The sequence below is a fragment of the Giraffa tippelskirchi genome, chromosome 5 (genome assembly GCF_054371585.1).
Source record: "Giraffa tippelskirchi isolate mGirTip1 chromosome 5, T2T-mGirTip1v1.2.pri, whole genome shotgun sequence".
NCBI classification, from domain to species: Eukaryota; Metazoa; Chordata; class Mammalia; order Artiodactyla; family Giraffidae; genus Giraffa; species Giraffa tippelskirchi.
Genome location: NC_137279.1, coordinates 177,243,126 through 177,315,214, shown reverse-complemented (window position 1 = coordinate 177,315,214; position 72,089 = coordinate 177,243,126). Strand labels below are relative to the sequence as shown.

The window sequence follows — 72,089 nt, the reverse complement described above, 5'->3', positions numbered from 1 at the left end:
GAAATAACTTGAGAGCCAAGTTATTTGAAGAATAATTTTGCTTGGCTGGTGCTGAGCCAGTGACTGGGTTATCTGAGTTCATCTATGTCCAATGCCTGAGGAGGGGGAATTCTCAAATCTGGAGCTTCAGTTTAATCCAGACATCAGAAGGCAATGCTTAAGCATAAGTGTGGATGGGCTCTGAAGCTGATGATCTTCTGGGTGCTCCTAATGAAATTGGTGGCTCAGATGGTAAAGAATCTGCATGCAATGCAGGAGACCCTGGTTCAATCCTTGGGTCGGGAAGATCCCCTGAAGAAGGGAGTGGCTACCCATTTCAGTATTCTTGCCTGAAGAATCCCATGAGCAGGGAAGCCTGGAGGGCTACAGTCCACGGGCAAATTGTCAGACACGACTGAGTGACTAAGCATGCAATGAAATTGTGCCGGAGTCCAGCTCCAGCAGCCAGGGAAACGCCCTGAAGGGATGAACGGGGTCGGTGAACAAAAATGATGCAGTCTCTCGCTCAAAGCTCTGCGCTGCATGTTTATTTTAAGCATCAGGTTTTCTTTTATACTTTTACAAAAGCATTAGGTCAGAGGTATGACATCTTCAGTTTCCCCTCACCCATATTTACTGTCTCCATAAATCATTGTTGTCCTTCAGAGTTTCTTCTTAAGTGTCCTTGTGATAACATTGTAACTCAAGTTTGCCTCTGGTCTGTATATTACATTCTTCAGTTTATTTCTTATCTCTTTAAATCCTGCTATCCCCTAGTAACTTAAGCTCATCATCTCCTAAAAAGGCTTTTGGCTATTAGTATCTCTAAAATGCCTAGTTTCCATAAGTTATAGTAAAATATGCCAACACTACAACATACCTTAAACCTTTAGCTTCTAACTATTCTTAATTATTCCTAACCCCTAAACTCAGCAAACTTCTTTTGCCATAAACATTCCCCTTAAAGGCAGGTTTCAGATAACAATGTTTCCCATGGTCTCAAGCTGCAGCCTATGTGCTCATCCTGGAACACTCTTTGTAAAGATCCTTAAACAAATGTCAATAGTTAACGTTATGGATTATAACATTCTTTCCAGCCAACTCAACCGGAGGAAGGAAAGGACAAGTCAGAATCACAAGACCTAACTCCTTCATCCTGGGACCGTGCCTGCGGGATGAGGAGAGGGGGTTGGGGCCGTGCCTCCATTTTGTCAGTAATGCCTATCGCGGCTCCCGACAAAATTGGATTGCAACTAAGAGCAAATTGTCAGGTTTATATATGCATTATTTTATGTACCACTAAGAAAAAAAAAACCATGCCAGTTAAACTGCAATACCAAGTTTGCTTATCACATTGAATTTTTGTTGAATAGGTATTGAAAGGGTTCTCTGTATCGTTCCTGTGCACCAGCATGTCAGGGAATAGATTCCTTAACCTTTGTCTTGCTGTGGTCCCTCTTCCCATTTCTTTCCTGTCTTCCTTTGCTTTTTAAGGTCAGATTTGGATCATGGTAGGTCAAAGCTGAGAGGGAGGCCTTATTCTGTGCTCAGGTGAAACAAACAGAGCTCTTATTCTGTGCTAAGGTAAAACAAAGAGACCTCAAGAAGAAGTTAGTTTCATACCTGTTTTTGAATTCCTTCAGAGACTGCCGTTTTCTGTTCCATACACATCTCTTATTCTGGCAGATGCCATGTATTCAACCATTTGTCCATCCATCCATCCTTTAAGCATTTATTAAGAGTCAGGTCACTGAATTTAGTTCTGTGGATACAAAGATGAATAAATAATTCTGTCCCTTTCACAGACTTTGACCTGTACCAGGATTATTCTCTGTTTTTCCATGGTACCACAATCTTGCTATGCTTTTTAAACAAAAGGCAGAGGAGAAGTTTTGCTTGAGCTCTGAAGTTAGATTTTCTGAAACTTGAGGTGAAAACTCTTAGGCCACAAATGGTCTTCAGTCTTCCTTGTGGATATTTTGATGTAGAACAAGGCAAGAGGTGAATTTAGCTCAAGGTCCACCACTCTGGGTTTATGTTTTACTTCACAACTATCTCACAGGCTCTCTGGGAAGCTCAGGTAGGACTTCAGCTATGAAAGGGGTAGGCATCTTACTTTTTCATCTTCCTGTCAATACAATAATGCTTAACAGTTAAACAACTACGCTTTGAACCCATGTCTTCTAGGAAGTAAGGGAGGATGGCACACTTTGCTATTCATGGACGTGTGTTTATAGACAGCCAGACACTATTCCAACTTATGTTTGGGGTTTAAACATTAGTGTGTTCCACTTGTTTTTTTCTTGTTTGGTAGATGGATTTGGCAGAAGAGAGAAATGAGTAGATAAAGATTTTGGAGGGGTAGATGAAATCCAGTTGTTCCATCCTCACTAGGAAATGCTTAATACATGAAGTGGGTATGGAAGAGCATTTCAGGTGAGTGTGTGTTGAGGAAATAACCCATTGCATTGCCACTTACCCTTCCTTGCCTTTAGTATTTCCCAGATAAAATTTGCCTGCAGACTAACAGTCTGTAGCCACCATTTTAACTATTCTGAATCAGGGTTTCCATCACATACCTGGAGAGTTTTTCCAATTTCATCTTGGAGGTTTTGATTTGACCAAAGTATGTGTATTTCGTAAAAATTTTCTATGGACTTTAAGAACTTATCCTGATTCACTCGTCTACAAGATCCTGGGCTGGACGGAATTATAAATTTCTCTGACTTCCAAACTCAGAAAAGGAGAATAAAAACATGGGACCAAAGCAGGATTAGAGTAGAGTTAATACAAGGGGAAGGTATGAGGGGGAGGGCCACGGCTCTGGGAGTCCCAGAGTTCCCATGACAGGGAGAGGCCATCCAAGACCCAGAGGGGATGGTTGACCAGGGTTATTCCAGTCAAGGGGTGAAGGCTTGAGACTAAGTCAACTCATAAATATTCAAATAGAAATGCTAATAATAATTATGTAACTTCTAGTTCAGTGATCTGGGGATCCCAGGATACTTCTGTAGTTAAAGTGTGATGAACTTATGTTGCTCTGTGATGACCTAGAGGGGTGGGATGGGAGGGTGGTGGTGGAAGGGAGGCTGAAGAAGGAGGGGATATATGTATACATATGGCTGATTCACTTTGTTGTACAGTACAAACTAACACAACATTGTAAAGCAATTATACTCCAATTAAAATGTGTGATGAATTTAGATAGCGGTTTTCTGTGTCTTATGATTGCTGTGTTGTCCTTATCTTGTACCATAGGCAAACAGTTTCCACTTGAATGATATACAAAATGATTTTCCACGCTAGAGCTTTATTCATTTGTATTTAGGAAAACTTGGCTGGGGCAAAGATGATTGGATCTGCGCCCTTTCTGTGAGTCCCTGGGCTGACTCTTGACTGATCAGCATCAAGTACCCACTCTGTCTTTTGGAGTGACTCTGGCTCCTTGTGCCAGGCAGCTCTGGATGTTGAGTTTACCTCTGGCTTCAATGTTTCAGTCATAGGTAGCCAGGGAACTTGGTTGAGGGAGAGTGCATGTGTATGTTACAGTAATAAAAAGTATATGTAAACAGTGTGAGAAGGGGCAACAGAGGATGAAATGATTGGATAGTATCACCGACTCAACGGACATGAGTTTGAGCAGACTCCAGGAGATAGCAAAGGACAAGGAATCCTGGTGTGCTGCAGTTGATGGGGTCTCAAAGAATTGAACATGAGCGACTGAACAACAAGCAATAGTGTGATGTCAGAAGATTTTGGGGGGTTGCTATGAGAGTCTGAAATGCAGTGCTTGGATGCAATCTCAAAAATGACATAATGATGTCTGTTTGTTTCCAAGGCAAACCATTCAATATCACGGTAATCCACGTCTATGCCCCGAACAGTAACGCTGAAGAAGCTGAACTTGAACGGTTCTATGAAGATCTACAAGACCTATTAGAACTAACACCCAAAAAAGATACCCTTTTCATTATAAGGGAACTGGAATGCAAAAGTAGGAAGTCAGGAAACACCTGGCGTAACAAGCAAATTTGACCTTGGAGTACAGAATGAAGCAGGGCAAAGGCTAATAGAGTTTTGCCAAGAGAACGCACTGGTCATAGCAAAGTCCCTCTTCCAACAACACAAGAGAAGACTCTACACATGGACATCACCAGATGGTCAACACCGAAATCAGATTGATTATATTCTTTGCAGCCAAAGATGGAGAAGCTCTATACAGTCAGCAAAAAAAAAAGACTGGGAGCAGACTGTGGCTCAGATCATGAACTCCTTATTGCCAAATTCAGACTTAAATTGAAGAAAGTAGGGAAAACCACTAGACCATTCAGGTATGACCTAGATCAAATCCCTTACAATTATACAGTGGAAGTGAGAAATAGATTTAAGGGACAAGATCTGATAGACAGAGTGCCTGATGAACTATGGACAGAGGTTCATGACATTGTACAGGAGACAGGGATCAAGATCATCCCCATGGAAAAGAAATGCAAAAAAGCAAAATGGCTGTCTGAGGAGGATTTACAGATAGCTGGGAAGAGAAGAGAAGCGAAAAGCAAAGGAGAAAAGGAAAGATATTCGCATCTAAATGCAGAGTTCCAAAGAATAGCAAGGAGAGATAAGAAAGCCTTCCTCAGTGATCAATGCAAAGAAATAGAGGAAAACAACAGAATGGGAAAGACTAGAGATCTCTTTAGGAAAATTAGAGATACCAAGGGAACATTTCATGCAAAGATGGGCTCGATAAAGGACAGAAACGGTATGGACCTAACAGAAGCAGAAGATATTAAGAAGAGGTGGCAAGAATCCACAGAAGAATTGTACAAAAAAGATCTTCACGACTCAGATAACCACTATGGTGTGATCGCTCACCTAGAGCCAGACATCCTGAAATGTGAAGTCAAGGGGGCCTTAGAAAGCATCTCTATGAAAAAAGCTAGTGCAGGTGATGGAATTCCAGTTGAGCTATTTCAAATCCTCAAAGGTGATGCTGTGAAAGTGCTGCACTCAATATGCCAGCAATTCTGGAAAACTCAGCAGTGGCCACAGGACTGGAAAAGGTCAGTTTTCGTCCCAATCCCAAAGAAAGGCAATGCCAAAGAAAGCTCAAACTACCGCACAATTGCACTCATCTCACATGCTAGTGAAGTAATGCTCAAAATTCTCCAAGCCAGGCTTCAACAATACGTGAACCGTGAACTTCCAGATGTTCAAGCTGGTTTTAGAAAAGGCAGAGGAACCAGAGATCAAATTGCCAACATCTGCTGGATCATTGAAAAAGCAAAAGAGTTCCAGAAAAACATCTATTTCTGCTTTACTGATTATGCCAAAGCCTTTGACTGTGTGGATCACAATAAACTCTGGAAAATTCTGAAAGAGATGGGAATACCAGACCATCTGACCTGTCTCTTGAGAAACCTGTATGCAGGTCAGGAAGCAACAGTCAGAAGTGGACGTGGAACAACAGACCAGTTCCAAATAGGAAAAGGAGTATGTCAAGGCTGTATATTTTCACCCTGCTTATTTAACTTGTATGCAGAGTACATCATGAGAAACGCTGGGCTGGAAGAAACACAAGCTGGAATCAAGATTGCCAGGAGAAATATCAATAACCTCAGATATGCGGATGACACCACCCTTATGGCAGAAAGTGAAGAAGGACTAAAGAGCCTCTTGATGAAAGTGAAGGAAGAGAGTGAAAAAGTTGGCTTAAAGCTCAACATTCAGAAAACTAAGATTATGGCATCTGGTCCCAACACTTCATGGGAAATAGATGGGGAAACAGTGGAAACAGTGTCAGACTTTATTTTGGGGGGCTCCAAAATCACTGCAGATGGTGATTGCAGCAATGAAATTAAAAGACACTTACTCCTTGGAAGGAAGGTTATGGCCAACCTAGATAGCATATTTAAAAGCAGAGACATTACTTTGCCAACAAAGGTCCATCTAGTCAGGCTATGGTTTTTCCAGTGGTCATGTATGGACGTGAGAGTTGGACTGTTAAGAAAGCTGAGCGCTGAAGAATTGATGCTTTTGAACTGTGGTATTGGAGAAGACTCTTGAGAGTCCCTTGGACTGCAAGAAGATCCAACCAGTCCATCCTAAAGGAGATCAGTCCTGGGTGTTCATTGGAAGGACTGATGTTGAAGCTGAAACTCCAATACTTTGGCCACCTCATGCGAAGAGTCGACTCATTGGAAAAGACCCTAACGCTGGGAAGGATTGGGGACAGGAGGAGAAGGGGAGGACAAAGGATGAGATGACTGGATGGCATCACTGACTCGATGGACATGGGTTTGGGTAGACTCCGGGAGTTGGTGATGGACAGGGAGGCCTGGCGCGTTGCTGTTCATGGGGTCACAAAGAGTCAGACACGACTGAGCAACTGAACTGAACTGAACTGATGAGGGGTAGGTAAATTTGATAACCTTTGGTGTATTTGGTTGACTCAAGTTTGGAGGGATCGGTTCTTTTTAACAGAATGTCTTTTTTTAAAAACTCCGTAGAACCTTGAGTTCTTTTCAGTTGCTCAGTCATGTCCGACTCTTTGCAACCCCATGGACTGCAGCATGCCAGGCTTCCCTGTCCATCACCAACTCCCAGAGCCTACTCAAACTCAAGTCCATCGTGTTCGTGATGCCATCCAACCATTTCATCCTCTGTCATCCTCTTCTCCTCCTGCCTTTAATCTTTCCCAACATCAGGGTCTTTTCCAATGAGTTGGTTCTTTGCATCAGATGGCATTGGAGTTTCAGCTTCAACATCAGTCTTTCCAATGAATATTCAGGACTTATTTCCTTTAGGATGGACTGGTTGGATCTCCACAGAACCTTAGCAGCTTTTTTTTTCCCCAGTGCTGAGTGGCATGTAGGATCTTAGTTTCCCAACCAGGGACCAGGGATGGAATGCATGCCCTCTGCATTGGGAACACAAAGTCTTAACCACTAGACCACCAGGGAAGTCCCATTAGCAATTTTTACATAAAAACTTCCATTTCCGTATGTTCTTGATTTACAAAGTAAATTTGCCTGAGTAAGTGTCTTTAAAGATAATTTCAGTTTTTATTTAGTTTTAAAGCTATGCACCGCCCACCATTGCAAGTGCTGGGGATGTTAACAGTGAGAAAAGCAACCTGGCTCTTGCTCTCAGGAGCTTACAATTTTCTAGGGGAAGATAGATATTAACTGAAGGTTTTTGAAGGAAAAAAAGTCCAAATTGTCTAAGGTAGAGTATTTCATTTAAGACTAATTAGTGGTAATTTAAATTGCTTGGCATGATCAATTATCTCAGCTTGTCCCTGACCCCTGGGTCTAGAAACAGTGCACTGGGAAAGTTATATACTTTGTCTTTCCCGTATGCAGGTATCCCGTTTTCTAAAGGTGCCACTTCTCTCCAGGCTGGAACAGTGGAGAGCACTGGGTCTCAAGAGAGTTGATGCTCTGAAGGAAAATGTACCCAGTTCAGTTCAGTTCAGTCACTCAGTCGTGTCTGACTCTTTGCAACCCCATGAATTGCAGCACTCCAGGCCTCCCTGTGCATCACCAGCTCCCGGAGTCTACCCAAACCCGTGTCCCTCGAGTTGGTGATGCCATCCAACCATCTCATCCTCTGTCGTCCCCTTCTCCTCCTGCCCCCAATCCTTCCCAGCATTAGGGTCTTTTCCAATGAGTCAACTCTTCGCATGAGATGGCCTAAGTATTGGAGTTTCAGCTTCAACATCAGTCCTTCCAATGAACACCCAGGGTTGATCTCTTTTAGGATGGATTGATTGGATCTCCTTGCCGTCCAAGGGACTCTCAAGAGTCTTCTCCAACACCACAGTTCAAAAGCATCAATTCTGCGGCGCTCAGCTTTCTTCACCGTCCAACTCTCACATCCATACATGACCACTGGGAAAACCATAGCCTTGACTAGATGGACTTTTGTTGGCAAAGTAATGTCTTTGCTTTTAAATATGCTATCTAGGTTGGCCATAACCTTCCTTCCAAGGAATAAGCGTCTTTTAATTTCATTGCTGCAATCACCATCAGCAGTGATTTTGGAGCCCCCCCAAAATAAAGTCTGACACTGTTTCCACTGTTTTCCCATCTATTTCCCACGAAGTGATGGATCCAGATGCCATAATCTTAGTTTTCTGAATGTTGAGCTTTAAGCCAACTTTTTCACTCTCTTCCTTCACTTTCATCAAGAGGCTCTTTAGTCCTTCTTCACTTTCTGCCATAAGGGTGGTGTCATCCGCATATCTGAGGTTATTGATATTTCTCCTGGCAATCTTGATTCCAGCTTGTGTTTCTTCCAGCCCAGCGTTTCTCATGATGTACTCTGCATACAAGTTAAATAAGCAGGGTGAAAATATACAGCCTTGACATACTCCTTTTCCTATTTGGAACTGGTCTGTTGTTCCACGTCCACTTCTGACTGTTGCTTCCTGACCTGCATACAGGTTTCTCAAGAGACAGGTCAGATGGTCTAGTATTCCCATCTCTTTCAGAATTTTCCAGAGTTTATTGTGATCCACACAGTCAAAGGCTTTGGCATAGTCAATAAAGCAGAAATAGATGTTTTTCTGGAACTCTTTTGCTTTTTCGATGATCCAGCGGATATTGGCAATTTGATCTCTGGTTCCTCTGCCTTTTCTAAAACCAGCTTGAACATCTGGAAGTTCACGGTTCACGTATTGTTGAAGCCTGGCTTGGAGAATTTTGAGCATTACTTTACTAGCATGTGAGATGAGTGCAATTGTGTGGTAGTTTGAGCATTCTTTGGCATTGCCTTTCTTTGGGATTGGGACGAAAACTGACCTTTTCCAGTCCTGTGGCCACTGCTGAGTTTTCCAGAATTGCTGGCATATTGAGTGCAGCACTTTCACAGCATCACTTTTGAGGATTTGAAATAGCTCAACTGGAATTCCATCACCTGCACTAGCTTTTTTCATAGAGATGCTTTCTAAGGCCCCCTTGACTTCACATTTCAGGATGTCTGGCTCTAGGTGAGCGATCACACCATAGTGGTTATCTGAGTCGTGAAGATCTTTTTTGTACAATTCTTCTGTGGATTCTTGCCACCTCTTCTTAATATCTTCTGCTTCTGTTAGGTCCATACCGTTTCTGTCCTTTATCGAGCCCATCTTTGCATGAAATGTTCCCTTGGTATCTCTAATTTTCCTAAAGAGATCTCTAGTCTTTCCCATTCTGTTGTTTTCCTCTATTTCTTTGCATTGACCACTGAGGAAGGCTTTCTTATCTCTCCTTGCTATTCTTTGGAACTCTGCATTTAGATGCGAATATCTTTCCTTTTCTCCTTTGCTTTTCGCTTCTCTTCTCTTCCCAGCTATCTGTAAGGCCTCCTTAGACAGGTGAGGGTTTAAAGAACAAACAGCCAGAAGAATGAAGTAACATTTCTGATTTTTAAGATATGGTAAATTAGTGGCCTTTTACACAGGTGTTCAAATTCCTTAAAACCTAGCTGGAGGCCTTGAGGTTTTCTGATGATGATCTGCATTATGTAGTTTGCCTTGGGAGAATAGTATACATGTTTGCGGCTTGGGTATTTTAGAACAAACTTTGATGAACTGGGTATAGAGCCCTGAAGTCGAGGGCTACCTAAAAGGGTCTGGAACCAGTCTCCTGGCTTTGAACTCCAGCTCTAACACTGATTAACTCTGTGATTGTGGGCCAATTACTTAACCTCTCTGTACTTCAGTTCACTTACAAAAGTAAGATAATAGTGGTACCTCTGTCATAGGTTGTTATAAGGGTTTAAAATGTTATCTATTTTATTGATTTTTTTCAACGCACATTTTTTCCGTGTTTTAGATACCTTTGAAAATGGAATGTTCCTTGAAGTTGATGAAAGCTTACAATCTATGTTGGCCAGGTGGCAGTGGTGATAAAGTCACTATATATGCGTTTGCAAGTTTCAAAAACTTAACAATTGGACAAGAAAAAGAAATAAAAAGAATTCAAATTGGAAGGGAAAAAGTAAAACTATCACTCACTATTTGCAGATGACATGATACTTGTATAGAAAACCCTAAAGTCTCCACTCAAAAACTGTTAGAACTGATGAACTCAGTGGAGTTGCCGGATACAGGTTAATGTACAGAAATCATTGCATTTCCAGATGCTAATAATGAACTGTTAAAAAGTGAAAGTAAAAAGAAATCCTGTTTAAAATTGCATCAAAAGGAATTAAAATACCTAGGATTAACCAAGGAGATGAAAGACCTATACTCAGAAAACTATAAAACATTGAGGAAGGAATCTGAAGGTGATACAAAGAAATGGAAAGATATCCCATGCTCCTGGGTTGAAGAATTAATATTGTGAAAAAGCAATGCGAAGATGATCCTAATAAATATACTAGTCTTGTTAAAAAGATATGCTAAATTCCTAATGAATAAATAAATACCTCAATGAATTTAGGACTTTAGCCTGCAAAGCTGAGGTAACTTGATGAATGGGATATAAAGAAGGGATGTAGGTGCTGAATTATGGAGATAAGTGCAAGATGCACAAATATTGGGAAAACTTCACATCATTTGTTTCCATGACAAAGCTGTGGCCAAGAGGAAGAATGTGGAAAAAATAGCTATCATGTACAAGGTGGATCATACACATCTATCCCTTAGTTTGCCACATTCAGTCATGTTAGTTTATTTAAATTCAGATGTTGTTAGTTGGTGATGCAAAGCATTAACATTCTGGAAAATTATGTATGAACCAGTACAACTTTTGAATAATAATGGCTTTATTTCCCCATTAGCTAGTCACAAAAGAGCTAGTTTGTGTTTGAGAAACTAGCTTTGGAGCTAGTTTGGAGCAGAACAGACTGAACTTTTCATTTTTTCCTAGTAACGTTGCCAAGTTGGTACTCTTCACATTTTACAGGTATGAAAATGAACTGTGGATCAGACTTGCTTTGGGTCACATGGTTGGTAAGTGATGATGGTAGAACTCAAACCCAGGTCTTAACTCCAGAGCCCATGCATTTTGCACTTATATCACAAAGCCCACGTCAGCTAGATTTCCCTTATTCCTCAACATCATCTTCTCCATCCCAGAATAACCATATCTTTTGCTGGACGAACTCTTAGCCATGTCTCCTTAGAATGTGGGAAGTGAGCAGTAACAAAGAGAGTTAAGTTTTCCCTTAAGTATTTTCTGAAGTTGTTTGGTAAGTTTGACTCTCAGATTTCTGTCTTTGATTAGTAGTTGAAACATTGTAAGGTCAGTTTGTCTCTGGACAAAAAAGTGCCACTAGATCTACTATAATTCAGAGTTATGTTTGCAGTTTTTATCATGAAGAGCTTTCCAAACTTGACCGCACTTTTTAAAAGATACAGTCACCAGATGGCAGCAAAATGCCTTCAGCGTATGACCTGAACTATGTAAAATATTTGATTATTGCTGTAAATATTCCAGTTATTTAAAGAAACAAATTTATGAAAAAATAGTACCCTCTGTTAATCAAATCTGAACAACTTTATTGTATTCTAGGTATAAGTATGTTATTTCCAGAGCAAGCTTTCAAATAAATGACTGAATTCTCATAATGATTTATTTATGAAGGGCATACTATATGACAAGCATTTTGCTAAATACTGTATTTACATTTATTTTATGATTACAGTATCATAATCTCTGTTTTGTTGGTGTGGATTCTGAGGCTCAGATTTTGTATGTTGTTTTTTATTGAGTTGGGCTTCCCTGCTGGCTCAGAGGGTAAAGAACATGGCTGCAATGCTGGAGACCTGGATTCGATCCCTGGGTCAGGAAGATCCCCTGAAGCAGGGGATGGCTACCCACTCCAGTATAGAGGAAGAGAAAGCTGGTGTACTACAGTCTGTGGGGTCGTAAAGAGTTGGACACTACTGAGTGACTAACACTTTTACTTTCTTTTGTATTGTGTCATCTCACTAAGCACTCAGTTTCCATGCTTGTCCCAAATTAAAAAAAAAATTCCAATAGTTTTCCCAATTCATTGTCCTGTCTCAGATTTTCTGACTATTTAGATTACCTGAAAATAAAAGACAGTTTTGCCTCTTATTTTCTCATATTTATACCTTTTGTTTCTTATTCCTGACTTATTGCATTGGCTGAGAGATCCAGAAAAATGCAGAATAACAGCAGTGATAGTAGATACAGGCATACCTTGTTTTATTGTTCTTTGCTTTATTGTGATTCACAGGTGTTGCTTTTTTTTTTTTTTTTTTTACAGACTGAAGGTTTGTGGCAACTCTGTGTTGAGCAAGTCTATTGATGCTAGTTCCACAACAGCATTACTAGTAGTATTTGGCTGTGTATGGTGTGGCTTGCGGGATGTTAGTTCTTCACCAGGGATTGAACCGTGGCAGTTCAATCCTGGCAGTTCAACCTTGGCAGTAAAAGCACAGAATCCTAACCACTGGATGACCAGGGAATTCCCCTAACAGCATTATTTTTAAATTAGGTACATAATTTTTTAGACGTAATGTGACATTGCAAACTTAATAGACTACAGTATAGTGTAAACAGCTTTCACATGCATTAGGAAACCAAAAAATTCAGGTAGACTTGCTTTATAGTGATAATCACTTTACTATGACAATTGTCTTATTGCTGTGATCTGAAACCAAATCTTCAATGTCTCTGAGATATTCCTGTATCTTCAAGAATGATATTTTTCTGTAGTTTTGGGGGTATGTATCACGCTTACTTATATTTCTAGATGGCTTAGTATTTTTATGCTTAGTTTTAGGTTTTTTTTGGCCACATGGCTTGTGGGATCTTAATTCCCCAACCAAGGATCAAACCTGCGCCCCCTGTGGTGGAAGCACAGAGTCTTAACCACTGAACTTCCAGGGAATTCCCAATGTGGTTTAGTATTTTTAAAAGAAATGAAAGTTGAGTTTTATGAAAGGACTTTTGACAGAGATTAAGGCTAGTGTTTTTCTCTTTACCTAAATTCAAACCATCCTTGTGTTCCAGGGGTGGTAGTAGTGGTGATGATGATAATATTAATAATTAGCATTTATTATGCATTTGGTATATATCAGTCAGTGTTCTTAGTTCTTTATGTTCAACTCAATACTACCTCCCTATGAGTTAGCTCCTATTGTATTGTTACCATCTTGTTTTACAGAAAAGGAAAATGAGACAGTGAAAGTTTTCAAATTTGCCACATTACTTAACTATTTCTTGGGTATGACATTATTCTTTTAGAACTCTACTGGCTTTAAATTTTTGCTCTTATTTTGTTTAGGAACTTCTTCTCTATATTCACAAATGAAATTGGTCTACAGCTCTCTGTTTTTGCACGCAATCATCCATGTACCACAACGGAGAGTAGTCCTACTTGCTCACCAAAACTAAGGTCCATTTACAGCAGTGAAGACCCAACACAGCCAAAAATAAATAGATAAACAAAATTTTTAAAAACCCTTCACATATACTAGTTGATTCCTCAGTTAGAAAATTTATATTATTATCATCTTAAAATATTTTAGATTTGGAAAATGTTATTTGTCCAAGATTACACAGCTGATATAGACAGATAAGGGTTTGAATCTAGACTATCTGACTTCTGAGCTTGTTCTGCTAAACTTTCTTCCCTCTGTCTCTCCTGTACAATAAAGTCTACAAGATGTGTTGTTCATTTGCTAAATCATGTCTGACCCTTTTCAACCCCACAGACTACAGCATGCCAGGCCTCCCTGTCCCTCACTATCTCCTGGAGTTTGCCCAAGTTCATGTCCATTGAGTCGATGATGCTATTCCACCATTCCTACAAGATAGACTACCTCTTTTCCTGATTTCTCCATTGCACAGCTCCTATGCTTCAGCCTTGTCCTTGTGCTATTTATGTGTTATAGTTCTCTCAGTTTTAATACTGTGAAACCTTTGGTGGAGGTCAGAGGTTAGAAACATTATGTTGTTGATATCTTTTGATCCAGGAGTTTCATTTCATAGATTAAACTTTAAAAACCAAATTACACAAACGGGAAAAAATTTCTATATGAAGAGGATTGTATTGTGTCATAGTTTCTTAAGGAAAAATTAGAAATGATCTATGTGTCCATTAATAGGTCATTATTTAAAATAAAACAATCATTCCAAAGATAGTTCCTATCATCTATTAAGCTATTATTATGCATTAGGTATTCTGAAATTTCTTTTTAGGCACTGTGTTGTGTGTGTTAGTCACTCAGTCATGTCCAACTGCCTGCGACCCCATGGACTGTAGCTCACCAGGTTCCTCTGTCCATGGAATTCTCCAGGAAATAATATTGGAGTGAGTAGCTGTTCCCTTCTCCAGGGGATTTTCTCCACTCAAGGATCGAACCTGGGTCTCCCGCATTGCAGCCATATTCTTTACCATCTGAGCCACCAGGAAGACCTATTATTATGCATTAGGTATTCTGAAATTTCTTTTTGGGCATTATTTCATTTAATTTTCACATTTGTGTTGGATGTTATAATGTCCTTTTCACATGTAAAGGAAATAGGACTGAAAGACATTCAATAATTTGTCCAAGGTCCTACTGCCAGTGGATGGTAAAGTTGGGATTTGAATTCTTGACAATCTGATTCCAAAGCAGATGCTCATAACCACTTCATTTTAATCTGTATAATAGAATACCAGTATACAAGTGAAAAGTGATGTAAAGCTACGTTTTAGGCATGGAAAGATGCCCACTATATGTTGGGGGGAAAAGTAGATTATCAAATAGCATATAGAGAAGGAATATATATTGGTACTGTCTGCATTTTTTCAATAATAAGCAAATGTTATTTTTGGGCTTCCCTTGTGGCTCAGCCGGTAAAGAATCTGTCTGCAATGCGGGAGACTTGAGTTCGATCTCTGGGGTGGGAAAATCCCCTGAAGAAGGGAAAGGCTACCCATTCTAAGAGTCTGGCCTGGAGAATTCATTCTGGGCTGGAGAATTCATGGACTATGCACTCCATGGGGTCTGTTGTATGTTATTTTTATCATCAGAAAAAATCCCACTCTATTTTTGAAAAAGAGTCGCTTGATGGTGCATTCAGAGAGAAGACTTTGAAACAGAATATGAAATACCATCTCTGGAACATCAACAGGGAATGACCACCCCTGAAGAGGACAACATAAGGCCATTTGCAAGTCATGAGTGGTCTTGTGTGGAGCTATGTATATACGTTTTAACTGTGGAAGAAATTTTACTCAGGGCTCACACCTTATCAAGCATCAGTTGATCCACCCAGTAGAGAAATACTATCATTGACCAGACTGTGGGAAATATTTCAGTAACAGCTCAAATTTTATTAGACACCAGTGGAATCACTGGAGCTACAGTTCCAACTTCCTCTGGCACCAGCTGACACACACTAGTGTGTCGTGAGTGAGGCCCCATGAGTGCCCATGAGTGCCCAGAGTGTAGTCAGAGGTTTAGTCATAGCTCCTAAATTGCAGTGCATCAGAGAACCCACACAGCTGAAAAAAACGTAACATTGCTCCCAGTGTGGGGGTCTTCCTTGGTGGCTCAGTTGGTAAAGAATCCACCTGCAACACAGGAGACTGCTAGCAATGCAGAAGACCTGGGCTCCATCCCTGGGTCGGGAAGATCCCCTGGAGAAGGGAATGGCAACCCACTCCAGTATTCTTGCCTGGGAAATCCCATGGACAGAGGAGCCTGGCAGGCTATAGTCCATGAGATCGCAAGAGTTGAACATGACTAACACACACATACACACACACACACCCCTTGCAGCTTCATGGACTAGTTACAGGATAGAAATCCTGTTTGCTGTATGGACAATGTGTCTCTCTCTGAAGTGTCTTCCTTATGTATAAAGTCTACCCTGAATTATAATAGCCAACTCTTTCTAAAGCAGATATCTTAAATCTGAAATTGTTACCTTATTGATTATATCCTTGTAAAAGCCTGAGGATGTTGGAGGGGTTCAGAGTATAGGGTTCAGGGCGAAGGGTGAGACAGTGATTTTACCTTCCTCTATACCTGGCTTTTTGCAACATCCCTCCACCCTCACCCCACCTTCTTGATTTTGGACTGAGAATTAAAAGATACCTCATTTTGGAGGAAATCGAGGGAGATACATATACAAACACCCCAGTCTACATTTGACATGTTTGGCAAAAATGCCTCCTCATTCTTTCACCTTTGATCTGCATATAATAGTTTTTTAAAAAAAGATTTTAGACATGTCACTCACAGGGGAAGGTGACATTTGCTCAAAATTATTGAGTTCAGCCCTGCTGAGAAGAGCAGGGACAGGCTGGTGGAGCCAACCCCTGACTGCCTCCACACCAAATGCAGCAGAAAGCTACCTGCACAAGCAAAGAACACCTACATGACTTTACAAACAAAGGAGAACGTCTAAGTGATTTTGTCTTGGTGCCGAATGTACTTCCTGATGGACAGGACTGGGGCTAGGCAACCCTCTTCACCAGTTCTATTTTTTCCCTTTTCTCTTATTCTGACCCCTTTGGCTATCACTTCTACTATGGGAAGATAAGAAATTAAAAAAAATAAACATATTTATAAAAATATCTACTTCCCCAAACTAAAAATTAAGAAATACTACCACCAACAAACTAACCCCCCTAAATAAAATAAAATACAGATATATCCCAGAGTTAATTCTTCTTTCCTTAAAAAGAATTCAACCCCAAAGCCCAGTCAACAATTCCCTAAAGTAGCAGAACCTCCCTCTGAGGTAGATATCTAAGAACTATCAAGTTCTTTTAGATAGTATCCACATAAACACACTCAGTACAGTAGAGACGTAAGCAAGTAGATAATAGAGTATTTTCAATCCTGAATCTGTTTTAAGCCTGTGTGCCTATATTCTAACATTTATAAATTCTCAGTGTTCTAAAAATCAGAGCTAATACTCCTGCAAGTAATGAGTAACTTGCAAGTAATGAGTCAGTTAATATAGAATGCCCCTGGGACATTTACGATGCTCTGAGTTTAGCAACTCGATCTGTGACTTTTGCCTATGATTCCTGTGACTCCATCCTTGTGATCAGTTACACTGTTGTAGAGACTGTTTAAACAGGCAGAAGTTGAGGTTGCTCCAAGGTCATCTCTAATTTGAAAGTGAGGTGTTTGGATAGGATTTGTGAATGTGTTGTCACCGTATGTTGCTCTCTGAACCTCAACTCAAAGCTTGACAAATATTTTTGTTGTTGTTGTTATCTTTCTTTTTCCTGATGTTGATGCCAGAACTCTCTATTAAAGCTTTCAAGTTGCTGCTAGAGTTATAAGGTTTTCAAAAATTTTTTATTCTATATGGAAGCATAGTTGATTAATAATGTTGTGTTAGTTTCAGGTATAGAGCAAAGTGATTTAGTTATACAAGTATCTATTCTTTTAAAAATCCTTTTTCCATTTAGGTTATTACAGAACATTGAGCAGCGTTCCCTGTGCAATACCATGAATGTGAATCCATAATTGTAAAAGTCACAGCATAACACTTCATGTTGTTAACTGGCTCAGTTCCTCTTCCCCACTGTTTCATCCCAGTATTAGGCTGAAAACCTTTAGTACTTTTAAATTTTTTGTGTTTACTTCCTGTATAGTTTCTTCTGGAGCCCTCAAAACATATGTATCCACAGTGAAATTGGCTATTTACCTAGGATCGTTTAAGGAGAAAACAATTCTCCACCAAAGAAACAGGAGTTTATAAATATAGTTGGGTGGATAAACCCATAAAAATATATTAACATTTAGCCAAAGCCCACATCGGCTTGCATTGAGGGGTGAGAGATTCCTGATGGTTAGATTTTTTGTGGAAGGAACTGTCTTGTATTATATGTCTTACTCCCAGCACAGAACTTGATACAGTTAGGTTTCAATAAGTGTTAGTTGACTCCTTTATGCCCATTATGATTTGGTTACACCCTAAAAGTTTTACATAGTCCAGTGAACCTTTGTTGCTCTACATCCTGTTCAGTATTTGACATTTTTTGACTTTTAAATTGTGGTTAATCTGGGGGGAGGTATAGTTTTAATTTGCATTTCCCTGATGACTACTGAGGTTAAGGAATTTTTTTCATGTTTACTGGAAAATTATATTTCTTATTTTATTATGTGTTTGTTCAAGTTTCTTACCCATGTTTTTACTGGGTTTTCTTTTATCATTTTATGAGTTCTTTACATATTCTAAATATGAGTCTTTTGTTACATGTATTTCAAGTATTTCCCCCCCTTTGACTTCTTCTGATGAACGGATCTTACATTTAATGCTGTTTAACTTATCAATGGTTAATTGTTTTTGTTTTCTGCTTTTGAAATCATTCCTTACCCCAGTGAAATGCAGATGTTCTTTCATGTTAACCTTTTATGTTATAGCTTTGTCTAAGATTGACTTTTTTGTGTCTGATATGAGAGAAGAGTCAAGTTATTCCCCCCACACATACCTATTTGCTTCAACAGCGTTTACTTTAAAGACCATCCTTTTTCCACTTCTCTATAGTCATAAATCAAGCTTCTTTCTGGGTTTTCTATTTTATTTCATCAGTCTGTTTGTCTATCCTTTGTACCAGTTCCACACTGTCTTAATCACTGGAGCTTATATTAAGTCATGATATCCAGTAGAGCAAGTCTATTCACCTTGTTTGTTTCTTCAACCACGTGTTGGCTATTCCTGGACCCTTGCACTTCCACATTTAAACTTAATTCAGCCTGTGAAATTACTGACTGACAAATGCACATTCTTTTGGGATTTGGAGTCCATTGACTGAAAATTAATATGGGAGAAATCATATCTTCCTGAAACTAGGTCTTTTAATCTATGAATATTTACACATCCCTCCATTTTTTCGAGTTTAAAATTTTCACTCAGTCTTCCCTGGTGGTTCAGTGCTAAAGAATCTGCCTGCCAATGCAGGAGACATGGGTTCAATCCCTAATCTAGGAAGATTCCACATGCCAAGGAGTAACAAAGCCTGTGGGTCACAACTGACGAGCCTGTGCTTTAGGGCCCGGGAGCCACAACTGTTGAGCCCATTGCTACAACTACTGAAGCCCTTGGGCCCTAGAGCCTGTGTTCTGCAACTGCAACAAGAAGCCTGCACATCGCAACTAGAGGGTAGCCCCCACTTGCCACAACCATAGAAAAGCCCTTGCAGTAATGAAGACACTGCACAGCGAAAAATAAATAAATAAAATTATAAAAGGTTTTAAATAAAATAAAATAAAATTTTAAAAAATTCGCTCAATGTTTTATTCTTTCCTATATGTGGATTTTGCACTATCTTTGTCAGATTTGTTACTAGGTACTTGAAATTTTTTTTTCAACTGTAGAGTGTATCTTTAAAAAATTTTATCTTATAGCTCTTTGCTGGTACAGAAATATGATTAGTATTTCTATATATTGACCGAGTCTTTGGAAAAGACCCTGAGGCTGGGAAAGATTGAAGGCAAAAGGAGAAGAGGGAGACAGAGGATGAAGTGGTTAGATAGCATCACTGACCCAGTGGACATGAATTTGAGCATCTCTTGGATATAGTGAAGGACAGGGAAGATTGGTGTGCTGCAGTCCACAGGGTCGCAAAGAGTCGGACACAACTTAGCAACTGAACAACAACAATATTGGCCTATTTCTAGCACCTTTGCTAATTCTAATAATTTTTCAGAATTTTATGATGCAGTCATATCTAAGAACGTTCAAAATTATATTTCCCTTTTGCTAATATTTATGTTTTTGTTTCTATTTATTGCCTTACTGAACTGGCTGGGTTTTCTACTACAGTGTAGTGTTAATAGAAGTAGTGATAGTAGTGGGTATTCTTCTCTTGTTTTAATCTCAAAGGGAACAATCTCATTCCTTCATCATTAGATGTGATGTTTATTGTAGATATTTCATAGATATTTATTATTTAATCTATTCCTATTTTCCTAAGATTAAAAAACTATAAATGATGCCGAGGTATAGGTACTTTTTCTACATTTTTTAGATGATTTGATTTTTTCTTGTGTTCTGTTAATATGGCAAAATATTGATTTTCTAGTGTTACATTACCTTTATATTCTTTGAACAAAACCAGATTGGTCATAATCTATATATCTATACTATATCAAGAGTTATTTTTGTTTTATTAATATCCTGTTTAGGGTTTGTTGCATCTATGTTAATGAGTGAGAATGGGCTATAATTTACTTCTCTCATTATACCCTTAAGTTTTAGTATCAGTAATATGCTAACCATATAAAATGAATTGGGAAGTGTTTCCATCTTTTATACTTTTCTGGAAGAGTTGGTGTAAGATTAATGTATCTTTCTTAAATATTTAGCAGAATTTATGATCGAAGGCATTTGTACCTGAAGTTTTCTTTTGTGCAAAGGTTTTTAAATTACAGATTTATTTTATAACTATAGAAAAATCACATTTTAAACCACCCCCCGGCAGCGACTGATCTTTTTAACTGTCTCCATTGTTTTACCTGTTACAGAATGTCATATAGTTAGAATTACACAGTATGTAGCATTTTCAGACTGACTTCTTTCATCTAGTAATATGCATTTAAGTTTCCTCCATGTCTTTTTATGGTTTGATAGCTCATTTTTTTATGTTAAATAATATTCTGTTGTCTGAATATACCACAGTTTGTCCATTCACCTGTGAAGGACATCTTGGTTGCTTTCAAGTTTTGGCAGTTATGAATAAAAGTGATATTTATATCATGTGCAGGTTTTTGTGTGGACATAAGTTTTCAACTCCTTTGGATAGACACCAGTATGTGTGATTGCTGGGCTGTACATTCAGTTTTGTAAGAAGTCACAAAACAGTCTTCCAAAGTGGCTGTATCATTTTGCATTCCCAGCAGTAATGAATGAGAGTCTTCAGTGGTTCACATCCTTGCCAGCATTTGGTGTTGTCAGTGTTCTGGATTCTGGCCATTCGAACAGGTGTGCAGTGGTATCTCATTGTTGTTTTATTTCCCTGAAGAAAATGATACGGAGCGTCTTTTCATATGCTTCTTTGCCATCTGTATATCTTCTTGGGTGGAGTGTTTGTTGTTGGAGGACAGAGGGAAAGAGAAGTGCCCACTGATCTGAGAAGGCATCTTGAGACTGAAAAGTGAGGCAAACAGCTCTATATAAGCAGTGAATCAGTTTATTGTAAGATAAGTTACCACAGGGTGGGATTGCCATCCAGTGAACAAGGATCTAGAAGCATTTGCAGCTGCACTCTGTCTCCACCAAGGGGCAATTGGGACAATTTTATTTTTAACCAAGGGTACGGGGGTGGGTGCTTGGAAACAGAAGGTGCATTCCTAAGCCAAGATTTATGAATGGGTAACTAGTCTTATTACTTTGTCAACAAAGGTCCATCTAGTCAAGGCTATGGTTTTTCCAGTGGTCATGTATGGATGTGAGAGTTGGACTATAAAGAAAGCTGAACTCTGAAAAATTGATGCTTTTGAACTGTGGTGTTGGAGAAGACTCTTGAGAGTCCCTTGGACTGCAAGGAGAACAAACCAGTTCATCCTAAAGGAAATCAGTCCTGGATGTTCATTGGAAGCACTGATGTTGAAGCTGAAACTCCGATACTTTGGCCACTTGATGCGAAGAGCTGACTCATTTGAAAAGACCTTGATGTTGGCAAAAATTGAGGGCAGGAGAAGAAGGGGATGACAGAGGATGAGATGGCTGGATGGCATCACTGACTCAATGGACATGGGTTTGGGTGGACTCTGGGAGTTGGTGATGGACAGGAAGGCCTGGCGTGCTGCGGTTCATGGGGTCGCAAAGAGTCAGACACGACTGAGCGACTGAACTGAACTGAACTAGTCTTATGGGTGCTGGGAATATGTTGTGAAGGTTTTCATTATTGTTTAGAGACTAACAGAGCATAGAGTCCTCTTGGTCCTAATGATTATTAAACAATATCTATTAACTATAAAGTCCATGATGACAGAAGCAATTTACTACACAGTACAGTCCTGGTTAGGATTAGTGGAAAGACAGGAGAAACTGTAAGGGCCCAAGATGGTGTCAGTTCAGTTCAGTCACTCAGTCATGTCCAACTGTTTGCGACCCCATGGACTGCAGCACGCCAAGCCTCCCTGTCCATCGCCAACTCCTAGAGTTTAATAAAACTCGTGTCCATTGAGTCGGTGATGCCACCCAACCATCTCATCCTCTGTCATCCCCTTCTCCTCCCGCCTCCAATCTTTCCCAGCATCAGGGTCTTTTCAAATGAGTCAGTTTTTCGCATGAGGTGGCCAAAGTATTGGAGTTTCAGCTTCAACATCAGTCCTTCCAATGAATATTCAAGGATGATTTCCTTTAGGATGGACTGCTGGATCTCCTTGCAGTCCAAGGGACTCTCAAGAGTCTTCTCCAACACCACACTTCAAAAGCATCAATTCTTCGGCACTCAGCTTTCTTTATAGTCCAACTCTCACATCCATACATGACCACTGGAAAAACCATAACCTTGACTAGATGGACTTTTGTTGGCAAAGTGATATCTCTGCTTTTTAACACGCTGTCTAGGTTTGTCATAGCTTTCCTTACAAGGAGCAAGTGTCTTTTAATTTCATGGCTGCAGTCACCATCTGCAGTGATTTTGGAGTCCAAGAAAACAAAATCTTTCACAGTTTCCACTCTTTCCCATCTATTTGCCTTGAGGTGATGGGACCAGATGCCGTGATCTTAGTTTTCTGAATGTTGAGCTTTAAGCCGACTTTTTCACTCTCCTCTTTCACCTTCATCAAGAGGCTCTTTAGTTCTTCTTTGCTTTCTGCCTTAAGGGTGGTGTCATCTGCATATCTAGGGTTATTGATATATCTCCTGGCAATTTTGATTCCAGCTTGTGCTTCATCCAGCCCAGCATTTCTCATGATGTACTCTGCATATAAGTTACACGAGCAGGGTGACAATATACAGCCTTGATGTACTCCTTTGCCAATCTGGAACCAGTCTGTTGTTCCATGTCCAGTTCTAACTGTTGCTTTCTGATCTACATACAGATATCTCAAGAGGCAGGTCAGGTGGTCTGGTATTCCCATCTCTTTAAGAATTTTCCACAGTTGGTTGTGATCCACAAAGTCAAAGGCTTTGGCATAGTCAATAAAGCAGAAGTAGATGTTTTTCTGGAACTCTCTTGCTTTTTCAATGATCCAGCGGATGTTGGCAGTTTCATCTCTGGTTCCTCTGCCTTTTCTAAATCCAGCTTGAACATCTGGAAGTTTATGGTTCACATACTATTGCAGTCTGGCTTGGAGAATTTTGAACATTACTTTACTAGTGTGTGAGATGAGTTCAATTGTGCAGTAGTTTGAACATTCTTTGGCATTGCCTCTCTTTGGGATTGGAATGAAAACTGACCTTTTCCATTCCTGTGGCCACTTTTGTCACATTAGGTAGGTTAATTCCTAGGTATTTTATTCTTTCTGTTGCAATGGTAAATGGGACTGATTCCTTAATTTCTCTTTCTAATTTTTCATTGTTAGTGTATAGGAATGCAAATGATTTCTGTGTGTTGATTTTGTATCCTGAGACTTTACTAAATTCACTGATTAGCTCTAGTAATGTTCTGGTCATATCTTTAGGGTTTTCTACGTATGGTCTCATGTCATCTGCAAACAGTGAGAGTTTTATTTCTTCTTTTCCAATCTGGATTCCTTTTATTTCTTGTTCTTCTCTGATTCTCTTCATAGCTAGGACTTCCAAAACTATGTTGAATAATAGTGGTGAGAGTAGGCACCATGTCTTGTTCTTGATCTTAGAGGGAATGATTTTGGGGTTTGTTTTTGTAGATCTTTTCCTTCTCTTGTGTTTTGTTCTAGGTCTTTGTTAAATGTGTTAATTGATTCTTGCATATTATCCGTTCTATTTTTGAGATTTTGGATCATCTTTACTACCATTACTCTGAATTCTTTTTCAGGTAGTTTGCTTATTTCCTCTTTGTTTATTTGGTCTTGTGAGTTTCTACCTTGTTCCTTCATTTGCACAATATTTCTCTGCCTTTTCACTTTTTTTGTCACTTACTGTGTTTGAGGTCTCCTTTTCCCAGGCTTTAACGTTGTATTCCTTCTTCCTTTTGGTTTCTGCCCTCAGTGGGTAAGGCTGGGCCAGTGGTTTTCCTGTTGGATGTGACTTGTGCTTGTGTTCTGGTGGGAGGAGGTGAGATGCTGTTGTTTTTTTTCTGATAGGCAGGGGTGTGTGCAGTGATAATCCTGTCTGCTGATGATTGTGTTTGTGTTTTTGTCTTGCTTGTTGTTTGGGTGAGGCATCCTGCACTGGGTGTTGCCCGCAGTTGGGTGATGATGGGTCTTGTATACAAGTGGAGGCTTTCATGGGAGTTCTCACTAAGTAACACTCCCTGGGGTTAGGCATTCTCTGGCAGTCTAGGGTCTTGGACTCAGTGCTCCCACTCCAAAGACTCAGGCCCAATCTCTGGCTGGGGATCATGACCCTACAAGTCATTTGTTATAGCATTAAAAGGGATTGAAACAAACACACAAAAACAAACAAAAGAAGCAAAAGGTGAACCCCAGACAAATGGTAAATACAAAATCAGACAAATAATAACAAAAATAATGGAACACACACACACACATATACACACACAAACAGAACCAAAACAGTCCAAAGAAAAGAAAATGCAAGAGATTGACCTGACAAGCAAAGGAAATCAAAAATAATATTGACCAATTAGAAATAAAACTAACTAAAGCACAAACCAGAAAACAAAACAAGGGCAAGGTGCCAACTGGAGTATAAACAAAAGAAAACAAAAGAAACTAACAAACATCATGAAAAATAGAAAGAAAAGAAAGAAAGAATAGAAGAGCAAAGTTAAATAGAGGAATATAAAATAATTTATATATATTAAAGAAAAATTACAGCAGGAAAATCTACCACAATCACAGAGAACTAATCAAACTGATCACATGGACCACACCCTTGTTTAACTAAATGAAATTATGAGCCATGCCGTGTAGGCCACTCAAGACGGATGGTGAAGAGTTCTGACAACACATGGTCCACTGGAGAAGGGAATGGCAAACCACTTCAGTATTCTTGCCTTGAGAACCCCACGAACAGTAAGAAAAAGCAAAAAGATAGGACACTGAAAGATGAACTCCCCAGGTCGGTAGGTGCCCAATATGCTACTGGAGATCAGTGGAGAAATAACTCCAGAAAGAATGAAGAGACAAAGCTAAAGTGAAAACAACACCCAGTTGTGGATGTCACTAGTGATGGAAATAAAGTCCGATGCTGTAAAGAGCAATATTGCATAGAAACTTGGAATGTTAGGTCCATGAATCAAGGTAAATTAGAAGTGGTCAAACAGGAGATGACAAGAGTGAACATCGACATTTTAAGAATCAGTGAACTAAAATGAACTGGAATGGGTGAATTTAATTCGGATGACCATTATATCTACTACTGTGGGCAGGAATCGCTTAGAAGAAATGGAGTAGCCCTCATAGTCAACAAAAGAGTCGGAAATGCAGTACTTGGGTGCAATCTCAAAAATGACAGAATGCTCTTTGTTTGTTTCCAAGGGAAACCATTCACTATCACAGTAATCCAAGTCTATGCCCCAACCAGTAATGCTGAAGAAGCTGAAGTTGAACAGATCTATAAAGACCTGCAAGACCTTCTAGAACTAACACCCAAAAAAGATGTCCATTTCATCACAGGAGACTGGAATGCAAAAGTAGGAAATCAAGAGATACCTGGAGTAACAGGCAAATTTGGTCTTGGAGTACAAAATGAAGCACGGCAAAGGCTAATAGAGTTTTGCAAAGAGAACGCACTAGTCATAGCAAACACCCTCTTCCAACAACACAAAAGGAGACTCTACATATGGACCTCACCACATGGTCCATACTGAAATGAGATTGATTATATTCTTTGCAGCCAGAGATGGAGAAGCTCTATACAGTCAGCAAAAACAAGACCAGAAGCTGACTGTGGCTCAGATCATGAACTCCTTATTGCCAAATTCAGACGTAAATTGAAGAAAGTGGGGAAAACCACTAGACCATTCAGGCATGACCTAAATCAAATCCCTTTTGATTATACAATGGAAGTGACAAATAGAGTCAAGGGATTAGATCTGATAGACAGAGTGCCTGAAGAACTATGGACCTAGGTTCGTGACATTGTACAGGAGGCAATGATCAAGACCATCCCCAAGAAAAAGAAATGCAAGAAGGCAAAATGCTTGCCTGAGGAGGCCTTACAAATAGCTGAAAAAAGAAGAGAAGTGAAAGGCAAAGGAGAAAAGGAAAGATATACCCATTTGAATGCAGAGTTCCAAAGAATAGCAAGGAGAGGTAAGAAAGCCTTCCTCAGTGATCAATGCAAAGAAATAGAGGAAAACAATAGAATGGGTAAGACTAGAGATCTCTTCAAGAAAATTAAAGATATCAAGGAAACATTTCATACAAGGATGGGCACAATAAAGACAGAAATGGTATGGACCTAACGGAAGCAGAAGATATTAAGAAGAGGTGGCAAGAATCCACAGAAGAACTATGCAAAAAAGATCTTCATGACCCAGATAACCATGATGATGTGATCACTCACCTACAGCCAGACATCCTGGAATGAGAAGAAGTCAAGTGGTCCTTAGGAAGCATCGCTGTGAACAAAGCTAGTGGAGGTGATGGAATTCCAGCTGAGCTATTTCAATTCCTAAAAGATGATGCTATGAAAGTGCCGCACTCAATATGCCAGCAAATTTGGAAAACTTAGCAGTGGCCACAGGACTGGAAAAGGTCAGTTTTCATTCTAATCCCAAAGAAAGGCAATGCCAAAGAATGTTCAAACTACTGCACAATTGCACTCATCTTACACGCTAGTAAAGTAATGCTCAAAATTCTTTAAGCCAGGCTTCAACAGTACATGAACTGTGAACTTCCAGATGTTCAAGCTGGATTTAGAAAAGGCAGAGGAACCAGAGATGAAATTGCCAACATCCGCTGGATCATTGAAAAAGCAAGAGAGTTCCAGAAAAACATCTATTTCTGCTTTATTGACTATGCCAAAGCCTTTGACTTTGTGAATCAGCACAAACTGTGGAAAATTCTTAGAGATGGGAATACCAGACCACCTCACCTGCCTCTTGAGAAACCTGTATGCAGGTCAGGAAGCAACAGTTAGAACTGGACATGGAACAATGGAGTGGTTCCAAATAGGGAAAGGAGTACATCAAGGGTGTATATTGTCACCTTGCTCATTTAACTTATATGCAGAGTACATCATGCAAGATGCCAGGCTGGATGAAGCACAAGCTGTAATTAAAATTGCCGGGAGAAATATCAATAACCTCAGATATGCAGATGACACCACCCTTATGGCAGAAAGCAAAGAACTAAAGAGCCTCTTGATGAAGATGAAAGAGGAGAGTCAAAAAGCTGGCTTAAAACTCAACGATCAAAAAACTAAGATCATGGCATCTGGTGCCATCACTTCATAGCAAATAGATGGGGAAACAATGGAGACAGTGACAGACTTTATTTTCTTGGGCTCCAAAATCACTGCAGATGGTGACTGCAGCCGTGAAATTAAAAGATGCTTGGTCCTTGGAAGAAAAGCTATGACCAACCTAGGCAGCATAGTAAAGAGCAGAGACATTACTTTGCTGAGAAAGGTCTGTCTAATCAAAGCTATGGTTTTTCCAATAGTCATGTATGGATGTGAGAGTTGGGCTATAAAGACAGCTGAGTGCCGAAGAATTGATGCTTTTGAACTGTGGTGTTGGAGAAGACTCTTGAGGGTTCCTTGGACTGCAAGGAGATCCAACCAGTCCATCCTAAAGGAAATCAGTCTTGAATGCTCATTGGAAGGACTGATGGTGAAACTGAAACTCCAGTACTTTGACCATGTGATTCAAAGAACTGACTTATTAGAAAAGGCCTTGATGCTGGGCAAGATTGAAGGCAGGAGGATAAGGGGACAACAGAGGATGAGATGATGGTTGGATGGCATCGTTGACTCGATGGACATGAGTTTGAGCAAGCTCTAGGAGTTGATGATGGATAGGGAAGCTTGGCGTGCTGCAGTCCATAGGGTCACAAAGAGTCAGACACTACTGAACGATTGAACCAAACTGATGACAGGAAAAAGAACAATATGAAAAGCAAACAAAAGAATAAATATAAAAAACTTTTCCAATTAAAAATATTTTAAAGAAAAAATAAAGCAAAACAGAAACCCCACAGAATTGCAAAAAGCCATGGTAGAGGCAGAAATATATAAAGGGCATAAAAAGTGTGATTAAAAAAAAATTCTCCCCTTCATAGATCACAGCCTTCTTGTGACCATGCTGCTGCTGCTGCTGCTAAGTCGCTTCAGTTGTGTCTGACTCTGTGTGACCCCATAGCTGGCAGCCCACCAGGCTCCTCTGTCCATGGGATTCTCCAGGCAAGAACACTGGAGTGAGTTGCCTTTTTCTTCTCCAGTGCATGAAAGTGAAAAGGGAAAGTGAAGTCGCTCAGTCGTGTCCGACTCTTTGCAACCACATGGACTGCAGCCTACCAGGCTCCTCTGTCTATGGGATTTTCCAGGCAAGAATACTGGAGTGGGTTGCCATTTCCTTCTCCAGGAGATCTTCCTGACCCAGGGATTGAACTCAGGTCTCTTGCATTGTAGGCAGACACTTTACTGTCTGAGTCACCAGGGAAGTCCAAATAAAACTGATATTTGTGTGTTGGTTTCATATCTTGTAATGTTATTGAATTCATTTATTAGTTCAAGCAATTTAGGTTTTTCTACATATAACGTCATGCTTTCTGTGAACAGAGGTAATTTAACTTCCTTTCCAATTTGAATGATTGTTATTTCTTTTTCTTGCCTAATTTCTCTGGCTAGGGCTTTCAGTACTATGTTGAATAGCATGGTGAAGTGGACATTCTTGTTTAGTTCCTAATCTTAAAGGAAAAGCTTTCAGTGTTCTGTCATTATATGATGTTAGCTGTGTGCTTTTCATATGCATTCACAGCTGCTTTTATTTATTTGGCTGCACTACGCTCAGCTTGTGGAATCTTAGTTCCCCAACCAGGGATTGAACCCCTGGCGTCAGCAGTGGAAGCATGGTGTCCTAACCACTGTACTGCCAGGGAACTCCCCACAGCTGCTTTTAAATGTCTTAATTTCCCTAAGAATCTCACCTCTGCTTCTTCTCAGGGCCTTAAATGTTCTGTTGTAGTACTCTGCCTGTATCTCTTGCCTCCAACCACTGATGGGTCTGCAGTTCCTCTGAAGTTTGTATGTGCCATGGCACCTACCACTGCTTTCAGCAGCCTGATATTCAAACTCTGTCACTGTTTCCATCTGAGCTCAAGTCAGAAGAAGCAGAAATCAGTCTCTCTGGTAGTCCCTAGTCCTGCCAGAATACTGTAAATAAGTTCAAAGTAAGAACCAGGGATTAGGTGATTTCCCCTTTATTGAGTCAACAAGAGTGTACAGAAATGCCATGAAATATTCTGTTTAAGTGTTGCTTAAAACTTGGGCATTTTCTTGGTTGCTAAAGATCCTTGACTGGTTTCTCAAGCTCCCACAGCATTATTTTTGGTCAATCTGTTGTTGTTTACTTGATGTTTCCATGGAGGAAAGGGGGCCTGGACCTTCTGCCGTCTTGCTGACATCACCGTCAGATAACGCTAAAAGTTTCATTTTTACTTAAATTCACATTTGATTTATGATCCAATTTGTATTGAATGATTGCCTGGCTTTGAATGATAGCCTCACCACATTCTTACTCTTTGGCTTTGGGAAAATTCCTTAATTTCTTATGCCTCAGTTTCTTCATCAGTAAGATGAGGGGCAAAGTGGTATCTACCTACTACAGTTACTGAGAGGTTTATTCATATATATGTACAGGATTCAGAAAAGTGGCTGGAAATTCTCAGTAAGTACTCCTGAATGTAAATATTTTTTATAGCCTTTTGATCTGGTAATCAATCCACTTGTGCCTTGGAAGCTCACTGGGGCCTGACCTAATTAATTTGCAGAAAAGGCTCAACTCTACCACTTAGGGTAACTTGAAGATCCTCATGGCTGGGTGGGAGTACTGAGAAAGACAGACTCAAGTTTGAACAATGGATTCTATTGTGCTGAATAAATATGTATTTCCTTTCCCTTCCCTTTCCTTGTACCAGTACACAGTTTGAATACAGAGTGTCCTATGTAAGTTATTTTTTTTTATTGATCTAACCATTAGCTCAATTTATAGAAATCTTCAATGTGCTCCTTGTTTATGTATATCCTGGGGACAAAGCTCATTAAAAAAAAATTTCCTAGAACCTAGATGTACCTCTGAACTCAGTTTCCCCAAGAACTTCCTTTTCCAGTCTGTCTAAACTTTATCTGTCTATCTAAGCTTAAGGTTTTTAATATGTTGATTTTTTAAAAATTAAAGCTTAATTGATTTACAATATTAATCTCAGATGTCCAACATAGTGATTCAATAGTTTTATAGATTTTTATGCTGTTTAAGGTTATAAAATATTGGCTTTATTCTCTGTGCTATATAATATATTCTTGTATCTTTATTTTATACATGATAGTACTTCTTAATTCCTTACCCCTATTTTTTTCCTCCTCTGTCCCTGGGAAATGATAACCACTAATTTGTTCTGTATCTGAGTCTATTTTTGTTTTGTCATATTTATTCATTTTTTAAAAAACTTTTTATTTTGTATTGGGCTATGGCTGATTAACAATGTTGTGATAGTTTCAGGTAAACAGTGAAGGGACTCAACCATACAGATATATGTATCCATTCTCCCCCAAGCTCCCCTCCCATCCAGGCTGTCATTATCATTTATTTTTTATATTCCACACATAAGTGACAATGTACAGTATTTGTCTTTCTCTGACTTATTTCATTAAGCATGATACCCTCCAGTTCCATCCATGTTGTTGCAAATGGGAAAATTTCTTTCCTTTTATGGTGCATAATAATGCTCCATTATATATATACATACCATAGCTTCTTTATCTATTCATCTGTTAATGGACATTTAGGTTGCTTTAATAGTTTGGTAAATAGTGCTGCTATGAATATTGGGATTTGAATTAGTGTTTTTGTTTTATTCAGAATTATACCCAAGGGTGAAATTGCTGGATCATAGAGTAGTTCTACTTTTAGTTTTTTGAGTAAACTCCATACTGTTTTTCACAACGGCTCTACCAGTTAATATTCCCACCAACAAGTATACTAGAATTTCCTTTCCTCCACATCCTTGCCGATATGTATTATTTGTGGTCTTTTTGATGATAGCCATTCTGACAGGTGTGAGGTGATATATTATTGTGGTTTTGATTTATAATTCCCTGATGACCAGCAATGTTGAGCATCTTTTCACATGCCTGTTGGCCATCTGCAGGTCCTATTTGGAAAAGTGTCTATTCAGGTCTTCTGCCCATTTTGTAATCAGGTTGTTTGTTTTTTGATACTGAGTTGCATAAGCTGCTTATAAACTTTGAATATTAACCCCTCATTGGTCATATCTTTTGCAAATATTTTCTCCCATTATATAGATTATCTTTTCTTTTTATCAATTGTCTCCTTTGCTGTACAAAAGCTTTTAAGTTTAATTATTTTCCATTTGTTTATTTTTGTTTCTTCTGCCTTAGGAGACAGATCCAGAAAAATATTGCCTCAATTTATGCCAAAGAGTGTTCTGTGTATGTTTTCCTCTAGGAGTTTTATGGTTTCTGAGCTTACATCTAGCTCTTTAATTTATCTGAGTTTATTTTTGCATACAGTATGAAGAAATGTTCTAATCTCATTTTTTTTACATATAACTGTCTGATGTTCCCAGCATTATTTTTGAAAATAAACACAACAGTTTCATTTTTTTATGTTTTTAAAACTTTTAATTTTTATTTACTTATTCATTTATTTTGAGATTTATTGATGTGATTGACATATAACATTATATACATTTAAGGTGTACAACACAATTATTTGAGAGATTTATTTATTACATAATGATTACTATGATAATGTTGGTCAACACACCCAAAATCTCACATAGTTACAATGTATTTGTTTTGGTGAGAACTTTTTAATCTACTCCGTTAGCATGTCTTTAAAAATTTTTGTAATTGAGCTAATATAGTTGATATACAATATTATACAAGTTATAGGTGTACAACATAGTGATTCATAAATTTTAAAGGTTTTACTACATTTATTGTTCAGTTCAGTTCAGTTCAGTCGCTCAGTCGTGTCCAACTCTTTGCGACCCCATGAATTGCAGCACTCCAGGCCTCTCTGTCCATCACCAACTCCTGGAGTCTACCCAAACCCATGTCCATCAAGTCAGTGATGCCATCCAACCATCTCATCCTCTGTCCTCCCCTTCTCCTCCTGCCCCCAATCCTACCCAGCATTAGGGTCTTTTCCAATGAGTCAACTCTTCGCATGAGGTGGCCAAAGTATTGGAGTTTCAGCTTCAACATCAGTCCTTCCAATGAACACCCAGGACTGATCCCCCCTAGGATGGACTGGTTGGCTCTCCTTGCAGTCCAAGGGATTCTCAAGAGTCTTCTCCAACACCACAGTTCAAAAGCATCAATTCTGCGTCACTCAGCTTTCTTGTTACTATAAAATATTGTATATATTACCTTCACTGAACAATATATCCTTGTAGGTTATTTATTTTATACACAAACTTTTGTACCTCTTAATCCTCTACCCCATCTTACCCCTTCCCTGCCCCCTCCTCACTGCTAACCTACAATTTGTTCTCTGAATTTGTAAATCTGTTTCTTTTTTTGTTATTTTCAGTACTTTGTTTTATTTTTTATATTCTACATATAAGTGATATCATATAGTATTTTTTTTCTCTTGATCTATTTTCTTTTTTAAGGGAAATTGTTTTGTTAAATTTTTTAATTCAATGAAAGATTCCTTAAATTCTATAGTGCTTTACAATTTTCAAAAATTTCATGTACATGATTTCATATAACCCAATAATAATCCTTTAAAAAAATCCCCTACCTTGATATTTTCCTCCCCTCCCCCTTCTCCCCAAGATAACCACTAGTTCATTCTCTATATCTATGTCTGCTTCCTTTTTGTTTCATTCACTAATTTGTTGTATTTTTTAGATTCCATGTATGAGTGATGTCCTACAGTATTTGTCTTCCTCTGTATGACATTTCATTTAGCATAATGCCCTCCATAAGTCCATCCATGTTGCTGTACATGGCAAAATTTTATTCCTTTTTATGGCTGAGTAATATTCCCCTGTATATATACCACATCTTCTTTATCCATTCATGTGTTGATGGATACTTAGGTAGCTTCCATAACTGACAACTGTAAATAATGCTGCTATGAACAGCAGTTTTTGAATCAGTGTTTTTGTTTTTTTTTCAGATATATACCTTGGAGTGCAATTTTCAGGTCATATAGCAGTTCTATTTGTATTTTTTTGAGAAATCTCCGTACTATTTTCCACATCCTCACCAGCATTTGTTATTTGTATTCTTTTTGATGATAGCCATTATGACATGTGCTACAGTAATCAAGACAGTACGGTGCTGGCACAAAATCAGAAATGTAGACCAATGGAACAAGATAGAAAGCCCAGAGATAAACCTACACACCTATGGGCACCTTATCTTTGACAAAGGAAGCAAGGATATACAATGGAGAAAAGAGAGCATCCTCAATAAATGGTGCTGGGAAAGCTGGACAGTTACATGTAAAAGAATGAAATTAGACCACTTCTTAACACCATACACAAAAAATAAACTCAAAATGGATTAAAAACCTAATGGTAAGACTAGAAACTACAAAAATCTTAGAGGAAAACATCGGCAGAACACTCTTTGATATAAATCACAGCAAGATCCTCTTTGGCCGACCTCATAGAGTAATGGAAATAAAAATAAAAATAAGCAAGTGGGACCTAATTAAACTTAAAAGCTTTTTCATAGCAAAGAAAACTATAAACAAGATGAAAAGACAACCCTCAGAATGGGAGAGAATAATTGTAAATGAAGCAACTGACAAAGGATTAATTTCGAAAATATACAAGCTGTTCATGAGTTCAATATCAGAAAAACAACAATAAAAAAATGGGCAGAAGACCTAAATAGACATTTCTCCAAAGAAGACATACAAACAGCCAACAAACACATGAAAAGATGCTCAAAATTGCTCATTATTAGAGAAATACAAATCAAAACTACAATGAGGTATCAGCTCACACTGGTCAGAATGGCCATCATAAATAAATCTACAAACAATAAGTCCTGGAGAGGATGTGGAGAAAAGGGAACCTTCTTTTGCTATTAGCGGGAATGTAAATTGATACAGCAACTATGGAGAACAGTGTGAATTCCTTAAAAACTAGGAATAAAACTACCCTATGACCCAATTCCAATACTGGGCATATACCCTGAGAAAACAATAACTGAAAAAGACACATATGTCCCAGTGTTCATCGCAGCACTATTTACAACAGCCAGGACATGGAAGCAAACTAGATGTCCATCAACAGATGAATTAAGAAGTTGTAGTACATATATACAATAGAATATTACTCAGCCATAAAAAGGAACGAATTTTAGTCAGTTCTAGTGAGGTAGATGAAACTTGAGCCTGTCATACAGAGTGAAGTAAATCAGAAAGAGAAAACAAATATTGTGTATTAAGGCATATATATGGGATCTAGAAAAATGATGCTAATGAACCAGTTTGCAAGGCAGGAATAGAGACACAGATGTAGAGAATGGACTTGTGGGCACAGTGGGACACAGTGGGGGAAGAAGAGGCTGGGACGAATTGAGAGAATAGTATTGAAATATATACATCACAATGCAATATGTAAAATAGATAGCAGAAACGGAACACAACACTGTAAAGCAGAAACAAACACAACATTGTAAAGAAATTATCCTCCAATTAAAAAAGTAAAAAAGAAAGAAAACAGCGGAAGAATTTGGTACTAACAAAGGGGATAATAGTATGGGTAAGTTATTTGTTAAAGATTTTTAAATCTTTGACAGCAGTGACTTTACTAGACTTTTTTTTTTGTATGAGCTGTACTGTGTCATTTCTTTTACTGGTATACATTATATTTTATCTCCAATCATCTTCCTCCTGGTGTATAGGTTATTGTTGTCTGGGATTTTGGTTCTACCTTAAAAAATTTTAACACTGAAAAATGGCCACAGTTACTATTGTTTTACACAGTTGGTATTTGTTTAGATTTTACCACATGCTTTTAATATTCTTTGGAATATTCTGGAATCATTCTTCCTGAAGTATATCCTTTGGAAGATCTTTTAGTGAGGTTCTGTTCACGGTAAAACCTATCAGCTCTTATTACCTGGAAATGTCTTACTTTATCTCTATTATTGAAACATAATTTCGTTGGTTCTAGAACTCTAGGTTGACTGTTATTTTCTTCAGTTCTGGAAAATTTTAAGTTATTATTTCTTCAATATCGCTATTCTCTCAGTCTATCTATTCTTTCCTGGTATATCAGATTATGTTTATACAGAATGTTCTCCCTCTATCTTACACGGCTGTTAAGTTCTTTTTCATATTTTCATGTCTTCGTTTCTAAGTAATTTGTCTCTAAATAGAGATAATTTTTTCTAGCTCTTTCTTCCAGTTTGCTAATTATGTTTTTAATCAAGTCTAACCTTCTGTTAAATCTATCCCTGTGCATTAGGCAGCATGTCAGTCTCATAAATCTTTCCTTATGTTTTTAATTTTATTTATGTTTTTCACTTCTAAAAGTCCTCTTTAGTTATTCTTCAAATCAAACTGCCAAGTTATTCTATTTCCCTTGATTGTGTTTTTAATTCCTCTGGACTTTTTCAGTTTTCTTATTTTAAAAATGGGGAATGGCTTCATGATCTTTAAGCACACATTCAGTCCATAAACACTCCCTGCCTTCCTCTTGGCATAGAGTGTGGCACACTGGTAGTGATGGGCTGTTAGGTCAGAACTCCCCTGTTGAATTGTCCTCTTCTTTTGAATAGCTTAGGAACTTAGCCTTTGTCTCAATGTCCTACTCTAATGCTGCCATACATCAAAGAATCAGCATTTCCATTACACTGGATGAGATTGGGAAGCTTCAGTTCCAATACCTGCCTGGTGCACAACAGCCTGGAACACAGTGGCTGATTCTCACTCCTCCACCCCCATGCACACAGAGCTCCAAGATGGGACCATTTCCAGAGAGAGCAATTTCCCAATCTTCCCCAGAGCATAGTTGAAAGTGTTTCCTGAAGTTTAACTTACATCTTCATTGAGTATCACCAGAAATTTTATTTCTTTCTTTTCTAACCTTGAAAAGATAGGGTCACAACCTTGATATTGAATGGAAGTCCTTCAGACAAACAGAAGCTCAAGGAAGAAGCAGCATTCTGATTCTTTGGTTTAAGTGGTTTTAAAAATAATACTAGGCTTCCCCAGTGGCTCAGCAGTAAAGAATCTGCCTGGAATGCAGGAGCCATAGGAGACTTGGTTTCGATCACTGGGTCAGGAAGATCCACTGGAGAAGGGAATGGCAACTAGGTCTGGCTCTGATTTGGACTAGCTCACTTTTACTGCAAGGAATCTGGGAGATATTTTTATGCAACTTACAGTTCAGTTCAGTTCAATCCCTCAGTCTTGTCTGACATTTTGTGACCCCATGGACTGCAGCACACCAGGCGTCCCTGTCCATCACCATCTCCTGGAGCATGCTCAAACCCATGTCCGTCGAGTCGGTGATGTCATCCAACCATCTCATCTTCTGTTGTCCCCTTCTCCTCTCGCCTTCAATCTTTCCCAGCATCAGGGTCTTTTCCAATGAGTAAGTTCTTCGCAGCAGGTGGCCATAGTATTGGAGTGTCAGCTTCAGCATCAGTCCGTCTAATGAATATTAAGGACTGATTTCCTTTAGGATGGACTGGTTTGATCTCCTTGAAGTCCAACGGATTCTCAAGAGTCTTCTCCAACACCACAGTTCAAAAACATCAATTCTTCGGCACTCAACTTTCTTTATAGTCCAACTCTCACATCCATACATGACTACTGGAAAAACCATAGCATGGTAAAGTAACATCTCTGCTCTTTAATATGCTGTCTAGGTTGGGCATAGCTTTTCTTCCAAGGAGCAAGTGTCTTTTAATTTCATGGCTGCAGTCACCATCTGCAGTGATTTTGGAGCCCAAGAAAATAAAATCTGTTTCCATTGTTTTCCCATGTATTTGCCATGAAGTGATGGGACCAGAAGCCATGATCTCAGTTTTTTGAACGTTGAGTTTTAAGACAGCTTTTTCACTCTCCTCTTTCACTTTCATCAAGAGGCTCTTCAGTTCCTCTTTGCTTTCTGCCATAAGAGTGGTGTCATCTGCATATCTGAGGTTACTGATGTTTCTTCCGACAATCTTGATTCCAGCTTGTGCTTCATCCAGCCTGGCATTTCGCATGATGTAGTCTGCATATAAGTTAAATAAGCAGGATGACAATATGCAACCTTGACGTACTCCTTTCCCAATTTGGAACCAGTCCATTGTTCCATGTCTGGTTCTAGCTGTTGCTTCCTGACCTGCATACAGATATCTCAGGAGGCAGGTCAGGCGGTCTGGTATTCCCATCTCTTTCAGAATTTTCCACAGTTTTTTGTGATCTACTCTGTCAGAGGCTTTGGAGTAGTCAATAAAGCAGGGGTAGATGTTTTCCTGGAACTCTTTTGCTTTTTCCTGTGATCTAATGGATGTTGGCAATTTGATCTCTTGTTCCTCTGCCTTTTCTAAGTCCAGCTTGAACATCTGGAAGTTCACGGTTCACATCCTGTTGAAGCCTGGCTTGGAGAATTTTGAGCATTACTTTACTAGCGTGTGAGGTGAGTGCAATTGTGCAGTAGTTTGAACATTCTTTGGCATTGCTTTTCTTTGGGATTGGAATGAAAACTGACCTTTTCCAGTCCTGTGGCGACTGCTAAGTTTTCCAAATTTGCTGGCATATTGAGTGCAGCACTTTCACAGCATCATCTTTCAGGGTTTGAAATAGCTCAACTGGAATTCCATCACCTCCACTAGCTTTATTTGTAGGGATGCTTCCTAAGGCCCCTTTGACTTCGCATTCCAAGATGTTTGGCTCTAGGTGAGTGATCACATCATCGTGGCTGCTAGGTCATAAAGATCTTTTTTGTACAGTTCTTCTGTGTATTCTTGCCAACTCTTCTTAGTATCTTCTGCTTCTGTTAGATCCATAACATTTCTGACGTTTACTGTACCCATCTTTGCGTGAAATTCCCTTGGTATTTCTAATTTTCTTGAAGAGATCTCTAGTCTTTCCCATTCTATTGTTTTCCTCTATTTCTTTGCACTGATCACTGAGGAAGGCTTTCTTTCTCTCCTTGCTATTCTTTGGAACTCTGCATTCAGATGGGTATATCTTTCCTTTTCTCCTTTGCCTTTAGCTTCTCTTCTTTTCTCAGCTATTTGTAAGCCCCCCTTAGACAACCATTTTGTCTTTTTGCATTTCTTTTTCTTGGGGATGATCTTGATCACTGTCTCCTGTACAATTCACAAATCTCTATCCATAGTTCTTCTGTAATTTACATGTGAAACTAAAAATTTAAATTTTTGAATATATGCAGGGCGTCAGATGCAGAATCCTGTTTATGCAACTTAGAGCAAAACAAGCTTTCTAGGACCTCCCTGGTGGTCTGTTGGTTAAGGTTTTGTGTTCCCAATACAAGGCGGCCCAGGTTCAATCCTAGTTCAGGCCAAGGAACTAGGATTCTGCATGCTGCAAAGAAGGTCCCACTTGCAGCAATGAAGATTCCACGAACTGCAACTACGACCTGGTGCAGCCAAATAAAAGCTAAACAAACTAAGCTTTCTACTTCTCCATTCCTTTATTTGTAAAATGGAAGTGATAGTTGTGCCTGTTTCATAGAGCTTGGTTTTTGTGGGGGATCGGGTGGGGATTCAGTTAGAAAATGAATGTGTATGATACATGTAAGTAAGACTCAGCAATGATGTCTGTTATTATTACCAACTAGTCTGGGTGCTTACACTTGCATGCTGAATTGTTCTCACTTGCACAGCCTCAATTCCTTCTCTGTCAAGCAGGAAGACTAACAATCAATGATGAATATAAAATGTTTGGTAAGGGAGGGTGAAAAAACTGAGTTTTTGTTCCTGACAGGGTCCCCTTCCTTCTCCACTTCTCCTTCCTCATACTTTTCCCTGAGGCCTGTTAACAGATTCTTGGCATCCAAAGGGGCCCAATTCCAAGTTCTAGCTTGCTTCTTAATCTGCAGTTCTGGCACTTGACCCTTGATGTACTCCCTGGGTTCTAAGAAGATCCCTGGTGGCAGGAAGAGAAGATGTCACGCCCTGGGATTCCAAGGGAGGCTTTACTTGACTCCCCGTGCTCGTAGAGTAAGCTTCAGCTTGGGATTCCCAGAGTTAAACCTCCACATGGCTTGTGTGGGTGGTACATTCTGGGGTAGAATATGGCATGCTTTTACCTCATAAGAGCTATTGGAGTCATTCTCAACTGTTGCTTTGGTTAAGGCATATGTTACATATAGCTGTTCTATGCACTCACCCTTCTATGAGTGTTCCCAGGTTTTGATGCAAAAATTAAAAAGGCTACTCACTGAAATTTGTAGTAAAGATCTGGAGCAAGGCTGTTGGTTTTAACAGTCATGGTTTTAACTCCACTCTTTTCTTTCTCCCCTCAAGAAAGCATGTAGAAAGGAAATGAGGGAGTATAGCTCTATAGAGATAATATTCTAGCCCATGCTCATCTCTGCCCTCATAGGCTTCTGCCACCTTGCCTGCCTCAGTGTCTTCTTGGTCTGAATTTTGCCCCATCTCTTTCAAGTCAGTCATTTTGTAACCAAGTAGGACCCCATGGAGCCTTCCTAGGACAGGCCTTTCCCCCATATTCTCTGCTTTAGCTTCTCTCTGAAGTACCTGGGAAAAAAAAAGTTAAAGTGTTAATTGCTCAGTTGTGTCTGACTCTTTGTGACCACATGGACTGCAGCCCACCAGGTTCCTCTGTCCATGGAATTCTCCAGGCAAGAGTATTGGAGTGGGTTGCCATGCTCTTCTCTAGGGGATCTTCCTGACCCAGTGATCGGACTTGGGTCTCCTGCAGTGCAGGCAGATTCTTTACTGTCTGAGACTCCAGGAAACCCCCTGAAGTACCTAAATAACAGTATCCGAAGCACATTTCCTGAGTTGCCTTACAGATATAAGCCCCCGGCCCCCCTCACCAAATGGAAGATATTAACCACTTGATGACCATGAGCACATAGCCCCAGGCCTCCTGGAGCCTAAGGACTGTTAATGTTAACCCCTGTAATACCACTGTGTTAGCTGATCACAAACCCAGCAACCCAACCACCCTTGCCCCCTGCCCCACATCTGGCTTTAAAAAATACTTTGTTGAAACCCTTTGGAGAGTTCAGGGCTTTTTAGAGCATGAGCCCCCATCTCTTTGCATGGCCCTGCAATAAACCTTTCTCTGCTCCAAACTTCAATGTTTCAGTTTGGCCTCACTGTGTCTCGGACACAGGAACTTGCACTAACAATTTCTCTCTCCAGACTAGCAGCACTGTGCTGTGGTAAGAGCTAGACTTCTGAGTCAGGCAGTCCTGGCTGTGAATTCTCTTCCAACGCCTGGCTGTAGAAGCGTCAGCGAGTCACTCGATGCCACTAAGCTTTGTGTCCTCACCCTTAACCTAGGAATAATTCCTCCCTCAGTGCACTGGAGGCAAAGGCCTCCTGCATGCTCTATGCACATACAAACCTCCAGGTGCCTTTAGTACATAATCTCTAATCCCTTCAGCCACAATATGATGGGTTACTATTCTGATTGATCAGCTGAGGAAGTGAGACTCAGAGAGGTTCAGTGGCTCATGTGGCAGAGGCGGTCTGTGCCCCGTCCTTCCCTTAGGGGCTTACCTTGACTTTGCCTTTTGGTTGCCAGCATTAATACCTGCTTCCTGTGCCTGGAGAACCCACCGCAGTAAGGTCTGATGAAAGGCAATACCTCACTTCCCATTCAAAAGCTAGAGTATCGTTGGTTACTCGCTTTCCCTGACCCTGAAGCCAGCAATTGGGTGCTGACCTAGGCTCAGCTAATTGGATGCTACCATCCGTGATTTTGAATCTGGGGGAAATGAAAAAGCATTTGACAGAAATAGCTCTGGCTCTGGCAGCAGTAGATGAGAGCATGGTGGCGGTCCCAATGGCCAAAGCAGCAATCACTCCCTGGCCGCAGTGCCATCTATCAGGCTGCCCCTGTGGCAGGAGCTCGGCCATGGCTCAGGTTACAGGTCTCTTTTGGCATCTACCCACTTATGTTCCTGTCGATTTTGTGAGCCTCTTGATAGTCTTCCTCAGATTCCTTTTCAACTTAAATCACTCAGATTTCATTACAGATTTTTGTCATTGAGAACCTCATGTGGCAGTTCTACAACAAAAAACTATCTCTGAACATTTTTATCTTCTGCCTAATACTCCCACCCAAATGCTGGGAGTCATTTCCCTCCAAACTACAGATTGGGTCTGTGGTTCCATCCTCCATTCTCCTCTACCCCTGTGCATCCTCTTTGCACAGCTGATTTCCATGCCCCTGGGGCCTCAATTTTATATCCAATGGGCAGAGGCCAGCAAAGAGCCCTTTGCTTCCTTGTTCTTGCCTCTGCTCTTCCCTAATTTGTTTCTTCAGGGTCCTTCTCTTAGCCAAGGGGGGGGTTTATGGTGAGCTCTTCCCCAGGGACCTTGCTCTCCCCCAGTCCCACCTTCTTCTCCTTTCTCTCCCTGGACTTCACTGGGTCAGGATTCCTCCTCTTTTCCAAGAGCCTCAAGAAGGCATGGCCTTTGTCATGACACTAACAGGGTTATTAAAGATAAACAGCCCAGAAGACAGTTTGGAAAGTGACTCCTCCCTTGATGTAGACAGGTTCTAGGGAGTTCACCATGTGTATCATGACTGTTGATGGTGAATCATCTTGCACTGGAAACTCCAAGGGAGCTGATTTAATACAAGCCTGGAATGGCTCAGCTGTATTCCTTAGTCCAGCCCAGAGTAGTGTCCATCTGTTATATTTGTCTGTCCAGCCTATAATTCTTAGAAGATTGTCCCATTCTTCCCTTCCACTGGCTGCTGATCACAAGATCTACTTTCTAGGCTGAGAGGTGGGCTCGACTAAGCAGGTGGATGGGAGCAGGATGAAAATATAAATGAATGCTCTGGCTTTCCAGGTGGCTCAGTGATAAAGAATCCACCTGCCAAGCCGGAGACATGCGTTCAACCCCTGAGTCAGGAAGATCCCCTGGAGAAGGAAATGGCAATCTACTCCAGTATTCCTGCCTGAGAAATCCCATGGACAGAGGCACCTGATGGGCTACAGTCCATGGGGTCGCAAAGAGTTGGACACGACTTAGCAACTAAATCAACAACAACCTGGGAGAAAGAAGCCCTTTCTTTTCCCTTGAATGGCAACCTGTGAAGATATAATCTTGGAGTTGCTTCTGATTATATTTATTGCAAGAAGAACGAAGGGAGCTATATTAGATTCCTAGGGCTGCTGAAACAAATTACCATAAAATTAGGTGGATTAAAACAGCAGAAATTTATTTTCTCACAGCACTGGAGACTAGAATTTCAAGACTAGTGTCCCAAGGTTGGTTCCTTCGGAGTGCTCTGAGGCAGAGTCTATTACATGCCTCCTCCTAGTTTTTGGAGGTTTCTGCAATCCTTGGCATTCCTTGGCTTGTAGATGCATCACTCCAATCTGCCTCCATCTTCACATGGCTGTCTTCCCTCTGCGTATGTTTGTGTTCAAATTTCCCGCTTATCAGGACACCAGTTACTGGATTAGGGACCATACAAATCCAATATGGCCTCATCTTAACTTGATTACATCTGCAAAGACTATTTCCAAATCACCTTCACAGGTTTTGGGTAGATATGAATTTTGGGGAACTTCATTCAACTCAATATGGACGCTAACTTAGGAAAGCAGAGTCAAGAGGTGGAAATAGAGAAGCTTAATGATGACTTATCAGTTCCTGAACCCAATTAGTCTTGGTGAATTAAGCTTCATCCTGGACTTTTCAGATATGTGAGCCAAAGCATTTCCTTTTCCCTAAGATAGTTTGTGTTTGATTTCCAGCACCTGAATTGGAAAAAGCCCTGACTAATATAGAGGTACATAGAAAACCCAAATTAAGTAGGCTGGGTTTTAACAATAGACCAAATGCAGTAAGAAAATGTCTCCTCCCTCTATCTCTTCTTCCTATAAATATGCCATTTTCAGGACATCATGCTGATCTTGAGTCCTCCTGGTAGGAAAGCGCTCTAGTGAGAGGGTTTACCACTTTATTTACTTCTGTCTACTTGGATAAATAGATAAGATTGTCAGGAGAAATATCAATAACCTCAGATATGCAGATGACACCACCCTTATGGCAGAAAGCGAAGAAGAACTAAAGAGCCTCTTGATGAAGGTGAAAGAGGAGAGTGAAAAAGTTGGCTTAAAGCTCAGTGTTCAGAAAACTAATATCATGGCATCTGGTCCCATCACTTCATGGGAAATAGATGGGGAAACAGTGGAAACAGTGTCAGACTTTATTGTTTTGGGCTCCAAAATCACTGCAGATGGTGATTGCAGCCATGAAATTAAAAGACGCTTACTCCTTGGGAGGAAGGTTATGACCAACCTAGATAGCATATTTAAAAGCAGAGACATTACTTTGCCAACAAAGGTCTGTCTAGTCAAGGCTATGGTTTTTCTAGTAGTCATGTATGGATGTGAGAGTTGGATGGTGAAGAAAGTTGAGTGCCTAAGAATTGATGCTTTTGAACGGTGGTATTGGAGAAGACTCTTGAGAGTCCCTTGGACTGCAAGGAGATCCAACCAGTCCATCCTAAGGGAGGTCAGTCCTGGGTGTTCATTGGAAGGACTGATGTTGAAGCTGAAACTCCAATACTTTGGCCACCTCATGCGAAGAGGTGACTCATTGGAAAAGACCCTAATGCTGGGAAGGATTTGGGACAGGAGGAGAAGGGGATGACAGAGGATGAGATGGCTGGATGGCATCACTGACTTGATGGACATGGGTTTGGTAGACTCCAGGAGTTGGTGATGGACAGGGAGGCCTGGCGTGCTGCAATTCATGGGGTGGCAAAGAGTCGGACACAACTGAGCGACTGAACTGAACTGAACTGAACTTGGATAAATAAGAATAGTACCGGAAGATCCACAGTCCAGATGTTTGGGACTCTAGGTAGAAAAGGTTGTGGTTCAAAGGAAAGAGGTTCCTAGGGGTCTAAGTTTGATCATTAAGAAAGGACTTGGGGAGAGGAAATACTTTCAGCTAGGCCTGGAAGGACAGGGCAGTTGTTAGTGAGGAACAGATTGTGGAGGGAACATCTAGAATGTAATTGGTATCCTCCCAGGGGGATGTGTGGACTGGACAGGCAGAGACAGGGAGGTGAGTTCTAGTGGTGATGAGGAGATTCGGGTAGAGAGAAAAAGCCCATGGGCCAGGAGATGTCTAGGAAGCCAGGTTCTGTTTGGCAGGCTCAAAAAAGAGCAAAAAAGAACTGTTATCTCCCATCCATCCTGACTCCAGCTGGACTAAGATGTGGGGCCCCTGGCTCAGGCACCAATGATGGGGTTTGATGCACTGTGGATTCATGTGGCCAATCTGTGTTTTAACAGTGCTGTGGTTTGAGTTTGTCTGTTCCTTTAGGGGCTTCTAATTGTAGATGCCAGAAATTTGGGTGTCGTTGAAACCTTTCTCTTTTGCTTGTTACTATTATGCAAGCTAAGGTCTGATTCTAGCACCTCCATCCTTGATTTTTTTCCCTATCCCTCCAAATACCCTGACTCTGCTGACCCTTCTCAAGGGCTTGCAGGAGAGAGAAGCAGGAAAGGGGATGAATTTGCCAGCTAGGGTCTTTGTCTGGTATTTGGGGGTTCCTGCTTGTGGGCCAGGGAAACTAATATTGACCTTTCTCCAGAGTCTCTGCCTCCAACTCCCACCTCAGAGGCTGCTTCCTGCCAGATTCCCTCAGGGATTTCCCTTAGGGTTAGAAATGATTGTGACTGTTGGTGAAGGTCTTCTATCTCTTGGTGTTCTCTTTGTTCACGGCAGCCTGGATGTTCTTGGCTACTTGGAGGCCGGACTTGATGGCTGTGTCTATCCAGGCGTGGGGCAGGCAGGTGTGCTCGCCAGCAAAGTGGACACGGCCCTCTGGCTGGAAAAGTTGCTGCGAATAGTCCACAAACTGATAAGGTGTGAACTCAGTGAAGGCTCCCATGAAGAGGGGGTCCAGAGACCAGCGCTTGACCACAGAAGAGGGGCACATGCGCTGCAGCTCCTCCTTGGGAATCTGGTGCACTGCCGCCAGGTCCCTCCGGACTATATCCACCACCTGGTCCTGCTTCATGGATATGAAGAAGAGGGAATCGTCGTCCACGGTGTAGGAGGCCAGTAGGACACCCTTGCCGCTGGGGAGGCGGTGGCTGGGGTAGTAGATGTAGCGGGAGGGCAGGTCGGTGATGGAGACCCCGCCCTGGATGCCATCCCGCTCCCAGAAGGACTCGTTGCATGCCAGAACCACTTTGGTGGCGCTGGTATAATGCACTGAGCGGAGCGCGTCCATCTTGTCTTGGGAGAGTGGGGGCTCAAAGGTGATGAGACGCGTCGCCTTGGCTGAGGCGGAGATGATGACAAATTCTGCGGTGAGGGTGCTCAGGGTAGAGTTGGATTCGCCCGTCTGATAGGAAATCTGAACCTCAGGCCCATCTCTCACTACCTTCTCCACCTTGGAGCCCAGACGGATGGTGCCAGGCTTCAGGCTGGCGTTGAGGGCTTTGGGAAGCTGGTCAAAGCCACCGGTGATCTCGGAAAAGCTGTAGTGGTGAAGAGAGGGAAGTGGTTGAGTGTGGGAGGCACAAAGTCAGTCTGCTGAGTTGCCAGCAGAGATCCCAGTCCAAAAAGGGAGGAAACGGGCCCTCTGCAGTAGGTGGTGGATACTTAATGTGTGTGTGCTCAGTCGTGTCTGACTCTTTTGCAACCCCATGGACTGTAGCCTACCAGGTTCCTCTGTCCATGGAATTCTCCAGGCAAGAATACTGGAGTAGGGTGCCATTTCCTTCTCCAAGGGGATCTTCCGCACCCAGGGATGGAAGCTGTGTTTCTTGGGTCTCCTGCATTGCAGGCAGATTCTTTACCATTGAGCAACCTGGGAAATCTGTGTACTTCACACATCTCACCTTAACTAGTCTCTGTGAGGGAGGGTTCATTGCTTACTTTTATAGTCTGGAAAATGAACACCCAGAAAAAAGGGGCTTTCTCACAGTGACATGTGCAATCTAGCTGGAAAGCCCATGGCTTCAGCCACCATGCAATTCTGCATCCCAGGAGGCATCCTGCAGACCTATGTGTTCCAGCCCTTGCCCAGCTTGTGTGAATCTGAGTTGCATGACTTCTCTGAGCCTCCTCACTGGTAACATGACTCTGAATTATAGTGCCCTACCTTCCAAGTGATCATAGCATTAAATGTGATCATCCTTGGAAAATGCTTAGCATGGCACATGGCACATAGGAACTACTCAGTAATCAAAGTTCCCTTTCTCTGTTCTGCGTGTTTGAGAAAGGGGCAGACTCAAAGTCTGGTCCAGATCAGCCTTACCCATTACTTGTGAAGATCATGTCAGTCTGAAGGGACTCCAGAAGGGACTTGTAGTATCCAGCATCCTCATTCATCATATGCCCAATCATCTTTACTGCTCCTCGGCTCAGCATTCCTTCCTTCAGTAGGTAAGCCTGTGGGGAGATGGAAGCACCAGATAGAGGGCACAGTATGTAGGAAGGGGCCTCAGTAGGGACCTGGGGTAGGCAAGGTTGAAGCAGGGATGAGGGGACTCCAGGGAGGTGAAGCCTTGAGCATTGGGAGGAGGTCCTGGTAGGGAGGGGACAATCCCCCCAGGGGTCTAGGTTGAGCACAGACCCCCTTTCATCCCTATCTTGGGACTTTGCCTCACTCACCTTGGTGGAGTAAGAATCATAAAAGGACATCAGTTGGCTGCAGTTTAATTCTTTCAGGCTTTTGAGCTGTAGAGAAGAGGAAGGGGTAGCAACTTGAAAGTCACAGAGCCAGAGGCGGGACTTCTGGGTTCTCTGGATGATCCCTTGAAGAGGGTGGCGATTAAGAGGAAGTAGATGGAAGGAAAAGGGGGAGGGAGTTTCCACCTCCTAATTTTCTCTTTCCCCCCAGATCTCTCCTTCATTTAATTTAAAGGTGAAGACATTTACTTCAATCCAGGAAGACTGATTAATTACCAAGGATTGGATTACCTGGCGATTCCCCTTCCTTCTACTGCTTAATCAAAGAATGGATGATTGGTCCACACAGGACAGAAGAGAGGGAGCTGGGCACTAGGGCTTGGGTGGCAACATTCTTAGGGGGTGTTAGAAGGAAGATAGACCAATCATAAGAGTATCAGGTAGGAGTAAGGTGGCCTGATGGATGGTCACCGAGCTTGCTAGGTGACTTTTGGCCAGACCTGTTTTTTCCTGACCCTGGGGTGGCGGAGGTGGGAGGGGGAGGCGGGGAGAGGGAAGAGGCAGAAATCACCTTGACAATGGACTGGTAGAAGAGATTTAGAGCATTCTTGCCCTTTTCTCTTGGGTTCATGGAATAGCCTAGAAGCTCTGGGTTGGCTTTAATCTCCCTGGCGCGGTAGCGTTTTCTGTTGATGAGGTACCAGGTGTTGTCATCGTACTGGAGGAACTTGTTTAGCTTCAGGCCCAGCTTCCTGACATAGGTGTGGACCAACCTGGAACAGACACAGGTACAACATGGCCCTCATCGATGTGACACCTCATTCCTGTTTAACTAACAGTAGAAACTATTTCCAGGAAAACCAGTTTCTTCATGTGCCCAAGGAGCCCAGACTGACTGCCTCCTCATCTCTAACCTCGCCTTCTCTTACTGCTGCATTAATTCTTTTTCTCCTATTTTTGCACTGAGGGAGACAGGAAGTAGGTAGATCCCCATGACTGAAAGAAGACCTTAAGGAAATCCTAGCATATAGAGCTCAACTACAGAGCCCAAGACATTTTGTTTCAGACAGAATTTAAAATTCCACTTCTAAGTAAGCTTGACAAGTGAAAGTGTTAGTTGCTCAGTTGTGTCTGACTCTTTGCAACACCATGGACTGTAGCCCACCAGGCTCCTCTGCCCATGAAATTCTCCAGGCAAGAATACCGGAGTGGGTATTCTTGGGGATCTTCCCAACCCAGATTCTCCTGCATTGCAGGAGATGGCAAACCACCTGAGCCACCAGAGAACCCCTAAGTAAGTTTGAGGCCATATCTAAACACTCCTACTTTGGGCTGCTACTGTTAGTTTTTGGTTTTGTTTAGGATAGTGTTTGTAGCGAAATCTCGGGTTTAGTTTCCACTTAAGGCAAAAAATGAGGCATGTGGTGGGGCATCAGGCGAAGGATCTTTTTGTCTTACAAGCCCCAGAACTGGGGGCCAGGTTCTCTTCCAGATTCTGATTTAGAAATTGAGCATATGCTTTGGTGCCAGGTACTCCCTTGATTTTGAGGAGCTTTGTCACTTCCTCCTAGGAGAACCTTAGGTCAGTCACTTAATATCTCTGAGCCCAGTTTCTTGATTTGTAAATAGGAAAAGTAAGAGTATTACATTATAGGGTTGTGAGAGTCAAATGAAATAATGCACATATAATACAGGGCCAGGCACATAGTAAGTGTTCACGAATGACAGCTACTATTATTATTATTTATTTTATAGCTTAAAGTAGTATCTGGCCTCCCTGGTGGCTCAGACTGTAAAGAATCTGCCTGCAATGCAAGAGACCCGGGTTGGATCCCTGGATTGGGAAGGTTCCCTGGAGAAGGGAATGGCTATCCCCTCCAGTATTCTTGCCTGTAGAATCCCATGGACAGAGGAATCTGACAGGTTACAGCCCATAGGGTCACAAAAGAGTCAGACAACAACAAATGATCATTATTAGTTTGGGATCTTCCACTTCCTGTATTACCCGGAGCTCTGAGCCTCGATCATCTCTGTCAGCTGGGGGACCAGACTTGCAGGATTGAATTGCATGAGACAGTGAATCTGAAAGGGCTCTGACACAATGGCAGCAGCCTGTCCCCTACTCTTAATTCTTCCTCCTTGCCTTTTACTCCATTCCTCTCCTGAGACTTACCTGTGGGACTTTGGGATTCGCATGGGCCCCAGTTCATAGTACCAGCCCTCCTTCTCGTTCCTGAATGTCATCACTCGACCCCCGACGTGGTCGCTGGCTTCCAGGATGGTTACCTGGTGTCCAGGGAGGCTGCTATCACTCTCAGAGTCATGCATTCCCTTTTACCACCTGCCCCAGCCACAGGCTCTATTCTGGAATTCCCACTGGTAGGTCCCTGAATGTGCAGGATAACCAAACTGGACAGAGTGGGGTTTGCTCCCAGAGGGACCTGAGTAACATAGGTGATGCAGAAGGGCTCCAGGGTTGCAGGGGTCAGAACAGCTCTTGGCCCTTTCTGGCTAGCATAGCCCTTCTCTACTTTTATTTCCAAAAGAACACAAGTTGCAATTAAGTCTCAGGGGATGCAGCTTTTTGAGGAACAATAACTAAGGGCTAAGAGACCCAGTGGGTTATGCTCAGTTGTCTAAGGATTGGCTGTAACCCCACTCCTTCCCTTTTTTCACCCGATGAAGCAAACTGGAGGTAAATGATTGAGGCCCCTCCCACACCAGCTCACCTGATGGCCCGCATCTTGCAGGGCCTTGGCCGCTGTCAGCCCTGACATGCCAGCTCCCACCACCACTATGCGCTTGGGCGCTGGGGAGGTGTGGAGGCCCTCCTGGGCTGTGGCAAGGATAGACTCATATTCAGGGTCCTGGAAACACGTAGCCAAGTCCTCATAGAAGCCGAGGCAGCTGGGACTGGCCAACAAGAGCCCCAAGATCAAGATTCCTGGGGCAGAGAAAAGAATGGGGGCTGGGGCTCTGTGCCCTATCCTACCTGGGAAGCTTGTCTGTGTGGATGAGTGGGAGTGGTAAGATCAGGAGTGTCTGTCCAATGTGTGGTTGTAAATATGTGTTTGTGATTGTGTCTGTGTCTGTCTTGTGTGGGATATGAATGATGTGTGAATTATGCTAGCTTTAGTTGTGTGATTGTGAATGCTCACGTGTGTGGGTATGATTGGAAAATCCTGTTTGTGTGCAGCTTCCTATTGGAGGGTAAACATGCCTGCTTCTGATGGTGAGTGTGTGTGTATGAGGTTGTCTATGATAAACTTGCTGCGGTTGTGAGTCTGTGATCATTGCCCTGTGTAACTGTGCATTTTTTGTGATTTTATGTGAAATGAGTATGTTGTGGGACAGTGTAGGTACTTGAGTAAATGTGTGGATGAATCTGTACAGAAAAGTGAGAGATGTTGTAGAAGTAGCGTGTGTTGGCCTGTGTTTGGAGGAGGGAGAATGATATGTATGCATTTGCTTGAGTTCGAGAGAGAACTTGGTTGCTTGTGTTCTTGTGTTTGATTCTGTTTGTGTGTTTGAGCATGAGGTGGGACTGGGGAGCCTGAGGGTGTCTGTATTCTTTGGAAATATGTCCTTTTGTGAGAGGGTGTGTGTGTGTGTGTGTGTGTGTGTGTGTGTGTGTGCGCGCACGCGCGTGTGTGTAGCACAGTTCTCTTCAGGGAAGGGGAGTAGGGGAATTGTGACCACTTTCTCAATGACTACTCATGCTCCACAGGAACTTGCTAGTTCTGTTGTTCTTCTCCAGCCTCACAGTATTTTTTTTCAAAACATTCTATGTTTTCTAATGTGCAGTCAAGATTGAAAACCATAGTTAATATATAACGTAAGTCCAGAGTGACTTAGTTTTCTCCTATACAAATAACTATTCTGATGTACAGAGATATTCGCCTAAGAGTCTGAAGCCCTGAAAGAGAGTCTGTGTGGTTTCCTTGGTGTCGCTTGCTCTAAAGGGAACAGCCAGGAGCTGTGACACAGAGTGCCCCTGCATCAGCTCTGGGTTTTTTGGCAGGTGAGAATCCCCTTAGTACAGTCTTTGTACTGGCAGCACAGCTGAAGCTCTCAGAAGAAAAGGGGTCTTCAGGGGCCACACACTGAGGAGGAGCAGGGACCCCAATGGTTCCCAGTGCAGGCCACTCCCAACGCCAGAAGAGCCTTCTGAAGGGGAGACTTCTCAGGAAAGAGGAGAGGAGTGGCCACGCCCCATGGGCCAGAGAGTCAAGCCTCCCAGCAGCCCCCGCCAGGCCTACCTCAACCTCTGGAATCCATTCTCCACCCGGGACAGGTTTTCCCATCTCCCCGAGTGATCGCCATTCTGTCTCAATCCCCATGACCTTCCCCTCATGTGGGCCCAACCCCCAGAGGCATTCTCCAGACCTGTATCCATCCTCTCGACTCACTTTCAACACCTGGACCTACCCATAGCCCCTGACCCAGCTCCCGTCCCGTCTCAGAACCCACCCCTCTTTCCCTAGCCTGGCCCTATGCCCAAACTCCCCCTTGGACCCATCTCACCCTTCCTGGCCCACCCCCACTCCACAATCTAGCTCTTCTCCCCTGTTTCAGCGTCCAATATCTCCTTCCTCAGGTGTTTCTCTCTCAGATTCAGAGGCGGGACCCTCCTTACCTCTCATCTTGACCACGGCCCTGCAGCTCAGGCTGAGTCTGGTACAACTCTCCCTCTCTTTAAGAGGAGCCAGCTCCACCCATCAGTCACTGGCCTCATCCCACTAGGCTACCCTAGGGGCCAATTGGCTGGGCCAAGCAGAAAAGCCCTGCCCTCAAGGCCTGGCTGTCAGGTAAAGATGACTGTGGTGACTCAGTCCCACTCCCCACCTCATCTTCTGCATCCCTATCTTCCTTATGGCCCATCTCCCTTCCTAGGGAAAGCCCCTTCTCCCAGCTCAGATCACAGTCAGTGACGAGAAGGGGTTGGGGGAGCCAGGTGGACCATCCCAAACCTGCTGGGATCATCTCCCAGGAAGGGGTAAGGATTGGGAATGAACCTCTGGGCTGGTTTGGAAATCCAGAGTCTGGGCTCCCAGCACAGGCCAAACCTCCTGACTGCTCTCACTAGGGAATGTCCCTGTTCCGCTGCTGTCTCACTGCGGAGCCTTCTGCTCCAAGGTGAGGATTCTAGCCACGAGTTCCCGTGGGAGGGCTGGGCTCTCCCCACCCCTCTTGAGTGTTCCCTCTGCAGGCAGGGTAGAGTCTCTGGTCTGGCCCATTTGCCATGGGGAGTGGGCATTTTTCTCCATTCCTCTGAATCCCCCAGGGCTTTCTTAGGCACAGGCAGGCTTCTTTGGCACTGGAATTTCTTCTTCTGGGGAATCAGGCCAGCTGGCTGTGGTGCCAGTACCAGTTTTTGTTCTCTGTGACAGTGGAGGGAGAAGGGGGCAAGAAACCTTCACAGAGCAGCAGCCTGGGGCTAGGGAGGGGGGCTGGAGTGTGAGCAGATGTTCAGCAGCTGGGACACAGGACTCAGATCCTGGGCACCAGGGTTGCACTGGAGAAAGGGCACCAGCAAGGGAATCAAACAGAATGAGTTCAAATTCTGCTTAGTCATGTTGTAGCTGTGTGTCTTAGGACATATAGTATGCTTCTCTGAGCCTGGGTTTCCTTATCTGTAAAACTGGGTAATAATTCTTTCTTTCTTTACAGGGTATTTCAAGGACTAAATGAGATGATGTGTGAAGAGCCTGGCATAGGTAGGTACCTAATCCGGTTTCCTTCTTTCCTTTTGGAGTTAGGGTTTGTCACAGAACTGCAATATCTCTAAAAAGAGGTAGTTCCTCCATCACAGAGTTGCTAGCGGCGGCAGACAGAATGATGTTTACAGAGAAACCGTGTGAATTGCTGGGCAGGTCGAGGACTCTCGCTTTCTTGCTCTCATTCTGTTGTCTATTCTTTTCAATTTTTAATGGCTTTATTGAGATATAATTTATATACCATACAGTTCACCCATCTGAAGTGAACAATTCAGTGTTTTTTAGTGTATTCACAGAGTTGTGCTACTATTACCACAACTAACTTAAAACATTTTCATTATTCTTCAGGAAACTCAAACTGGGGCTCTGTAAGAACCTAGAGGGATGGGGAAAGGTGGGAGATAGGAGGGAGGTTCAAGAGAGAGGGGACATATCTACAACTATGGCTGATTCATGTTGATGTATGGCAGAAATCCAACCAATATTGTAAAGCAATTATCCTTCGATTAAAAATAAACAAACAAAAAAAGAAATCCCATACACTTTAGCCATCACCACCCATTCTCTGCATCCCCCCAACCCTAGGCATCCACTATGCTGCTTCCTGCCTCTATGGGTTTGCCTGTTTTGGACATTTCATATAAATGTAATCACACAATATGTGGTCTTTTGTGGCTGACTCCATTCATTTAACATAACATCTTTAAGATTCATCCATGTTGCAGCATGTATCAGTACTTCATTTCTTTTCATGGCTGAATAATAGCCATTTCTGGCTGACTCTTATTCCATTTATGACTGAATAATATTCCATTTATACCACATTTTGTTTATCCATTCATCTTTTGGGTTTGGCCATCTGGTGTAGTGGGAATTCCTAATAACTTACTTTCTCAGCAATGAGAAATTCCACAGAAATAGAATCTGGAAAAACAGCATATATTAAGAAGCTATGTTAATAATTATCTTTCACGTCGGCGCCAGGCATGAAAACTGCCTATGCACTTGCTGATTGTTCTCGAGACTTGCCCACAAAGGAAACGGCCTGGGGTAAAAACAAGGAAATCTGGACTATGTCAGTGTAATCCATGACATTTAGGAGTATGTGATTGAAATAGAATATGTCTTGAGAAAGATAAGACCAAAGAAATTCTTGTGGTGTGCACTTAGGAATAAAATCTGGACTCAGAGTTGACTCTGCACCTCAGTCCAGTAGAGGCTGCAGGTCCCCTGACCCATTGCACCAGATTTCGTGTTCTGTCTTCATTCTCGTCACTCACTCCCAGACCATTAGGGCAACAATCTGGTTTCCCACTCTCTAGCTGTTATAAACAGTGTGGCTATAAACATTCTTTTTATGTGGATGTAGGTTTTCACTTTTCTTAGGCATACTCTTTGGAGGGGAATTGCTGGGTTATATGTTAGTTCTGTGTTTGACCTTTTGAGGAACTGCCAGATTGGTTTCCAAAATGGCGGCACCATTTTACTTTCCCACCAGCAACGAATGAGAGTGCCAATTTCTTCTCATTCTCCCTGACACTTGTTATTATCTATGCTTTTGATTATCGCCATCCTAGTGGGGGTAAAGTACTATTTCATTGTTTTCTCATTTTCACTTCCCTGATGATAAGTGAATTAAAATGCAACATCCAGAAAACAAAGATCATGGTATCTGGTCCCATCACTTCATGGCAAATAGATGGGGAAACGATGGAAACAGTGCCAGACTTCATTTTCTTGGGCTCCAAAATCACTGCAGATGGTGACTGCAGCCATGAAATTAAAGATGCTTGCTCCTTGGAAGAAAAGCTATGACTAATCCAGACAGCATATTAAAAAGCAGAGACATTACTTTGCCAACAAAGGTCTGTCTAGTCAAAGCTGTGGTTTTTCCAGTAGTCATGTATGGATGTGAGAGTTGGACCATAAAGAAAGCTGAGTACCGAAGAATTGATGCTTTTCAACTTTGGTATTGCAGAAGACTCTTGACAGTCCTTTGGACTGCAAGGAGATCTAATCAGTCAATCCGAAAGGAAATCAGTCCTGAATATTCATTGGAAGGACTGATGTTGAAGCTGAAGCTCCAATACTTTGGCCACCTGATGCGAAGAACTGACTCATTTGAAAAGACCCTGATTCTGGGAAAGATTGAAAGCAGGAGGAGAAGGGGACGACAGAGGATGAGATGGTTGGATGGCATCACTGACTTGATGGGCTTGAGTTTGAAAAAGCTCTGGGAGTTGGTGATGGACAGGGAGGCCTGGCAGGCTGCAGTCTATGGGGTCGCAAAGAGTCAGACATGACTGAGGGACTGAACTGAACTGATGATGAACTGATGATCTTGAGCATCTTTTCATGTGCTTAATGGACATCTGTATATCTTCTTTGGAGAAATGTTCATTCGAATCCTTTACCCATTTTTTCATTTGGTTAGTTGTCTCTTTATTATTGATTTGTAAGGGTTCTTCATGGTAGCTCAGCTGGTAAAGACTCTGCCTGCAATGCAGGAAAGATCCATTGGAGAAAGGATAGGCTATCCACTCCAGTATTCTTGGGCTTCCCTGGTGGCTAAGACGGTAAAGGGTCCACCTGCAGTGCGGTAGACCTGGCTTCGATCTCTGGGTTGGGAAGATCCCCTGGAGGAGGACACAGCAACCCACTCCAGTATTCTGGCCTGGAGAATCCCCAAGGACAGAGGAGCCTGGTGGGCTACAGTCCACGGTGTCACAAAGAGTCCTAGGGGTCACAAGGAGTAGGACATGACTGAGCGACTAAGCACAAGGGTTCTTTATATTGTAGATAAAATTCTTTTCACATATATGATTTGCAAATATTTCTGGCAGCCCCATTCCATGTTTTGCCTTTTTACTTTCTTGATGGTGTCTTTTGAAGCACAAACGTTTTTAATTTTGAAGAATCCTTATTTTTCCTTTTGTTGCTTGTGCATTTGGGGTCCTAAGAAACTATTGCCTAATCCAAGATCATGAAGACTTACCCTTTGCTGTCTTCTAAAAGTTTTATATTTTCAGCTCGTATGTTGAAGTCTTTACTCCATTTTGAAGTGATATTTATATAAGATGTGAGGTAGAGTTCCAACTTCATTCTTTTGAAGGCAACTATTCATTGTCTCAGCACATTTTATTAAAAGGACTATTCTTCCCTCCCTGGCCCTGGCAGGCGGGCAGGCTGCTCTGAGCATGTAAGAAGGTGGAGGGTGGGGGGTGGCTGGGCTGACCAGCAGGCAGACAATGATGCCGAACTTCTGCGCTGCCCCCAGCTGCACGCGGAAGAGCGTGCAGTGGGACCTGGCCTTCTTCAGGTTCCAGCGGGATCCGGCCAGATGCCAGAAGTAGGTGGTGAACTGTAGGCGAGCCGACTTAGAAGATAAAATACCTGATCAACTAAATAAACATTATCGACTGTGTGCCAAACACTTTGAAACCTCTATGATCTGCAGAACTAGTCCTTATGGGACCATTCTCCGAGATAATGCAAACAGTATTCGATCTTACCAGCAATTTGAATAATCCACATAGTAGACACAGAAAGCAAATAAAAAGCATTGGGTGAAGATAAAATCGAGACACTGAAACAGAAAAAAAGTGATAGTGTTAATGACTCGACTTCTGAATGCCTTTTTAAAAGGTCTTGACCTGTTGATGAAACTTCTGAACAGGAACCAAAACGTAAGGAAATAAACAACAGCAATGCTCAAAATTCCAGTGCAGAAGGAGGAGGTGAAGAGCAGGATGAAGACATTTTACCTTTAACTCTTGAAGAGAAGGAAATCAAAGCATACTTAAAATCTTTATCTAAAATTTTGATTCTTATGGGAAAACAAAACATACCTCTGGATGGACATGAAGCTGATGAAATCCGAGAAAGTCTTTTTACTCCTGATAACTTTCAAATGCTGCTGGAGTGCCGGATCAGTTCTGGTGAAGAGGTTCTGAGAAAGCGTTTGAGACAACAGCAGTTAACACATTGTTCTGTTCAAAAACACAGCAGAAACAGATGCTGGAGGTCTGTGAGAGCTACATTCGGGAAGAAACTCTCAGGTAAGTGAGAGAGTCTCACTTCTTTTTCATCATCACTGATGATGTGGTGGACGTCGCAGGGCAAGAGTACCTGCCTGTGTCGGTGAGGTTTGTCGGTGAAGCTCACAACCTGAGAGAGGAATTTGTAGGCTTCCTGCCTTATGAAGCTGATGCAGAAATTTTGGCTGTGAAATTTCACACTACAATAATTGAGAAATGGGGATTAAACATGGAGTACTGTCGCGGCCAGGCTTACATTGTGTCTAGTGGATTTTCATCCAAAATGAAAGTTGTTGCTTCTAGACTTTTAGAGAAATATCCCCAAGCTACACACTTGGATCTTCCTGTGCCTTAAATATGTGGTTGGCAAAATCAGTGCCTGTTCCGGGAGTATCTGTCTCATTAGGAACAATTGAGGAAGTCTGTTCTTTTTTCCATCGATTACCACAACTGCTTTTAGAGCTTGAAAGTGTAATTTCTGTCCACTTTCAGATGAAGAAAGGGGCAAAAACTGAAGGAAATTTGCCATTCTCAGTGGACAGGTAGGCATGATGCTTTTGAAATCTTAGTGGACCTCCTACAAGCACTTGTTTTATGTTTAGATGGTATAAATGAAACAAATGTTAGGTGGAATGACTATATAGCTGGCTGAGCATTTGTGCTCTGTAGTGTGGTAACAGATTTTGATTTCATTGTTACCATTGTTATTCTTTAAAATGTTTTATCTTTTACAAGAGCCTTTGGGAAAAATCTTCAGGGGCAAACCTCTGATGTCTTTTTTGCAGCCAATAGCTTGACTGCAGTGTTACATTCACTAAATGAAGTGATGGGAAATATTGAAGTTTATCATGTATTTTGGTTTGAGGAAGCCACAGATTTGACACCCAAACTGTTTTCAGACGAAACTCCCAGGGAAATTTCGCAGAGCTCAGCACAAAAACCTGGAATCTCAGCTAACCTCTGAGAGTTACTATAAAGAATCTCTGTTCCAACTGTGGAACACATTATTCAGGAACTGAAAGATATAGTCTCAGAACAACACCACAAAGCTCTTAAATGCTTATCCCTGGTACCCTCTGTCATGGGACAGCTCAAATTCAACACATCAGAAGGGCACCATGCTGACATGTACCAAAGTGACTTAACTAATCCTGACACACTCTCTGCTGAGCTGCATTGTTGGAGAATAAAATGGAAACACAGAGGGAAAGATATAGAACTTCCATCCACTGTTTATGAAGCCTTTCATCTACCAGACACCAAGTTTCTTCCTAATGTTTATGCATTTGCTGAAAGTCCTATGTGTTCTTCCTGTGATAAAAGTTGAGAATGAACACTATGAAAATGGGCAAAAGCGTCTCAAAGCATATTTGAGGAACACTTTGACATATCAAAGGTCAAGTAACTTGGCTTTGCTTAACATAAATTTTGATATAAAACATGATTTGGATTTAATGGTTGATACATATATCAAACTCTATACAAGTAAGTCAGAGCTCCCTACAGATAATTCAGAAACCACTGAAAAGACCTAAGAGACTTTTAACCTAGACTTTCTCTTATATGTGATAAAAACCTATAAGAAATTTAAAAATATCTTACAGAAAAGTTGTAAGGGTAGGCCACATAATCACTGAATATCTTGACCTGTAGGCCTCCCGTTGAGTTCATTAGTCATTGATAATTTGCCTGTTTAAATGGCCTGTTTGAATGCCCATGTTTTGGAGACCTAACTGTTCTTCCAGAATATAGCATTGAAAGTACCATGTTACATTTTTATGTGTTCTCTGCTAATGGCACTTTGGAATTGTTTTAGTTAAGTTGGATCCAATTGTCAGGTATTAAGTTATCAGATCTTTGAAAAAATAAAATTAGAGGAGGTATGGGAGGAAGGAACACATTTTGTAAAATGTTACAGTGAAGCTCATGATTGACTTTTTAATAGAAGTTTTAAGTATGCTATTAAAAATCTGTAAAGGACAGTTAAGAAAATTATCAGACTGTAAGAGAAACGTGTGAGCTTGTCAAACAAGGATTTCAGTGTAGATTTTGTCTTTATCAAATGAAGTTAAAGCAACAAGTTAAAGTTTGAATGGAAGAGCCTGCCATTGTTGTCCCACATCTGGTTATTGCTGTTTACATTCCTTTATTGAGCCTACGTCTTCATAAGCTTTTTGGAAGGTATATGTTGAACACTTCCATTTCATGGTCAAGAAAGGATTAGAGGCCATGGATATCGACAACTGATTTGTCTATTTTCTTCTGTCTTTTTCCATGACTGTATCTACTGCCTCATCTTGATTTACAAGCAAAGTCTAGAAAACCTACAAAAATAAGTGTTTTGTAGTTTATCTAGGAATAATACAGAAATTATTGCTGTTATTTTTGGTGAAAAAACCAATTTTGTATAGTTTATTTCAACCTAAATAAAATGTGAATTTTGTTTTTTAAAAAAGGACTATTCTTTCCTCATTAAATTGTCTTGGAAAATTTATCCTTGTCAAAAATCAATTGACCATAAATGTGAACATCTATTTTTGGGCTATCAATACTATTCTACTGAATTATAGGCAAATCCTTATGACACTAACACACTGTCTTGATTATTGGTTACTATAGTTTTGCAGTAACTTTTAAAATTGGTTAAAGACTGTTTTGCCTATTCTAGGTGCCTTGAACTTCCATATGAATGTTTTTTTCCCTTCCTTTTTTAAAAAATTATTTTTATTTGAAGGATAATTGCTTTACAGTATTGCATTGGTTTCTGTCAAACATCAACATGAATCAGCCATAGGTTTACCCATGTCCCCTCCTATTTGAACATTTCTCCCACCTCCCTTCCCATCCCATCCATCTAGGCTGTTATGAATGTTAGGATCAACTTTCCAATTTCTGCCAAATGCCGGTGGGATTATGATAGGGATTGTGTGGAATCTGTAGACAATTTAGGAAATATTCACATCTTAACAGAGTTTATTATTCTGATACATGAACCTGAGATGTCTTTCCATTTATATAGATCATCGTAATTTTTTTAAACAATGTTTTATAGCTTTCAGAGTATAGTTTTGTACTTCTTTTATTAAATTTATTCCTAAGGATTTCATTATTTCGATGCTAGTATAAATAGACTTTTCTTAATTTCTTTTTTAAATTGTTTATTCCATCTATAGAAATACATGGTAAGAGCTCATGTGGTTTCTGTGTTTTATTCTATTGATATGGTATATTACAGTAATTGATTTTCAAGTGTTAAACTAATCTAGTGTTCCTGGGAGGCTGGGGACTCTTACAGTTGTTACTGTTACTGACAAAGACAAGAAGAGGCCCCACAGTCTGGTAGAGTCTGGATAGGAAACCCTGGTGGAGCCTCAAGTTACCATGGGTCTCATGTACCTACTCCCTGTACTTTTTAGAAAGCGCATTCACCTGCTGAATTAGCTTCATACTGATAAGCTTCCTGGCACTTCAGCAGACCAGGAAAGGTCTTGGAGAGTGAGCTGACTGAGGAGGATTTTTCCGGAGACCTTGTGTTGTAGGCTGAATAATGGCTCCCCAAGGATGTCCATGTCCTAAGTCCTGGAGCCTGTGAATGTTACCTTATATAGCAAAAGGGAGTTTGTGTGTGTGATTAAATTAAGCTTCTGAGATGGGGAGATGATCCTGAGGTGTCCAGGTGGGCTCTAAATATATTCACAAAGGTCTTTATTAGAAGGAAGGCAAGAAGGTCAAAGGGGAAGAGGATGATGTGAACATGGAAGCAGAGGTTGGAGTGATGTGGCTATAACCCAAGGGACACCAAAGTAGCCTCTAAAAACTGGAAGATGTAAGGAACAGATTCTCCCCTGGAGCCTTCAGGAAGAACCAAACCTGTGGTGAACACCATGATTTTAGCTCCTTAAGACTCACTTTGGGCGTCTGACCTCCAGAACTATAAGAGAATGCATTTGTGACATTTAAGGCCACTAAGTTTGTGACAGTTTGTTACAGCAGCAACAGGAGACTAATATACTTTACCTCCTGGTTTTCTGGGCAGCACAGGTCTGAGCACTAGAACTCTTCCTCAAACCCTATCACAGCTGACTTCCCAGGGCTCTTGTTCCCCTGTCCCTCCTAGTTCTACCTCCTGAGTCTCAAAACACTCCTGTGTATGCTCCTGATAGTTCCTCTGAGCTTTGCAGGTGAGACAGGAACACAGAAGTAATGCAGTCAGTCCACTAGGGTTTAATTCTTGTATCTGCTACTCATGAGCTGTGTTGGTGGGCAAGTCACATCACTTTTCTGAGCCTCAACAGATGTGGGTTTCCTCTTTTCCTGTTTTGTGTTCTGGGAGAGACTGGTGCGGTGAAAATAAGCCCTTGGCTCAGAACCAGGACAGCTGGATGTGGGATCTTCCACTGCAGCGCACAGATTCTCTAGTTGTGGCACGTGGGCTCCAGAGCACATGGACTTTGGTAGTTGAGATGTGTGGTCTTAGTTCCCCAAACAGGGATCAAGCCCATGTCCCTTCATTGGAAGGTGGATTTTTAACCACTGGACCACCAGGGAAGTCCCAGTTGTTAAACTTGTAACATCACACCATTTATAATCCTAGTCTGCCAGTTAGTGGCTATAGGACATTTGTCACACTGCTAAATCTCTATGACTCAGTTTCTTCATCTGCAAAATCATGAAGATTACAGCACCTGTCATAGGAATTTTAAAAAATTGAAGTATAGTTGATTTACAAGATTATATTAATTTCAAGTGTGCAACATAGTGATTCAGTATTTTTACAGATTATGCTCCAATAAAAGTCATTAGAAGATAATGGCTATAATTCCCTGTGCTATACAGTATATCCTAGTTGCTTATCTAGTTTATACATAATATGTATCTCTTAATCACATATCCCTAATCTCCCTCTCTCCCTTTCCTCTTCACATAGTTCACTTTCTATAACTGTGAGTCTATTTCTCTTTTGCATGTGCATTAATGTGTATTAGTTTTTAGATTCCACATATAAGTGTTATCATACAGTATTTGTCTTTGACTTATTTCAATAAGCATAATATTCTCTAGGTCCATCCATGTTGCTATAAATGGCAGAATCTCATTCTTTTTTTATGGCTGAAGCTGAACAACATTTTATTGTATGTGTACATCACTTCTTTATCAGTTCATCTGTACATTGACATTTAGGTTGCTTCCATATCTTAGTTACTATAAGTGCTGTTCTGAACATGAGCTTGCATGTATCTTTTCAAATTCGTGTTTTTCCTTTTTTTTCTGGGTATATACTCAGGAGTGCAATAGCTAGACCATATGGCAGTTCTATTTTTAATTTTTAAAGGAACCTCCATACTATTTTCCACAGTGGCTGGACCAATTTCCATTCCTACCAGCAGTGTGCAAGCGTTCTGTTTTTCCTCTTCTCCAACATTTATTATTTGTAGATTTTTTATGATATTCATTCTAACAGGTGATATTTTACTGATATTTTGGTTTGCATTTCTCTAATAATTAGTGATGATGAGCATCTTTTCACTTGCTTGTTAGGCGTCGATCTGTTTTCTTTATAAAGTTGTCTATTCAGGTATTCCATTTTTTGATTGGATTTTTTTGATATTGAGTTATAAGAGCTGTTCATATATTTTGTATATTAACTCATAGGGATATTTTGAATATTAAATGGATTATTGTGAGTAAAACACATAAGAAGCAAAGCTTATAAGATTTGCTCTTATTATTATTATTACCACCGTCATTGTTATTGTTTTGTTGTTGACATTATTGGAGAATTCCATGGACAGAGGAGCCTTGTGGGCTATAGTCCATGGAGTCACAAAGAGTCGGACATGACTGAGCAACTAACACTTTCAGGGGATTTTCTGGTGGCTCAGTGGTAAAGAACCTGCCTGCCAATGCAGGAGACCTAGGTTTGATCCATGGGTCAGAAAGATCTGCTGGAGAAGAAAATGGCAACCCACTCCAGCAGTCTTGCCTGGGAAATCCCATGGACAGAAGGAGCCTGGTGGGCTATAGTACATGTGGTCACAAAAGAACTGGACACAACTTAGTGACCAAACAGCAGCAATCCTATTATCTTCTCTGACTTAGATGTACTTTCATTGGCTCACACAAAATTTAGTCTTGGGGGATACAAATACCCAGGAATCAAGATGCTGAGGGCATGCATGGTAAGATACCTGCAACTAACTAATTATTACTATACAGATGGACATCTCTTTTTTCAAATTTCTAGAGAACAAAGCAGAGGAAGGAGCATAGAGTCAATGGAATGGGTCCATGGCTGGGAAGCAGGACTTCTAGCTTCTAATTCCCTACACACTACTTCATGCAGACCAGTGACTTTCCTTCTCTGAGCTTCAATTTTCATGGCTGTAAAAGAGAGTAGGGAACTGGACATGTTGACTTTGAAGGCCCCTTCTGACTTAGAGAGCAGTGAAGTGACCAAAACCAGCATCAATGACTCCCTCAAGACTTAGTCCATGACAAGTGCTCAGTGAGTATCTGTCTCCATCATTGTCATCGTCTGTATAACAGGGACCACTACACCTCCCTTCCAGGTGTGTTGGGAGGACCTGATGAGAAAATATACATGAAAGTGCTTTGTGTGCAAGGCTGTCCCAAAGGACCACTAAGATGCTCTTGATCATTAGTACCATCAGCAACTGCTACCATTTCCCTCAGCTCCCTCCCCAGACATAAACCCAGAAACTTTCTAGGATACCTGTTTTAGCAAACGAGAGATAATTCCCACGGAACCCCTCCCAGAAGCATTCTCAGCCTGGGGCTAAAGCTAATTACAGAGTCCCTGGATATTAGGACTGCCACAGCCCTAGCTTTTCCCTTCTTGCAGCCCACCCTCTTCTCCTTGAGGCCTGCAGGCCCACCTGGCTCAAAATTCATCATCCAGAGTCCAGTCTTGCCCCTCATACCAACCCCCTACACCCCTGGCCCAGCCCCACTGGTGGTCACAACCAGCTCCAGGACAGCAGGAAGGATTTCAATTGGAGTTCAGGTAGAGGAGCCATTGGTTTAGACACAAACCCTGAAGCCTGTGATATTGTGGACACAGCCCTGGCCCGAGAGGTTCGTAACTGGGCTCTGTTGCTGGCTCTCCCACTATCTAGCTGCATGGTCTTTGCCAAATCCCTCATTTCTTCCAGATCATATCACTTACCTGGAATATGGAGAGTAGATGGATAGTAGGACCCAGCTTGATAGTCTTTTAAGTAATTCTGTCATTTAAAGAGTCAGAATGGCATGAGTTTCATCCTATCTTTGATCCTAGATTGTTTCTGACTTCGAGCAAGTCACCGCACCTCCCTGGGCCTCAATTTCTTCATCTATCCAATGGACAAATGGGTCCTGCATGGGCTATCTCTTCAGAGCTGAAGTGAGGGTCAGTGACATGGAGGAGAGGAGTCAGGGCCTGGCTCAGGGAAGAGCTGGTTATCATTTCCATTCTGGTTCTGAAGAAAAGGATTAGCAAGGCAAGTTTTCATCTGTCCTGAGTTCTAGGCCCAACTCCCTCTCTTCCCTGAATCTCTGGGTCCATCAGGTTGGAGGATGTAAGTGTGTGTGTGTGGGGGGGTGAGGAAGTTGGGGTACAGGAGAAGACCCCCACGGGGCAGTCCTCTGAGACTGTAGTTGAGTCTGAGGAAGAGCTGATGGTTGCAGGGAGCCCTGGGATCAGAGTCCCCCGGCCCCGCCTCACAAAGAACCGAAGTACCCAGATGGAATGCTCAGGTATTTCTGACCCCAGGGACAGTTCAGGGGCACACAGTGGATCAAGCCCAGAGATGCCATGAAGGAAGGAATGTGTCCCCTCCCTGTGAGGTGTGGTTCCAGGAAGAAGAAATGGGAAGGGGGATCAGGAAGTAGACACAAGGAGGGGATTAACTTTCATGAAGCGGTTATTCTGTGCTGAGCATTGGGCTCACGTGTGCCATCACTGGATCTGCGTCATCACCTGTGAGAGAAGAAAAGAGTCTTCCGCATTTTAGAGAAATGGAAACTGAATCTTGCCTCAGAAGACAGAGCCAAGTGGGGGAGCAGCGGCCTCCACGTGCTTCTGGGCTCCTCCTGTTATCAGCCTTTCTGATCTTGTTTGGACAAGTTCCTTACCCTTTCTGACACTGTTTTCTCATCTGTCAAATCCCTGCCTCCCAAGGCCTGTGCAAAGTAGGCTCCGAGTGCGCTTGGGCTTCATCCCTAAAGGTGGGAGCCAGTGGGGCCTGGGAGCTCCCTGAATGCAGAGCTGGTCTTCCACATGCTATGCTTCATAAGGCCTCAACCGTGGTCGGCCCTGCTGAGGGTTGTGAGGAGGCTGGCAAGGGTCCAGAGGCCAGTGCCAGGCTGTGTCTCGCTGTCTGGGAGCCTCTGTCAGGGCCAGGTAAGAGGACTGGGCTGAGAGAGCCTGAGCTGCTGGGCTGGGCTCCTCCTGGACGAGGGTCGCTCATTGCCGGCTCCCCCAACCCCTGCCAAGAGCCAAGTGGGAAGCCTCCAGCACTAGGTCATCCTGAGACATCCGGCTTCTTAGGACTCAGGACTGGAAGCAGTGGTGTGCTGGTAAACACCTAGCAGTAAATTCTGGGAGGCAGGGAGGAATTCTAACTTGTACTGTTTTCTGATTTCCGTGTTGGGTAGACACACCCATCATGGCCAGATTTCAAGCAAACATGATGTCACTGAACTCAGACCTAGGGAGAGATGTTCAGAGCACTCCATGATCAGATTGTTTCCACTGTACAAATCCAGCAGGTTCAAACAACTGTTAGAACACAGAGAACAGATATCTGCATTGTAGTAGAATAATTGGGATGTGAAGAGTTTTCAGTTTTTTTTTCCTTAAAAATTATTTTTCCGTATGGACAATTTTTTAAAATCTTTATTGAATTTGTTACAATATTGCTTCTGTTTTTTTTTTTCTTAGATTTTTGGCCACAAGGCATGTGGGATCTTATCTCCTCAACCAGTGATCAAACCCAAACCCCACGTATTCAAAGGCAAGGTGTTAGTTAACCACTGAACCACCAGAGAAGTCACCCAACTTTTGTTTCTAATCTCTGGGTTTTTTTTCTGTAAGTTGAATTTTATTTTCTTTTTCCACCCCAAATTATTGAGATTTAATTGACATATAATATTCTGTAAGTTTAAGGTGTACGATGTGATGAAGTGTATATATTGTATATATTGTGAAACTGTTACCACAATAAAGTTAGTTTATGCGTTACTTTGGGCTTCCCTAGTGGCTCAGATGGTGAAGAATCTGCCTGCAACGTGGGAGACCTGTGTTTGATCCCTGAGTTGGGAAGATCCCCTGGAGGAGGGCATGGCAATGCACTCCAGCGTTCTTGCCTGGAGAATCTGGATGGACAGAGGAGCCTGGCGGGCTACAGTTCACAGGGTTGCAAAGAGTTGGACACAACTGAGCGATTAAGCACAGCATAGCACATGCATTACTTTACCTCACCACTACCATTTTGTTGTTGCTTTTATAGTGAGAACATTAAAGCTTTCCTCTCATAGCGATTTTCCAGTATACAATACAGCACTGTTAATGATAGTCACCATATTGAGGGTTAGATCCCCAGAACTTATTATAACTGAGAATTTGTCCCATTTGACCAACCTCTCTCCATTTCCCTGCCCTCAGCTCCAGGCCACCACACTCTATTCTCTGTTTCTAAGAGTTCCCTGTTTTCAGATTCCACGTATAAGTGAGATCATACAGTGTTTGTCTTTCTCTGCCTGACTTATTTCACACAGCATTGTGCTTTCAAGGTTCATTGAACTTTGTTTTTAACATACTTGAATTAATTATTGTTTATGTAATTTAACTTTAATAATGATCTCATTTAACATCATTCCATAACACTTCTGAAAAGTCAGTGATTGACTCAGGTGACCTGTGGCTGACTGGACAGGACCTCTGTACCCATCCTTCTCTTCCTGAATGAATGGACAACCAAGGCCCAGACAGAAGGCAGGACAGGAGCTCAGTCGTGGGAGGCATGGGCAGGACCTATGCAGGGCTTTCAACACATCATCTCATTTAATTCTCCAGCAACCCCAGAATGTTAAGGTTATTAAGATATCATTATCATTTTTAGATGTGCAAACAAGTTCAGAGTAACAGCAGTTTATTAGAACGGGCACTAGGACATGACAGATCCTGATTCAGATTCTGTTTCTGCCCTCGGAAGATGTGAATTCTTGGGCAGGCTCCCGCCTGCACTGGACTTCGACTTCCTTGTATATAACATGTGACTGATGCTACTTTTCAGATGCTGTTTTCCAGGACCTGGTTCAAAATCTGTATAGTTCTCCATGGTCAACTCATAAGTATCATCGTGTCCAAGGTGTTGTTCTGGTGGGGAATGGAGGAAGATTTTGATTTGTTCAAGGTAGTTCAGTAAGAAATAGGAGTGTGACTCAAACATGGTCTAATTGACAAGTTGGGACACAGGGGTTTGGGCGAGAAGAGAGGAATCCGCATGAAGCCTTCAGTTCTTGGCATCTCTGCAAGTGGACCAGGTACTGGAAAAATATAAAAGACGGGTCACTATGCCTCCCCAGCCGGGGTATGGTTTTTTCCTGCTCTGTCCCCAAGGGCCTCTTCCTTGTGGGGTTCTTGTTGACAGCATTCAGAGAATTCCATCTTGGCATCCCCACAAGGACAGGGTCTGTGGTGGCAGGAGGCAGTGGGATGGCCCTTCCCTTGCTCTCCCAGGAAAGCCTGGTAAGGAGGCATAAAGCCTCAGCAGCTTGGCCCATTGGGAAGAACTTGGGTTGGCCGAGGCTCCCTCTAGCTCTAGCTGCACCTGAGGACCTGGCAGGAAAAGCCTTCAGGAGCCAGGGCTGGCCAGGTCAAGTGCAAAGAGCTGAGCAATGGAGAGAAGGCAGGGGATTCATCCTTCCATCTCTCAGAAGCCTAGTGCTTTTCTGGAGACTGGGTTGCCTGGAATCCCGGCTCATTGGACTCAGTTGCCCTGGGCACTTCCTGTTCAGTCTCTTTCCCTTAAGAACAAGTGACAGTCTCTCTGTAACCTGTGAATGCCTGACGGGTGAGATGGTCACTGTGCTTGGGGCTATGGGTGGTATCCAGGCGTCTGCGGGGACTGGAAGTCAGTGGCAGCCAGGTCACCCAGCCACTGGGTCCTCTCTGTGCTTCTGCCTCAACATCCCTCCAGGCACCTCCCACATTCCCCACTCTTCCTTCTTCCCCACCTCACATTCCATTCTTTCTTCCTAGATCTCTTTCTTTCTTCCATTTGTTCATGTAGTAAATATGTATGGATGGTTCGTCTGTTCCAAACCATGTTCTAGGAGCTAGAAACAGAAAATGAATAATTTCCTGAGCTTCAGGTCTCCAAGTTCAGCTAAGAGACATTATGAAAGGACAATGATGGTTATGCTGGGAGAAGCCTGCAACAATGGCATCAGTGACCACGGTGATTAGTTCCCACACCCCTGTTCCCAGAGACCTGGGCTGTTGTGAATTAGGACAGAGTTCAGTTCAGTGCAGTTGCTCAGTCGTGTCCGACTCTGTGACCCCACGAACCACAGCACGCCAGGCCTCCCTGTCCATCACTAACTCCCCCCTGAGTCCACCCAAACCATGTCCATCGAGTCGGTGATACTGGCTTAATGGAATCTTAGGAGACTTTTTTTTTTTTTCACTAGAAGATGTCCCCCTTCCCATGGAAATCAAGGTTGACTAATAAGAGGGAGGCTTTTTACAAAGATTTAGTAAGTTCTAGTATGGAACTCAGTTCCCAAGTCTCTTTCTATGGATTCCTTCTGCTTCCAGTGCAACCCCATAGCTTTCCACATCCAAGTGATGGGAGCAGAAGGAGAAAACTTTATCATGAGAGACAGTCTGTGGCTGCCACTTTAGCACTTTATCCTAAGAGAAGTCTTATCCTAGCTTATCTGGTGGCTGTAACACATAGGCCATGATTCTATAGTATCTCGTTCCAAACCTCAAGAAGCTCAAACTGAGGAGCAATGGGGGCAGTTTGCACTCTTTACCCTTCCCACTCAGAGTGTGTTCACCTCAACCGGGAGAAGATTCTGGTGAAGCGTTGGCTCTGAAGCCAAACTGCCTTGATTCAAATCCTGGGTTCATCACACAAATTGCATAATTTGGAGTGAATCATTTAGTTTCTCTATGATTTAGTTTTCTTTTCTCTGTAAAAATGGAGGTACTAGTACTTACCTCAGTGAGTTGTTGGGAGGATTTGATAAAGTTAGTGTAGCAATGCCAGGCACACAGAAAGTGCTCATTAAACACTAGGTATTATTATTACTGAAAGGGAAGCTATAAACTCATCCCATTATCCATACTTTATTATAGATATTCCAACTCAATGAGTGGGAGTAAAGTTAACATGAGAGGGAGAAATTTTCTCTGAGGTATTAGATGTCCAACTTTATATCAGAACCTTCTAGGATTACAAGGGTTATAACTTGCCAATAATCCCACTGGGTTCTGAGAAATAGAGAAAGCATCCAACCAAGGTTTGGGAGTGGGAGATGGAGCGAGTCTGGGAAGGCTTCTTGGTGGGATTGATAAATGAGTTGAGTCCTAATATGGGAATAAACATTGGGTGTGTAACAGAGTGTGTGTGGGTGGCAAGGGTGCAGGGGGTGGTGTTCTTCCATGCTAAAGACCTAGGCAAGGGTCTGAAGATGTGATAGAGGTAGAGACATACATGACTCTTGGCATGCTTGTATGGAGATATGCTAGTATGGAAAAGATGGGATGAGGGACAGAGTTGGGTGCTGAGGCTAAAGAAGTCTGCATGGTGTAGACCATTTAGGAAGGGTTCTGTGTGCGTGTCAAACATTACCTGGCATTGGGAACCCTTAAAGTGTTTTAAACAGGAGGCAGCTAGGTCAGTGTTATATTTTGAACAATAACTTGTAGTATCCATATGGAGAATGTAGTAAAGGAAAAGAGTCCAGAGGCAGGGAGACTAAGGAGGGACTTCTGAAGCATTATGGGTGAGAAATGCTGGGCTCCTAATCCAGGGCAAAGCAAGGGATGGCTTTGAGGGATATGTAGGTGGTCCACTGGTCAGGTGAGGAGCTGGGCCTGGGGATAGTGAAGACTGAGGATGGTCTGATGTCTCCTATGAGGTTTTATCCTCCCCAAAGGTAACTTCTTATAGAAACATACTACAGTGCTTTTATCCATTATACTGTTGATTGAAACTTGGGTAGTTCCCTATCTGGGGCTATTATTTCTAGTGTTTTGAACATTTCTGTACATGTCTTCCCAAGAATATGGGCTTCCCTGGTGGCTCAGATGGTAAAGAAGTGAAGTGAAGTGAAGTCTCTCAGTTGTGTCTGACTCTTTGTGACCCCATGGACTGTAGCCTACCGGGCTCCACTGTCCATGGGATTTTCCAGGCAAGAGTACTGGAGTGGGTTGCCATTTCCTTCTTCAGAGGATCTTCCTGACCCAGGGATCGAACCCAGGTCTCCTGCATTGTAGGCAGAAGCTTTACTATCTGAGCTACAAGGGAAGGTAAAGAATCTGCCTTCAATGCAGGAGACCCAAGTTTGATCCCTGGGTTGGGAAGATCCCCTGGTGAAGGGAATGGCTACCCACTCCAGCATTTTGCCTGGAGAATTCCATAGACAGAGGAGCCTGGCAGGCTACAGTCCGTGGGGTTGCAAAGACTCAGACACAACTGAGGGACTAACAGCTAATGTTTTCCTAGAATATATATATGTGTCTATAAGTATGTAGGAGTATAGTTAGGAATAGAATTGCTAAGTAACATGGAATGCATACGTTCAATTTTAAGAGATACCATCAGACGTTTTCCAGAGGAATAATACAAAGGCAATCTCTCATCAGCAGTGTAAGAAAATTCTGGTTATTATTGCCACCACCATGTATCTTTCATTTTAGCCATTCTAGTGGGTGTGTAGTGATGTTGTGCTGTGGTCTTAATTTGCAATTCCTGGATGACTAATGATGTTGACTTTCATTTGATTACTGTCTGTTTAAACAGCCTCATTCGTGAAGTGCCTTTTAAAATCTTTTGCTCATTATTATATTTGGTAGCCTTTGTTTATTTTAAAGAATTTTTTATTCTGGATGTAAATTGTAAGTTCTTCATTTTACTATAATCTGTGTATATAATTATATGTAATCATATATATGCAATTATATGTAATTATAATGTAATTACATAAAATATGTATCATCTTTTTCTTTATGTGTCCTGTTTAAGAAATTTCTGCCTATTGCGAGGTGACATAGATATTTTTCTGCATTGATATTAAAAATGTATTGTTCTATGTTCACCATTTAAAACTATAATATATCTGGAATTAATTTTTGAGGTAGGTTTCAACATTTTTTTCCCTGTGTTAATAGCTGCATGATCCAGCAGAATTTGTTGAAAAGGCCCCATTGCATTGTAGTATAAACTTCATTATAAATTAGGTGACTATATATTCACAGGTCTATTCTGTACCCTGTTCCATCAATCCATTTGTTTATTTTTGTGTCAGTTTCACACTTGCCTAATTATTGCAGCTTTAGAGTAAGTCAATATCTGGTAAGTCCTCCAACTTTGGTTTTTTCCTTTAAGATTCTCCAGAATTCCATATAAATATTATTTCCAGGTTGTCAGTTTTCTGTAGAAAAATCTATTAGGATTAAGACTAGGATTGCACTTAATCTATAGATCAATTTTGCATCTTTGTAATGTTGAATTGTCCAACCAATGCATGAATATTACATATTTCTCCATTTTCTTGGCTCTACCTTAATTTCTTTAAATAATGTTTTTCTACATACATTTTATTAGAATTTTTGCTACATGTTTTCTTTTATAAAATGCTCTTATGAACTATTTTCAAGTTGCTAATATAGAGCAATATGTTCGATTTTTGTGTACTTATTAATTCCAGTTTGTCTTTGGGTTTTTAAAAAAATTTTGTACCTACACAATCAAGTGTTCTGCAGATAATGACAGTTTTTTTTCTTCCTTTCCATTTCTCTAGTCTTTTGTTTCTTTCTCTTGACTTATTTCACTGACCAGGACCATTAGAAAGAAAGAAAGTGAAGTTGCTCAATCGTGTCTGACTCTTTGTGACCTCATGGACTTTGGCCTGCCAGGCTCCTCTGTCCATGGGATTTTCCAGACAAGAATACTGGAGTGGGTTGCCATTTCCTTCTCCAGGGGATCTTTCTGACCCAGGGATTGAACCTGGGTCTCCTGCACTGCAGGCAGACTCTTTAACATCTGAGTCACCAGGGAAGCCCATAGAGCCATTAGTATAATGGTTAATGGAAATGG

The 72,089-nt window shown here is 41.6% G+C and overlaps 1 protein-coding gene, 1 long non-coding RNA gene and 1 pseudogene across 2 annotated transcripts in view; 1 reads left to right on the top strand and 2 right to left on the bottom strand.

Moving 5' to 3' along the window:
• Positions 1-45,054: 45,054 nt before the first annotated feature.
• On the bottom strand, positions 45,055-51,646 carry LOC145505303 (L-amino-acid oxidase-like). Its single transcript, XM_081487024.1, has 7 exons — positions 51,640-51,646; positions 49,733-49,947; positions 49,177-49,289; positions 47,575-47,776; positions 46,986-47,051; positions 46,630-46,763; positions 45,055-45,847 (listed from the first exon to the last, which is right to left on the bottom strand). The coding sequence occupies exons 1-7, from the start codon at positions 51,644-51,646 to the stop codon at positions 45,055-45,057; spliced, it is 1,530 nt and encodes a 509-aa protein (XP_081343150.1).
• A 4,325-nt stretch (positions 51,647-55,971) lies between these two features.
• LOC145505146 (52 kDa repressor of the inhibitor of the protein kinase pseudogene) lies at positions 55,972-58,292 on the top strand (annotated as a pseudogene).
• An 8,599-nt stretch (positions 58,293-66,891) lies between these two features.
• LOC145505150 (uncharacterized) overlaps positions 66,892-72,089 on the bottom strand; it is a 20,329-nt gene continuing 15,131 nt past the window's right edge. The window contains exons 3-4 of the long non-coding RNA XR_014052895.1: positions 67,996-68,097; positions 66,892-67,305 (exon numbers count right to left, since the gene is read on the bottom strand). This is a non-coding gene — a long non-coding RNA (uncharacterized LOC145505150). The remainder of the gene's footprint in view (positions 67,306-67,995; positions 68,098-72,089) is intronic.

What these genes read in the sequence shown, in the direction of transcription:
- LOC145505303 (XM_081487024.1), bottom strand. An exon ending in CGAATCCCAAAGTCCCACAG is followed by an intron (nt 47,777 to 49,176) that starts GTAAGTCTCAGG and finishes TGTCTGTTCCAG; the next exon opens with GTTGGTCCACACCTATGTCA. An exon ending in ATGATTCTTACTCCACCAAG is followed by an intron (nt 46,764 to 46,985) that starts GTGAGTGAGGCA and finishes ATCTCCCCACAG; the next exon opens with GCTTACCTACTGAAGGAAGG.